This window comes from Rhinoraja longicauda, chromosome 13, assembly GCF_053455715.1.
Source record: "Rhinoraja longicauda isolate Sanriku21f chromosome 13, sRhiLon1.1, whole genome shotgun sequence".
NCBI classification, from domain to species: Eukaryota; Metazoa; Chordata; class Chondrichthyes; order Rajiformes; family Arhynchobatidae; genus Rhinoraja; species Rhinoraja longicauda.
Genome location: NC_135965.1, coordinates 19,633,308 through 19,705,396, shown reverse-complemented (window position 1 = coordinate 19,705,396; position 72,089 = coordinate 19,633,308). Strand labels below are relative to the sequence as shown.

The 72,089-nt window shown below is 46.1% G+C and overlaps 1 protein-coding gene across 2 annotated transcripts; it reads right to left on the bottom strand.

The window, feature by feature from the left end:
- Nucleotides 1-18,989: 18,989 nt before the first annotated feature.
- On the bottom strand, nucleotides 18,990-56,805 carry LOC144599515 (arylacetamide deacetylase-like). 2 transcript variants are annotated; one of them, XM_078410487.1, is made up of 5 exons: nucleotides 56,124-56,805; nucleotides 34,970-35,192; nucleotides 25,729-25,798; nucleotides 23,532-23,703; nucleotides 18,990-22,535 (listed from the first exon to the last, which is right to left on the bottom strand). In XM_078410487.1, exons 1-5 carry the CDS (start codon nucleotides 56,259-56,261, stop codon nucleotides 21,924-21,926), a joined length of 1,215 nt encoding a protein of 404 aa, XP_078266613.1. In that variant the 5' UTR covers nucleotides 56,262-56,805; the 3' UTR covers nucleotides 18,990-21,923. The 2 variants fall into 2 exon arrangements, with proteins under 2 accessions (XP_078266613.1, XP_078266614.1); XM_078410488.1 differs by lacking the exon at nucleotides 56,124-56,805 and adding an exon at nucleotides 49,060-49,167.
- Nucleotides 56,806-72,089: the final 15,284 nt, after the last annotated feature.

The following is a 72,089-nucleotide window of genomic DNA, read 5'->3' as shown; positions in this document are numbered from 1 at the left end:
TGAATAAATACCTTTGATTCGTACCAGCATCTGCAGTTATCTTCTTATAACATTCTCATAAATCTTCTTTGCACCCTCTAGGACCCGCCAGGATCAGGTTCAACAATGGCAAGCCTTGGTTTACAGCAGTTGAGGCCTACAGGAGCGGGGATGCAGACCTCTACAGGCAGGCCAAGTACAAGCTGAGAAGAGGAATCAGAGCTGCCAAGGAAAGGAAGGTACTCTGAGAAGTTGAGGAGCAAGTTCTCAGCTAATGACTCAACTTCAGTGTAGAAGGGCTTGCAAGAAATCACCAGCTACAAGAGGAAACCTTGGACAATTGTCAGCTGACCAACGACCTGAACAAGTTCTACTGCAGGTAGAGCACAAAATACTGGAGTAACTCAGCGGGACAGGCAGCATCTCTGGAGAAAAGGAATGGGTGACGTTTCAGGTCGAGACCCTTCTTCAGACCTGAAGATGCTGCTTGACCAGCTGAGTTACTCCAGCATTTTGTGCTCTACCTTCGATTTAAACCAGCATCTGCAGTTTTCTTTCCACACAGGTTCTACGGCAGGTTCGAGAGAGAGAAACATAAACCCGGTACCCCCTCCCCCCCCCCCCCCCCCCCACTCCTCCCCAATCACCACTTCACACTCACTGACAGCCTGACTCTAGTCTGCAAAGACTGGGCCCTCGTCCACCACCCACTCCCTCCTTGCTGCCCAACATCAGTCTGGCCACTTCTCCATCACTAACGATAGCAATTGAGGAGGTGGAGAAGCTATTCAGGAGATAGAAAAGCTGGAAATCTCCAGGACCGGACAATGTTTCCCCCTCTACCCTCAAGCTCTGTGCTGAACAACTGGCACCGGTGCTACACAGACATTTTCAAACAGTCCCTGTAAACTTGCACTGTCCCTGGCTGCTTCAAAGTCTCCACTAGTTCCTGTACCCAAAACGCCAAGGATTACTGGTCTTAATGACTACAGGCCTGTCGCACTGACCTCTGAAATCATGAAGACCATTGAAAGACGTGCTGGCCCAGCTGAAAAACATCACAAACCCCTTGCTGGACCCCCTGCAGTTTGCATACAGGGCCAGTAGATCAGTGCATGACACAGTCAACCTAGGCCTGCACTTCATCCTCCAGCACCTAGACCGCCAGGGGACCTATGCAAGGATTTTGTTTGTGGACTTTAGCTCTGCAATCAACACCATTGTGCCAGAGCTACTACACTCCAAACTCTCCCAGTTGACTGTGCCTGAACCCCTCTGTCGGTGGATCACCAACTTCCTGACAGACAGGAAGCAGCATGTGAGGCTGGGAAAGCACATCTCGGACCGGCAGACCCTCAGCATAGGAGCATCGCAAGGTTGCGTACTCTCCCCTCTCCTTTACTCTCTCTACACCAACGACTCCTCTGTCAAGCGTCTCGAATTTGCAGACGACACAACCCTGATTGGACTGATCCAGGATGGGGAGGAATCTGCCTATAGACGGGAAGTGACACAGCTGGCGTCCTGGTGCCATCGCAACAACCTGGAGCTCAATGCTCTTAAGTCAGTGGAATTGATTGTAGACTTTACCCCTCCCCTCCCCCCACTCACCATCAACAACACCACAGTCACATCAGTGGAGTCGTTTAAGTTCCTTGGAACCATCATCTCCAGGGACCTTAAATGGTAGGCCACCATCGACTCCACAGTCAAAAAGGCCCAACAGAGGATGTACTTTCTGCGGCAACTGAGGAAACACAATCTGCTACTGGCAATGATGGTCCAGTTTTATACTGCCATCATAGAGTCTGTCCTCACCTTCTCCATCATGATCTGGTTTGGGTCAGCCACCAAGCACGACATCTGGAGGCTGCAGTCCATCGTTCGATCAGCCGAGAAGGTTGTTTGCTACAACCTTCCCCCCATCGATGAACTGTACACCGCAAGGGCCAGGAAGTGAGTGGGTAAGTTCATCTCTGACCCCTCTCACCCTGGCCACAAACTCTTTGAAGCACTTCCCTCTGGAAGGCGACTCCGGACTGTCAAAGCAGCCACAGCCAGACATAAAAACAGCTTTTTTTCCACGAGCAGTAGCTCTACTCAACAACCTAAAGTCTGTAGCCGCCTTTTGCTCTGGTATTTTATTTCAATCTACACATGTTTAAATTATAATGTTTTATTTTTAATTGTTTACTGTATGTCGTGTTGTTACTTGCGAGCAAAGCACCAAGGCAAATTCCTTGTATGTATACATACTTGGCTTATAAAATTTATTCAATTCAATTCAACTCAATTCCAGCTTGATAACATCTTTCCTATAATATGGTGCCCAGAACTAAACACAATACTCTAAATGCGGTCTCACCAACGTCTTATACACTGCAACATTAATTGATATTATAGCACTCTCTCCCCACAAAGAAACACTAGATTGACTTTATTTCTGTCTCTGGTAGTGCCATAAAGAAGGTAAGGATGTGGTGAATCAAGATCTTCAAAAGATATTTACTTAAAACATTGGACTGGGACTGCTGTGATTAATGAGACAGATAACCTCACCTTTGATCATTATCCAATACCGCATGGTCTTAGTGGTGGCACTAACAGATTTAGTTTAGAGAGAGCACATGGAAACAGGCCCTTCGGCCCAGTGAGTCCATGCAGACCATCAGACACCTTTTCACCTTCATTCTATGTCATCCAACTTTCTCTTCCAATCCTTTCTGTGCTGTATCTTTAAACTAAAATTAAAACGACATTGGCATCTACCGTTAGAGACCTGTGTTCTATCCTGACCTCTGGTGCTGTCTGTGTGGAATTTGCATGTTCTCCCTATGACTGCGTGCTTCCTCATGTATTCAGAGATGCAGCATAGAAGTAGGCCCTTCGGCCCACCGAGTTAACATGGACCATCAATCACCCGTTCACACTAAATCTATATTATCCCACTTTCCCATCCACCCCCATTCACACTAGGAACAATTGACAGAGGACCAACTAACTTACAAACTCGCACATGTTTGGGGTGAGGGAGGAAACCCACATGGCCACAGGGAGAATATGCAAACTACATACACAACACCAGAGGACCCGATCAAACCCGTATTTCGAGCACTTTGAGGCAGCAGCTGCTCCAACACTCCACTCTTCCACGTCCCAAAGACATGTGGGTTTGTAGTTAATACGGGGTGATTGCTGGTCGGCATGGACCCAGTGGGCCGAAGGGCCTGTTTCCACGCTGTATCTCTCAATTCTAAAAGTAAAGTTCAAAGGTCGGCTGGTCGATCAACTGCAACAAGACAAGGTCAGGAGGGCAGCTGTCACGACTAGGATGAAGTTAAATTTGAGATCTGCTATTTTAAAATGTGAGAAAAACTGCAAACCTATTCAAAGAGGCATTGACGTTTACATTTCGACATGAAATGCATTGAGTCAAGCTTCATTCTGTGTTGGTGTCATCAGCCCACGGAGATGTTACAATGATGTGGACATTTGCTGATTCACTAACCCACCAGGGGAGATAAAACTCCAGAGCTAATCCTTTCAGCAGAAGTTATTTTTCACTTATCCCAGAAGTCAATTGAGATCCAAAGAATATGAACCTTAGCAGAGTATTTACACACAATTAAGAAGACAGGCAGAGCTGCTGCCTTATAGTTTGATCCTGACCTTGGATACTGATTGTGTTGAGTTGGAACATTCTGCGTGGGTTTTCTTCGGGTGGTCGGGTTTCCTCCCCCACATCCTAAAGGCGTGCAGGTTTGTAGGTTAATTGGCCCTCTGTAAATTGTTCCTGTTGTACAGGGAGTGGATGTGAAAGTGGGATAACGTGGAACCAGTGTGAAAGAGTTGTGAACGCAGCCCAGTCCATCATGCAAACCAACCTCCCTTCTATTAACTCCATCGACACTTCACACTGCCTTGGCAAGTCCATCAGCATAATCAGGGACGAGTCTCACCCACTCACTCACCCATCTCCCATCAGGCAAGAGATACAGAGGTGTGAAAATGCACACCTCCGAATTCAGAGACAGTTTCTTCCCAGGTGTTATCAGGCAACTGAACCGTCCTCTCACCAATTAGAGAGCTGTCCTGACTTCCCATCGACCTCATTGGAGACCTTGGAACTATCTTTAATTGGCACGGTGGCGCAACGGTAGAGTTGCTGCTTTACAGTGAATGCAGCGCCGGAGACTCAGGTTCGATCCTGACTACGGGTGCTGTACTGTAAGGAGTTTGTACGTTCTCCCCGTGACCTGCGTGGTTTTCTCCGAGATCTTCGGTTTCCTCCCACACTCCAAAGACGTACAGGTATGTAGGTTAATTGACTGGGTAAATGTAAAAATTGTCCCTAGTGTGTGTAGGATAGTGTTAATGTGCGGGGATCGCTGGGCGGCGCGGACTTGGTGGGCCGAAAAGGCCTGTTTCCGCGCTGCATCTGAAATATGAAAAAATATGAAATAAAATATGACTCTACTGGACTTCATCTTGCTCTAAACATTATACCCATTACCCTGTAAAGGTACACTGTGGATGGCTTGATTGCAATCACGTATAGTATTTTCGCTGACTGGATAGCACACAACAAAAAAGCTTTTCGCTCTACCTTGGTACACGTGACAATAATAATAAGCTAAAATGAACTAAACTAAATTGGTGACCACCGGGTGGCGCCAGCAATGGCTGCCTCACCAACAGTCTGTCTGTCCCTTCCTTCTTTGTTGTTTTTTAGTATGTGTTAAATGTATGTTTTAGTGTTCTTTAGCTTGTTTTATGTGGGGGGGGGGGAGATTGGGGGATACTTTTTTAATCTCTTACCTCGACGGAGATGTGATTTTTTTTCCGTATCGTATCTCCGTCCGTGCTGTGACCTAACATCGAGGAGCTGGCGGTGTCTGCTGGAGACCGACTTCGGGAGCTCCAACCGCGGGAGCCTGCTGACTTACCATCGTGGAGCTCGCGATCCCTGTCCAGATCAACCCTGGAGCTCCAAAGCGCAGGTGTCTGCAAACTTCAACATGGTGGAAATCACGGTCCCTGGTTAGAGACTGACTTTGGGAACTCCAAGCCGCAGGAGCTTCGACCGTCCCGACGCGGGAGCTTCGACTGTCCCGACGCGGGAGCTTCGACCGTCCCGACGCGGGAGCATCGACAACCCCGACACAGGGTGCTTCGACCGCCCCGACGCGGGAGCATCGATCGCCCCAACACAGGGGGCTTCGATCGCCCCGACACGGGAGCATCGATCGCCCCGACACAGGGGGCTTCGATCGCCCCGACGCGGGAGCATCGATCGCCCCGACGCGGGAGCATTGATCGCCCCAACGCGGGAGCATCGATCGCCCTGACGCGGGAGCATCGATCGCCCCGACACAGGGGGCTTCGATCGCCCCGACGCGGGAGCATCGATCGCCCCGACACAGGGGGCTTCGATCGCCCCGACGCGGGAGCATCGATCGCCCCGACACAGGGGACTTCGATCGCCCCGACGCGGGAGCATCGATCGCACCGACACAGGGGGCATCGATCGCCCCGACACAGGGGGCTTCGATCGCCCCGACGCGGGAGCTTCGATCGCACCGACTCAGGGGGCTTCGAACGCCCCGACGCGGGAACTTCGATCGCACCGACACAGGGGGCTTCGATCGCCCCGACGCGGGAACTTTGACTGCCCCGACGCGGGAGCATCGATCGCCCCGACACAGGGGGCTTCGATCGCCCCGACGCGGGAGCTTCGACTGCCCCGACGCGGGAACTTCGATCGCCCAAACGTGGGAGCTTTGATCGCCCCAATGTGCGGGCTTCAACCGCCGACTGCGGGAGCATCTTTCGCCCCGACTGCAGATGGTTCAACAACCCCAACCAAGGGAGAATAAAGAGGAAGAAGTTTAGACTTTATTGCCTTCCATTACAGTGAGGAATGTGGGGAATCCGCTGTGGTGGGTGTTTATGTTAACTTTTAAGTAGTTGCGCGTCTTGTTGCTTTTTTAAATCTGGCTGCATGGTAATTCGAGTTTAACTGCACCTTAATTGGTACATGTGACAATAAACTGACCTTTGAACCTTTGAACGTTTGAGCCTTTGGTCGATGTTGACTAAGTAGGCCAAAGGATGCAGTTTCTGTGATGCATCTTTCAATCAATATTTCAATGTGCAGCTAGCTTATCTACAGCTAAATGTAAATGCTGCAACAAAGTTTATCTCCCTTTCTGCTTATCACAGTGACCATCTGTTCCATTTCCCTCCCCTTCTGGAAACAAGGCCCTTCAGCCCAACTCACCCATACCGATCTAGTACCTGTCCAAATTTGTGTTTTTCTTTCTTCTCTTTTCACGTAAATTAGGGTCTAATTCCATCTCTTCCAACATTAACAAGGAGGAGTAACTGCTCTTCATGCACCTATTTTCTATGTTTCTAAAATTAAAATTCAGTGACTAAAAAATCTGTAAAGAGGATAGATATATTTGAAAATTATCTAGATTTGTATATAAATTAAAACATTGGCTAAGTAACTTCCTGGTTGAGATGACTCTTATTTTGTTAAAAGATATTTTATGTTTCCCCCATCGGCTTTCAATTAAAAAAAACCACAGTTCAACTTTTGAAGTGCTGTTTATTCCATTACTAATGAGCTGTGTCATGTTTTGCAGTTTCATTGCTTCCAGCAAAATCAGTAAAAAGAAACAAACACAGAAATATAAAGCTGAACAAATGTTTTCAAACGTCAACATCGAAATCTACGAAGCTCAATCAAGTTTTAGAGTCATAGAGTGATACAGTGTGGAAACAGGCCCTTCGGCCCAACTTGCCCACATCGGCCAACAATGTCCCAGCTACACTAGTCCCACTTGGTCCAAAGCTCTCCAAACCTGTTCTATCCATGTACCTGTCTTACTGTTTCTTAAACGATAGGATAGTCCCAGCCTCAGCTACCCCCTCTGGCAGCTTATTCCATACACCCACCACCCTTTTGTTACCCCGCGGATTCCTATTAAATCTTATTCCTATTAAATCTAATAATGTGCCCAGCACCGAACCCTGAAGCATACCACTAGTCACAGGCCTCCAGTCCGAGAAGCAACCTTCCACCATCACCCTCTGCTTCCTTCCGTGAAGCCAATTTGCTATCCACTCAGCCTTCTCTCCTTGGAGCCCATGCGATCTAACCTTCCAGAGCAGCCTTCCATGTGGAACCTTGTTGAATGCCTTACTGAAATCCATGTGCACAACATCTACAGCTCTGCCCTCATCAATCTTTTTGGTCACATCTTCAAAAAATCAATCAGATTTGTGAGACACGACCTCCCACGTACAAAACCATGCTGACTATCACTAATCAGTCTTTGCCCATCCAAATGCCTGTACAACCTATCCTTCAGAATGCTCTCCAGTAACTTACCAGCTACATATGTTAAGCTCACCGGCCTCTAGCATTTTCCCTGCAGCCCTTCTTGAAAAGAGGCACAACATTTACCACCCTCCGGTCTTCCGGCACCTCTCCTGTATTTAAGGACGACTTGTAAATTTCAACGAGGGCTCCCGCAATTTCTTCTCTAATGTCCTCGGATATATCTGATCAGGCCCTGGAGATTTGTCTGCCTTCAAACACGACAGTACCTTCAGTACTTCTTCAAAGGTAACCCTGACTGCTCTCAAGACACTTCCAGTGACTGCTCCAATTTCCTCCGTCCTACTGTCTTTCTCCTCGGTAAATGCAGAGGAGAAATACTCATTTAGGACCTTGCCCATCTCCTGTGGCTCCACACAGAGTTAACCACTTTGATTCCTGAGAGGTCCCACTCTCTCCCTAGTTACCCTTTTCCCCCTTATGTATTTATAAAATCTTTAGGGATTGTCCTTAGGATGGCCAGAGCCATCTCAAATATTTACAATTTACAGAAGCCAATTAACCTACAAACCTGCACATTGTTGGAATGTTGGAGGAAACCAGAGCACCCGGAGAAAACTCACATGGCACTGGGAGAACGTACAAACTCCATACAGACAGCACCCGAGGTCAGGATCGAACCCGGTTCTATATCACTGTAAGGCAGCAACTCTACCACTGCACCACTGTGCAGGGAGACATGATTGATGGCTTCACGTTTGGCATGGATACTGTGAGCCGAAGGGTCTGTTCCGGTGCTGTACTGTTCTATAATGTAATAGAGAGGAACTGTAGGTGTTGATTTATACCAAAGATAGACCCAAAGTGTCAGCGGGTCAGGCAGCATTTCTGGAGAAAATGGATAGGTGATGTTTCAGGTCGGTCTGAAGATGGGTCCTGATCTGAAACGTCACCTATCCGTTTTCTCCGGAGATGCTGGCTGTACTTTTTGTATATTCTATGTTCAATTTATTAGTGGGTTACAGGCAGAGCACAAACGACAGGGAGATACTCACACAAAGAACAGAAAAACTGGAGTCATGAGGCACTGCAAATGTTTAATTTAGAGATACAGCATGGAAACAGGTGCCTCAACCCACCGAGGTGGCCCACCCATTCCTGGTGTGCAGAATAGAACTAGTGTACAGGTGATCGCTGGTCGGCATCGACCCGGTGGACTCAAATGCCTGTTTCCATGTCATATCTCTAAACAAAAACTAAAAAACAAATTATGCCAACATATTTGTTAGAATGACTGTACTCTCTTATCTCTCTCCTTACTATCATAAATAGTGGGGTGTTAACCTTTCAATCTACAGGAAGTTTTTCAGAAAGTTGATAGCAATAGTTTTGCTGTGTCTTTAAAAACAACTCTGAAATGTAGGTCATAGAGTCATAGTCACACAGCATGGAAAAAGGCTATTCAGCCCAACTTGTTCATGGCAACCAAGATCTCCCATCTAACCTAGTTCCAGTTGCCTGCATTTGGCCCGTATTCCTCTAAACCTTTCCTATCCATGTACACATGCAAGTGCCTTTTAAATGTTGTTGTAGTACCTGCCGCAACTGCCTCATTTAGCAGCGTGTAATAAAAAGGAACTGCAGATGATGGTTTATACCAAAGATAGGCACAAAATGTGGAGTAACTCAGCAGGAGGGGCAGCATTTTGGGGGAAAAAGGAGAGGTAACGTTTCGGGTTGGGATCCTTCTTCAGTCTGAAAAAGGGCCCCAACCCCAAATGTCACTTACCCATGTTCTTCAGAGATGCTGCCTGAACCGCTGAGTTCCTCCAGCATTTTGTGTCTATCATCTGACAACTTGTCCCATATATCCATCACCCTCTGAGTGAACCCTAAGGTTCTTTGGATTTCTTAGCTTTTGCATTCACCAACTTCTCTCGAATTAATAACAATTTTACTAATCACAGTTTCTACACTTCCTTATTCTGGTTAGAACATTGGTTTTCTAATGTGGTGGTGGGAAGTCATGGAATGGAAGTACGTTTCGTACACAGACCTGTTTTAACTCAGAAACATTTTTGAGAGTCCATATGAGACAACCAAGCACTGCAAAACAACGCTGTTCTGAATAACTGTCTAATGACCCTAATGTAAAAAGAAATGAAAATACTGGAAGTACCCATCACATCCACTAGAGTTCCATCGGACAGCTGAGCTACAGAAAGTAAGAATTTCATTATAGATGTTCTCCAGAGTTGCAGCCTGCCCTGCTGAGTTACTCCAGCACTTTGTGTCCTTTTTAGTAAACTAGCATCTGCAGTTCCTGGCGTCCACTCTCTGAGAATGTCATCGTCCTGTTGTCGGTACATATGATAATTAGAGACTCGTGACTCTCTTCACTTTCTGACCAGCTGAGTCTTAACCATGACATTTGTTTTTGGTTTGATCTTCAAGCAAAATGGTGGCTTTGATCGCAGTGCATTTGAGCATGATAACATTTTGAGTTATCTCACTCACCCTGAGTTAATGCCATGTTCATAACGGAATATTTTATTCCGGAACAAATTCATAAAGACCGCAGACGTTGAAAACTTGAAATAAATAAGCAGAAACCGTTCAAAAACGCTCAGGCAGCATTCATGGAAAGAGGAAGACAAAACATGTTTCAGGTCTTGGGCACTTCCAGTTCTAACTTCTGAGAGCTTCCAGCATTTTCTGTTTTTATTCATTTGTGTAGAATTTAAATTGGAGTCATAAATAAATGGTGCGGCAGGGCGGGGCAGTAGCAGAGTTGCCTCTTTACAGCGCCAGAGACATGGGTTCGGACCTGAGTGCGAGGTACAATCTCTACGAAACGTACATTCTCCCTGTGACCACGTGGGTTTCCTCCGGGTGCTCCGGTTTCCTTCCACACTCCAAAGGCGTACAGGATTGTAGTTAAATCTGCTTCGGCACAAATTTTAAATTGCCTCTAGTGTGTGGGATAGCACTAGTCGACGTGGACTCGGTGGGACGAAGGGCCTGTTTCCACGCTGTATCTCTAAAGTCTAAAGTAGGCCTTGGCATCCTGTGCAGCACGGACATTGTGGGCCGAAGGGCCTGTAACTGTGATGCACTGTTCTAACTGTAGAATTCATGATTTAAGCCTGCGGTCCTGGATTGGAACGCTGAGATCCTTTCCAATTATCTCCCTGGAGTAGGTTTTGTTCAGTTTAGTTTAGAGATACAACGTGGAAATATGCCCTTCAGCCCACCCACCGATTCCGCACTGACCAGCGATCCCCGCACTCTAACACTATTCTACAAACCTGTACGTCTTTGGAGTGTGGGAGGAAACCGAAGATCTTGGAGAAAACCCATGCGGTCACGGGGAGTGTGTACAAACTCCGTACAGACAGCACCCTTAGTCGGGATCGAACCCTGGTCTCCGGCGCTGCAAGCGCTGTAGGGCAGCAACTCTACCGCTGCGCCACCGTACCACCCTTTTTTTTCTCTGCGGGCTAGGGGTCTTGAACTCTGTGCCTCTGAATCTGAATCGCGAGTGATATTTCCTGACCCCTAATTAAACTCGAGCAGCACACTCTCTCATCCCATGGGAGATCAATGCCTCACTATATTTACTGGGGAAAGGAAGTAATAATAGTGTTATGTGGAACTCTGCCCATTTAACATTGTCCCTCAGGGTTAGCCTGACAACCTCAAGTTGAGCTAACACCCCCCATTCATCACTAGAACATGTGGAAAATATTCTTGAAGTAACAGTCCCATCCATTTTCCTTACCCATCTATTCTCTCCAGAAATATATAACATTACTAGACCAAGTGGACACGTTGGGCCCAAACCTCTCCTGCATTGGTGCAGCATCCTTTCCTCCCCCCTCTCCTCCCCTCTCCCCCCCTCCCCCTCCACCCCCCTTTCACTACCCCTCCCCATGGTGGAGTTAGATACGATAGTGGCGTTTAAGAGGCTTTTAGATAGGCACATGCAAGTGCAAGGACTAGTGGGATATGGATCATGTACAGGCAGATGAGAGCAGTTTCACTTGGTATCACATCTGTCACAAACATTGTGTGCAGAAGGGCCAGTTCCTGTGCTGTACTGTCGTATATTCTATGGCCCAACAGGGAGAACGTCAACATGCATTAAATGTTCAACCTCTTCAGGTTCGAATTTGAGCAATCAACGCACGTCATTCTTTTATTAGCTATGTTCGAAGATTTTAAGATACAATGCAGACATCCAGATCAGGCAACGATCTATCAGAAAACATCAGTGTGGTTGCTTTTACCAAGCACTGTATCTCACCATCAGTGTGATCGGAAAGAGACATTGATTATTCAGCTCAAACATGACAATTGTAAAGAACAAAACACAATGTGCTGGAGGAACTCAGCATCGACGCAAAATATAAACGTCCATCAAAAATTATGTCGAAGGTCAATATTGCATTTGAAGTCAATACTGCCATTCAAAGCTTACAACCCAATGGTATGAACACTGAATTCTCCAATTTTAGATAACCACATAACACCCCCCCTCCATTCTCCCCCCTCCACCTATATTCCTTTCTTTAGCTTCATAATTCACAATTCTTCAATCCTTTTGTCTCACACCTTCTGTATTTTCATCTCTGGCCTTTGTCCAACCATCTGGCTATCAAAAAACCCTCCTGCCACGCTTTGTCCTGCCAGTACTCTCTTCCCCCCCCTCCCCCCAAAAAAAATCAGTCTGAAGAAGGGTCCCAACCTGAAACATCACCTATCCATGAGAATCTATGCTATTAGCTGATATAATCAATTAGAGATATTGTAGGGACATACGGATTGGCCAGGTAGTCTAGAACCCTCGGATTGGTTTACGGTCACGGGGTGAGGGAGCGCGAGGTATTTAAATGCCTGGCGCCAAACTAGAGTTAGAGATTAGATTAGTGAGCGAAGTTAGTGTTAGTCCAAGGGTAAGTGCGTTGCGTTTGTCACGGGTTTTACCGACAATGAAGTATTTGAATAATACCGCTCGTTTGGACTCACTACAATATTATATTTTGTTGTAGTAGAGATGGTTTCTTTTGTTGTTTTAGCTAATATAAAATGAATGCTTATTTTAGTGGAAAGCAGTAAGATGGATGCTTGTGGCAGAAATGTTGTCCTTGGGAACAGAATGTGTTTGTCCCTTTACGAATGATAAGGAGTGTACAGAAGAGATGGGCTATTGTCCTCTCCCACTACTCTGTCTGACTGTGAGTGCTGTGTATTGAAACAGTGAAGCAAGGTCATGCAGCTACGAGATTGCTCGTCTATAGAGATAAGAAAGTTTCTTTCTTAGTAACAACTCCTTATTTGGGTGCGTGTGAAAGTAGGAAAAGTTTTGAATCCACTCTAGGTAAATTGATGCGTTTCTCTAAAAACATGTGACTTATATTAATGGTTTGGTTTCTGAGCATGTGACCTGTATCAATGATTTTGTCTTCTCTGTAACCATGAGAATTGTATTAGATGTGTAATTGGTCCTTGTATTAGATGTGTAATTGGTCCTTGATTTCTTTTTGTCACACCTCTCTTTTTCTGTATAAAAAGTAAACAATCGTGGAGAAGTTGTTCTTCCCCTGCCCTGAGTTGAGATCTCTTCAGACACTAGTGTTGAGTCTGGAGATCCTCTTGGGGAAGAACCCCATGGTGGAATAAATCTGATGTGCTAATCCAGTATCACGTGTGGTTATTCAGACTGAAGGTAAAGAACTTGATTTAACATCCATAAGATAGACATAAAATGCTGGAGTAACTCAGCATCGGGCAGCATCTTTGGAGAAGAGGAATTGGGGTCGAGACCCTTCTTCAGACGTCAGTGTAAACCTGCACCTGCAGTTCCTTCCTACACATCACCGATCCATGTTCTTTCGAGGCGCTGCCTGATCTGCTGAGTTAATCCAGCACTTTGTGTCTTCTTTTGTAAACCAGCATGTGCAGTTCCTTGTATCTTTCTTGTTGTTCGTCCTCCGGGTTCGAAGATGACCATGACTTCACTTTCAGTTGGAGGATTGGTGACTGTGGGTCCGGAAGGCATGCCCACACGTAGGACACAAGTGGGTGGGTACTGCAGTGGAAGTGGAGGTAGCCCAGGCCTTGCGCGCAGTGCGTTTCCTCTGGGCCTCTGCAGTGTGTCTATCTGCCTTGATGTTATCCAGCAGGGTTCGCACGTTCCACGTGCCGAGGTTGAGCGCCTTCAACTAGTTTTTTATTATTATTTCGACCGCTGATTGGGATCGCCGCCAGCCGCGGTATGCTGGCCACGGTGAAGTGAAGCAGGCTATGTTTGAGGCACCTTTTCTAGCCCCTTCCTCCATGGAGGTGAGCAGAGCGCATCCTAAAGAGGGCTGCTCAGACACCCGGGGGGCTGCCGAACTCCACTGCTGCTTCGGTCCAGTAGAGAGTGACCCTATGGCCTGGGCCGCCTGTGTGCAGGTTGGTGACTACAGCTTCCAGTGTATCCACACCTGCTGCTTCGCCACTCTCCCATCGCCACAGGACTTGAGGTTGCGCGGTATGGGGTTGAAGTCATGACTTGCGCTTGACTTGGATTTAAGTGATGGGGAGTTGCGCAGATCGTCGGCCTCACTCTCTCGTCCTGGTCTATCGGGTTTCAACAGCACGACATAGTCGGGACGGCTGGGGACAGGTCAGGATGCAGTGGATGGTCAGAAGAGTCCTACGTGTCTCACTCTGCCCTGTTTGCGCTCCACGACGCTTTGCTGGGATCGTCTTTCTGCCCGTTGAACCTTCTGGTGGTTTCCTCCGCGCAATCCGCCGAACCCAGGCTTCGCATGCTAGGTAGACAAGCCCGAAAGCCGCTGGAACCAATGACTTGCCGACTGTACATGTGGCATACACACAAGACAGTGGAGACATCGTGGGGGCGGGGTCGTCCAACTCCCGTACAAGTCCCATTTAGGACTTGCCCACTGCTTTGTATCTACTGTCTTTCAGATGAAAGCCTCCAATTCCACTGGTGACCAGTCTGAAGAAGGGTCCCGGCCTGAAACGCTGCCTATCCATTTCTCCCCTCAGATGCTGCTTGACCAGCTGAGTTCCTCCAGCACTTTATGTTTTGCTCAGTTTTGCTCAATTGCTCCATCATCTGCAGTTCCTAGCACCTCCACTGAGTGCTTGACTCACTTCAGTACATTGTGAGTTAAAACATTTTGTGCATCATATTTTCAAACCACAGATTCCACAAATAGCATGTGTGAAGAATTGACCCTGAATTTCCTTTCACTATTCAGAAATAATGGTATTGTTCTTTTTTAATGGATTGTTCAGCCCAAGGATGTTTGTACATCTCTGCACTTGGAAACAGTTAAGTTATTAAGCACAAGCTTTCATGATCCTTCAGACAGTGTTCACCTGCCTACATTTTAGAACATCAAACATAGAACTGTACAGCTCAAGAACAGAAACTTTGGCCCACAATGTCCATGCCGAATATGATGGCAAGATAAACTAATCTCCTCTGTCTGCCCATAATCCATAACACTCCATTCCCTGCATATCCGTGCACCTGTCCAAAAGCCTCTTAAATGCCACAATTATATCTGCCTCCACCACCACCCTTGGTACCAATCACTCTTTGAAAAAAGACATTCCCTGCATAAATCCATTAAACTTTGCCCCTCTCACCATAAAGCTATGTCCTCTAGTCTTTGATGTTCCCACCTTGGGAAAAAATTCTAGCTGTCTACTCTATCTATGCCTCTTATACTTCTACCAGGTCTCCCCTCATCCTCTGATGTCTCAGTCAAAACAATCCAAGTTTGTCCGACCTATTCTTGTACCTAATGCCTCTAATCCAGGCAACTATCTGATGAACCTCTTCTTCACCCTATCCAAAGCCTCCATATGCTTCCTGCAAAGGGGACAACTAGAAGGTAAGTAATACTAACCAAAGTCATGCAAAGCTGCAACATGACTTCCTGTCTCTAAATATAAGAGTATACAGATATATACTTTGGCAGCACAGTTGCTGCATTACAGCGCCAGAGACCCAGGTTCGATCCTGACTACGGCTGTTGTTTATACGGAGTTTGAACATTTCCCCCGTGACTTGCATGGTTTTTCTCCAGGTGCTCCAGTTTCTTCCCACACTCCAAAGACGTAAAAGTTTGTTGGTTAATTGGCTTCAGTGAAGTTGTACAAATTCTCCCTAGTGGGTGGGATAGTGCTAGTGTACGGGGATCGTTGGTCGGTGTGGAATTGGTGGGCCAAGGGGCCTGTATTGCGCTGTATCTCTAAAGTCTAAAGTAAAGTCTTATAATTATAATGCTTTTACAGGAATATTTTACCTACTCACAATGTTCACCTTGGCTGAAATGGGCTGGGACAGTTCATGAAAAACTACTGAACTCCTGGTTCCTCTGTCAGATCGAACAGCAGTGCAATGACAGGTGTACTGTCTGATTCACCTCTACCCCAATGTGGACATTAGACTTCTTGTCCATGAAACTGACATGCTACAATGTTGAGAATTATGTTCTGCACCCTGTATCTTCCCCTTTGATGCATCTATTTTACTTGAGTTTGACTTGATTGTATTTATGTATGGTATGGCTGATCTGTTTGGTTAGTCAAGCACAACAAGGCTTTTCACTGTACCTCAGTAGACGTGGCAATAATAAACCCAAACCTAAATCTAACTATGCACACGGAAAACTTCACATGCCAATCGCAATCAGTCTGAAAAAAAGACACAAAGTGCTGGAGTAACTCAATGGGTTAGGCAGCATCTCTGGAGAGTATGGAAGGGTCCCAATCAGAAATGACACCTATTCATATTCACTATAGATACTGCCTGACACATTGTGTTACTCCACTTGGTGTCCTTTTTTAGTAAGCCAGCATCTGCTGCAGTTCCTTGTTTCTACAATCAGTCTGAAGAAGGGTCCTGACTAGAAACATTGCCTGTCCATTTCCCTTCATATTTGCTGCCTGACCCGTTGAGTTACTCTAGCTCTTTGTGTTTTACTCACTTGCCGACTGGTATTTCCCAGGAAACCTTCTTTTAAGAGAAGGAATAGGTGAAGTTTTGGGTCGAAACCCTTCTTCAGACCTAAATCTGAATCATGAGTCTGAAGAAGGGTCTTGACCCGAAACCTCACCCATTCCTTCTTTCCAGAGATACTGCCTGTCCCACTGAGTTACTCCAGCATTTTGTGTCTATCTTCGGTGTAAACCAGCATCTGCAGTTCCTTCTTACACAACCGTCTTTTAAATCCTACAAACCTTTCAACTTCTGCCTCAAGGTGTTGGGGTGGCACATTTCTTCAGGGCACTGCAAAAATCTAGGATGAATAATTAACTGCAGTATTTATGGGATTATGTAGTGAATGATCAACCAACAGATCTTCTTTGACTGACTTCAACCTATAAGTTTCCATGATTCCCTGTCATCTTTGCTTTAACATTTTTCCAAACGTGAATTTATAGCTGATATTGTTAAACGTTGATATATCATGGCAGATTTATGCATGTCCCACCTTCAAACTGCAGAGCTGAATTTTGTCAGTGTAAGTATCATGTATTGATTGCCATTGCTATATAACATGTTTAACACCAACCAGGGTTAAATTTCTAGACTTGATGATTTCCTCATATTACAGTAACTATTTTGCAATGTCAGCCCTTCCCGCACATCCAACAGAGTCATAGTTTACCACAACGCCACCTCGATTAGAAGGTATTAGAAGGGGAGACTGGACAAACTTAGATTGTTTTCTCTGGAGCAGCAGAGGCTGAGGGGGTGACCTGATAGAAGTCCATAAAATCACGAGGGGCATAGAAAGGATAGACAATCGGAACCTTTCACCCCAGAGTAGAAATGTCAGACTAGATGGTAAAGCTTTAAGGTGAAAGGGGAAAAATTTAAAGGAGATGAACGGCAGGGTGGCGCAGCGGGTAGAGTTGCTGCCTTACGTGCTTGAGGCGCCGGAGACCCAGGTTCAATCCCGACCACGGGGTGCTGTCTGTACGGAGTTGTACATTCTCCCCGTGACCGCGTGGATCTTCGGTTTCCTCCCTCACATTAATGTAATTTGCTCAGCTGCATTTTTGAGATCAAACACATGTGGGGAGTCTCAGCGTTGTTGTGGACACCGGGAAGTGCCTGGGCTGCCGCCACAGAGACCACCACCATGCAACTGAGACCCAGGTGAGTGCGTGGATTGGGGCTGGTGAGAAGTCGCCGCACTGTGAATGCAGCCAGCGATCCAAAATCTGAGGTGCTCTCCAGGGTGGGGGCTCTGGGTTTGGGTTAAGGTTAGGTGGGATGTGAAGATGTGCTGGTAGTTATGCGGGAATAGGGAAGAGAAAGGAGAAGGTGGTGGGGAAGGAAGGGGAGGGGGAGCAGATGAGGAAAGGGAGGGTTTTAGGGATGAGGAAGGGAAGAGAGGGTGTCGTGGGAGAGGAGTGGGGAGTAGGTGGTAAAGAAAGGAAGTAGAGAGGGTGAGGAAGGGAGCAGATGAGGGAAGGAATGTTTTTTAGGGATGAGGGAAGGGAGGGGATTTAGGGACGAGGTGAGGAAAGAGAGAGGATGAAGTAAGGGAGGGAAGTGGGGGAGTAGTTGGAAGGAAGGAAGTGGGGATGAGAGAAGGGATAGGCTGAGGAAAGGGAGAGGGCAGGTGAGGAAGAAGGTGTGGGTAGAGAAGGACATGAGAGGTGAGGGGAGAGGATGTGAGAGGATGCAAGGGGAAGGAAGAAAGACATAAGGAGAAGGATGGGGAGCCGGGCCTTCAGGTGAGATGATAGACAAACCATCTTTCACCATGCCAGGTAGCTGCTGTTTGGCTGTTCACCACCCAATCAGCCCATTGTGGGCAAAACATAAACACTGTGGGAAGATTATAAGACAGGGAAACAGATTTAGGCCATTTAGCCCATCAAGTCTACTTTGCCATTCAACCATGGCTGACCTACTTTCTCTCTCAATCACATTCTATTGTCTTCTTTCTCCCTGTAAACTAATCAAGGCCTACCAATCTCTGCCTCAAAAATACCCAATGTCTTGGCCTCTACCGCTGTGTCTGCAGCAATGAATTCCACAGATTCACCACCCATTCCTCCTCATCTCCATTTTGAATGTATGACCTTTTATTCTGATGCTGTGACCTCTGGTCCTAGACTCTCCTATTACTGGAAACATTATTTCCACATCCACTCTATCTAGGGCCTCGATACCAATCATAAAAGTAATGCTTGCTAGGCAATCTTCTTCATAAGAAACAAAATTCGTAAAGTGAAACACTTTGTAGTGATAGCAGAGACTGAGACACATGAGAGCAGGTGGAAAAAAACGAAGGCAACAAAAGCTGTGGGAGCACGTGCGCGTGCGTTTGTGCGTGCACAACTGATCCGGCCTGCATGAAGTTGCATTTTGCCCATTCCGACCATGAGCTAAAATTACTTTGGCACCCCTGGTTTAGAGGAATATGGGCCAAATGCAGGCAGGTGGGACCTGCTTCGATGGGGCTTCTGGGACGAGTTGGGCCGAAGGGCCTGTTTCCGTGCTGCATGACTCTATAACTCTACATGGTTTAATGGCCTAGAAGTCGAGTTGCTAGCCCTGTAATCCAGACAGATTGCTCTTAGGATAACAAACACAGAGGCATTTGAGTTGTAGATGGAGCTTTTTAATCAACACTTTACTCATTGTGTTACAAATAGCGCAAATAATCACATTACATCTATGCACACAGCACATCAGTAGAGAAGAACATGGGGTGGGGGCACAAAGAACTAGGAAATACAGGCATACGTCTCGTTTGGGGATCAGGCATCTTAGCTTTGGACGTAAGCATGTATTAGTTTTCATTCCCGGCTCAGGCATTTTGCTGAAGTTAGACACAAAAAGCTGGAGTAACAGTGGGACAGGCAGCATCTCTGGAGAGAAGGAATGGTGACGTTTCGAGTCGAGACCCTTCTTCAGACTAGTCAGGGGAAAGAGAAATGAACGATATGCAAAAAAGTAACGATGATAAAGGAAACAGGCTATTATTAGCTGTTTGTAGAGTGAAAACAAGAAGCTTGTGTGACGTAGGTGGGGAACGGTAGAGAGAGAGGTTACTTGAAGTTAGAGGAATCCGTTATCATACCGCTGGGCTGTAAGCTGCCCAAAATGAGATGCTGTTCCTCCAGTTTGCTTTTAGCCTCACACTGACAATGGAGGAGACCTAGGACAGAAAGGTCAGTGTGGGAATGGGAAGGAGAATTAAAGTGTTTAGCAACCGGGAGATCAGGTAGGTCCAGGCAGACTGTAACCAGATCTGTTCAAAATCTCAACACCTTCAGTTATAGATGTTACAGGTCAGGAAGGATGTGTTGGCTTTGTTCTACCGAATAGTGAAAGGCCTGGATAGAGTGGATGTGGAGAGGATGTTTCCACAGGAGAGTCTAGGACCAGAGGGCACAGCCTCAGAATAAAATGGAATTCATTGCCACAGATGGCTGTGGAGGTCGTCAATGGATATTTTTAAGGTGGAGATTCTTGATTAGTAAGGGTGTCAGGGGTGATGGGGAGAAGGCAGGAGAATGGGGTTGAGAGGGAAAGACAAATCAGCCATGATTGAACGGCGGAGTAGACTTGATGGGCCGAATGGCCTAATTCTGTTCCGAGAACACATGAACATAAACTTATGAACTTTGGAGTGGAAAAAGCAGAGATTAAGCCAGGAATGAGTGTAGGGCTGAAAAGTTGAATGAGGACACAGCTTCTCATTTTCTTGGGGATAGAAAGTTAAGAAATGGTCTGTAGTTTAAGATAATCACAAATAAAACACAAAGCGCTGGAGTAACTCAGAGGGTCAGACAGCATCTGTGGAAGGAATGGATAGACAACGATTTGGGTCGGGACCCTTCTTTAGTTGCTGCAAGTAGGCTAGATGGAGAGGTAGTAACAAGGAACTGGAGATGCTGGTACCAAAGAAAGACACAAAATGCTAGAGTAACTCAGCGGGTCTGGAGAACGTGGATAGGTAACATTTCAGGTCTGTACCCTTCTACAGACCCATCACCAATCCGAAACATCACCAATAGTGCTCTAGAGATCTGCCTGATCCGCTGAGTTACTCCAGCAAGTCGTGTCTTTCTCGAGATGGAAAGCAGCTATTTTGTCTGGAGGGATAAGGAGGTGGGACCATTTAAAGTTCTTGCCAGGATATCAAGAGGAAACACATCTTGAGGCTGAGGAAATTCTCTCCCAGTTAATGAGGTATCAATGAAAACTTTGAAAACTGGAGTAAAACAGAAAATATTGAAATACTTGGGAGGTCAGGCAGCATCCATGGAGAAAATATATGAATTAATGGTTCAGATCAATGACCTTCGATCGAGGCACCAAACTGAAATGATGAATCTCCATCCCTCTCTCCACAGTTGTTACCTGACCTACTGAGCATTTCCAGCATTCCGTTTTACCTCAGACTTCCAGTATCTGCCGAATTTTGCTTTTTCAATATCAAGACTGAGTTTGACAAATGTTTGTTGGTCCAAAAAAAGAATTAAGGGACAATCAACCAAGGCAGGTAATTGAGTTGACATAGATGAGGAGTTGAGGGCAATGGGGAACTGGCATAGAGGACGATTCAAATCCAACATAGTGTGGCACAGTGGCTCAGCTGGTAGAGCTGCTGTCCCACAGTGCCAGAGAACTGGGGCTCGATCCTGACCTGGGTTACTGTCTGTGCGGAGCTTGCACGCTCTCCCTGTGACCGCGTGGGTTTCCTCCGGATGCTCCCGGTCTCCTCCCACTTCCCAAAGACGTGCGGGTTTGTAGGTTAATTGGCCCTCTGTAAAATTGCCCTCCAGTATGTAGGGAATGGATGAGAAAGCGGGATAACGTAGAGCAAGTGCGAATGGTTGGTATGGACTCAGTGAGCTGAAGAGCCTATTTCCACGCTGTATCTCTAAACTAATCAACCATGATCACATTGAATGACAACAGGCTTGAGGTGCCTTGAACTAACTATCGCTTCATGTTCATGTGTTCCCATTGAATGAAGGAACAGGCTTGAGGGGCAGAATGGCCTCTGCCCTTATGTCTAAGCCATGCGAGATCAAACTCCCCCACTGTTCTGTACACAGTAAGTTTCCTTTAAATTCGTCACTTCAAGTGATTATGATCCCTGACCAAAAGCACTTCAGTAAGACTTGAGGTTAAATACAATGATAATCATGGGCGTGGATCATTAGGAAATAAAATCACTTGCTGATTGCTTAGCCTCAGAATAAAAGGACGTACCTTCAGAAAGGAGATGAGGAGGAATTTCTTTAGTCAGAGGATGGTGAATCAGTGGAATTCATTGCCACAGATGGCTGTGGAGGCTGTCACTGGGTATTTTTAAGGCGGGTTCTTGATTAGTCCGAGTGTCAGGGGTTATGGGGAGAAGGCAGGAGAATGGGGTTGAGAGGGAAAGATAGACTGACCATGATTGAATGACGGAGTAGACTTGATGGGCCGAACGGCCTAAATCTGCTCCTATGAACTTATGAACACATGAACTATAATCCACGTGTGGTACGTAGTGGGAGGCCGGTGAGAATTATTTTGTGAACCTCCTTACAAATTCTCTTGCAGCCAGTCAATATAACGTCCCATGAGCTTCTGACCGATGGCAAAGTTGGTTGGCCAGGTGATAAACATGAGCACGCCGTGGAAGCAATCCTCAAAGTGCTCAAGGGTGACCTGGACCCCGGCTCCCCGCAGTCTCGTGGCGTACATGACCCCGTCGTCCCTCAGCACGTCAAACTCGCACGTCATGATGAAGGCCTGAGGCAGGGTCCTCAGCTTCCCGTCTGGAACCAGCAGCGGGGCTGCCCTCGGGTCGAAGATCCCGGGAACGCTGGCGGAAGAGGTCCCCTCGTTCCCCCGGCCGGGCGGGGAATACTTGTACTGCTTCCTGAATTTCTCAGGCAGAAGGACGCTCCAGTTTATCAGGCTGTTCAAACCTCTGTCTTCATGGCCGGAATGGGTATTGTCCTTCATGTCCTTCAGGAGCAACTTGTCCCGGCTAAAATACTCACTCCAAAACCTGACCATGAGGTTCTTGGGCAGGATGGGCATGTTTTCGTTTTGCTGGTAGGAAGGAGTGTTGAAGTCAATTGTCTGCAGTGCAGGGTAGATCAACACTTGGATCTTGATTTCAACTTGAACTTTAGGGTCCTCCTGGATCTGCAAAACATCCCCTTTGTTATTCAGTGCACAACGTACAGTAACTAAAGATGTGAGCTGTACCTTTTCATACCTCTAGTTACCTTCTCCCCTGACTCTCAGTCTGAAGAAGAGTCTCGACCCAAAACATCACCTATTCCTTTTCTCCAGAGATGCTGCCTGACCCGCTAAGTTACTCCAGCATTTTTTGTCTATCTTTGGTGTGAACCAGCATTTCAGTTCCTTCCTACACCAAATTTGTCTTTAGCTGATTTTAGAGATACAGTGTGGAAACAGGTCCTTCGACCCACTGAGTATCAGCTGACCAGCAATCACCTGTGCATTAGTTCAATCCGACACCCGAGGGGCAATTTACAGAAACCAATGAACTTTCAAACCCACATGTTTAGTTTAGTTTAGTTTAGTTTAGTTTACTTTTAGTTTAGTTTAGTTTAGTTTAGTTTAGTTTAGTTTAGTCTAGTCTAGTCTAGTCTAGTCTAGTCTAGTCTAGTCTAGTTTAGTCTAGTCTAGTCTAGTCTAGTCTAGTCTAGTCTAGTTTAGTTTAGTTTAGTTTAGTTTAGATAGACACAAAATGCTGAAGTAACTCAGCGGGTCAGGCACCATCTCTGGAGAAAAGGAATAGGTTGACGTTTGGGGTCTAGACCCTTTTTCAGACTTTAGTTTAGTTTAGTTTCGTTTAGAGATACAACGTGGAAATAGGCCCTTCGGCCCACCGAGTCCATGCTCACCAGCGATCACCCATACACTAGTTCTATCCTAAGCACTAGGATCATTTTACAGAAGTCAGTTAACCTACAAATCTACCTGTGTCTTTCGAGTGTGGGAGGAAACCGGAGCACCCGGAGTCAAACCCACACGGTCACAGAGAGAACATATAAACTCCGTACAGATAGTAACTGTGGTCAAGATTGAACCTGGGTCTCTGGCACCGTAAGGCAGCAGCTCTACCACTGCGCCATTACACTGCGTATAACTTTGATGGCCTCCCATAACTACCTGTTGAGCCACCGCTGCCGCGAGGTTGCCTCCGGCACTGTCCCCAGCTACTGCCACCCTGCCGGAATCCACCAGGTATTGGGCCAAGATATCACGCTGGAGAAAGTACGTCACCACGGCATAGACATCATTAAACTGATCGGGAAAATGGTGCTGCGGTGCCAACCGATATCTGTAAGATAAAACAGGCATCGTAAAAATGTATGAATGTACAATAATAAAAAAGATCAAACTCCCGGAATAAATATAATTTTGTCAAGGTTATTTTCTAATAAAAAAAAGACCCTTAAAATTGGTCTTGACTGAGCTAAGAATTCTTGAGCATTAGAAGGTTGGAGGTTTTCTGTGTCCAAACAAGCTCAATTTATGAGAATGATCCCTAACATAAGGTCCTAACATGCGATAAGCGTTTGACGGCACTGGGCCTGTACTCGCTGGAGTTTAGAAGGATGGGCGAGGACCTCATTGAAACTTACCCAATAGTGAAAGGCCTGGATAAAGTGGATGAGGAGAGGTTGTTTCCACTAGTGGGGAGTCCAGGACCAGCCTCAGAATAAAAGGACGTACCTTTAGAAAGGAGATGAGGAGGAATTTATTTAGCCTGAGGTTGGTAATCAGTGTAAATCGTTGCCTCAGACGGCTGTGAAGACCATCATTGGGTATTTTTAAAGCAGAGATTGACAGATTCTTGATTAGTAAAGGTGTCAAATGTTATGGAGACAAGGTGGGAGAATGGGGTTGAGGGAAAGGTGCAGTACACTTGATAATTGATTGAATGGTTCAGTAGATACTCTCCCAGCTGACTGTGCCTGAACCCCTCTGTCGGTGGATCATCAACTTCCTGACGGACATGTGAGGCTGGGAAAGCACATCTCGGACCCGCAGACCCTCAGCATAGGAACACCGCAAGGCTGCGTACTCTCCCCTCTCCTTTGCTCTCTCTACAACAACGACTGTACCTCCACAGACTCCTCTGTCAAGCTCCTCAAGTTTGCACATGACACTGCCCTGATTGGACTGATCCAGGATGGGGAGGAATCTGCCTACAGATGAAAAGTGCCACAGCTGGCGTCCTGGTGCCATCGCAACAACCTGGAGCTCAATGCTCTCAAGACAGCGGAACTAATTGTAGACTTTCGAAGAGATCCCCCTCCGCTCCCCCCACTCACCATCAACAACACCACAGTCACATCTGTGGAGTCATTTAAGTTCCTTGGAACCATCATCTCCAGGGACCTTAAATGGGGGGTCACCATTGACTCCACAGTCAAAAAGGCCCAACAGAGAATGTACTTCCTGCGGCAACTGAGGAAACACAATCTGCCACAGGCAATGATGGTCCAATTCTATATTGCTATCATTGAGTCCGTCCTCACCTTCTCCATCATGGTCTGGTTTGGCTCAGCCACCAAGCACGACATCCGGAGGCTGCAATGGATCGTTCGATCAGCTGAGAAGGTTGTTGGCTGCAACCTTCCCCCCATTGATGAACTGTACACTGCAAGGGCCAGGAAGCGAGCGGGAAAGATCATCTCTGACCCCTCTCACCCTGGCCACAAACTCTTTGAAGCACTTCCCTCTGGAAGGCGACTCCGGACTGTCAAAGCAGCCACAGCCAGACATAAAAACAGCTTTTTTCCGCGAGTGGTAGTTCTACTCAATAACCAAAGTCTGTAGTCTCTTTTTTGCTCTGGTTTATTTTCACCCACATGTTTAGACCGTAATGTTGTATCCTTATTGTTTTGATGTGGTTATGCTTTATTCTTAATTGTTAACTGTATGTTTGTGTTGTCATTTGTGAGCGGAACACCAAGGCACATTCCTTGTATATGCATACTTGGCCAATAAACTTATTCATTCATTCATTCATTCATTCATTCGTTCGTTCATTCATTCGTTCGTTCATTCAGATACGATGGGCTGAATGACTTATGAACATAGGTTCTTATAAGGTCATAAGGAATAGGAGTAGAAATAGGCCATTCGGCCCATCAAGTCTACTGCGCCATTCAATCGTGGCTAATCTATCTCTCCCTCTTAACCCCATTCTCCTGCCTTCTCCCCATAATCTCTGACACCTCGACTAATCTTATGTTTCTGCCCCTACGACTTATGATTCGATTCTGCTCCTATAATTATGAACATGAACTTATGATCCTCGTCGATAGTGTGAGAAAAAAACAGTAACAATCCTTACTCCACAGAAACAATAACTGCATTCAGTTCTGTTGCAGTCTTTCTTGACAGGGCATCGTAGGGTTGCATTTCTGAAAGTGAAATCAGAGGTTCAGTTATCAGCAGCTCAAACCTTCAATTTAAATGGCGAAATACATTCAATCCACAGGACTGAGAGAGAATCAGCATCTCCAATGCCTATATCATTGCCAAGTTCCACACCATCAACATCTATGTACTCCAAAGACGTACAGGTATGTAGGTAAATTGGCTGGGTAAATGTAAAAAAATTGTCCCTAGTGGGTGTAGGATAGTGTTAATGTGCAGGGATCGCTGGGCGGCACGGACTTGGTGGGCCGAAAAGGCCTGTTTCCGGCTGTATATATATGATATGATGATATGATGATATGTTTTGATTTTTGGCACATTGGGCTTCTTCAGTCAGACTATTGAATATCGAAGTTGGGAGGTTGTGTTAAATTTGAACAAAACATTGGTGAGGCCACATTTAGAGTATTGTGTTCAGTTTTGGTCACCCTGTTATAGGAAAGATGTTGTTAAGCGGGAAAGGGTGCAGATGAAGCAGGACACGAGTGCCAAGCAAAGCCAATGAAGCGGGACACGTGTCAAGCAAAGTTTTCTTTATTCCTCAAGCACTATACAGTTCCCCAAACCCCCAACCAGTTCAACTCCTCCTGGAACTCCACTACCAACTGCCACTCCTCCCCATTCCCAGTTCCGTGACCCCAGCCCCCGAGCCGAGGGTTCGCACCACGCTTGGCTCACCACCAGGGGACCGCCACACAGAAAAGATTTAAAAGAATGTTGCCAGGACTTGAGGGGCTGAGCTACAGGGAGAGGTTGAGCAGGCTAGGACCTTATTCTTTGGAGTGCTGGAGGATGAGGGGTGATCTTAATAATAATAATAATAATGCATTACATTTATATAGCGCTTTTCAAACACTCAAAGACGCTTTACAGGGATTACTAGAACACAGAGAAGAAAATAAATAGATAAATAAGTAAACAAACAGAAAAAGGAGACAGAAGGTGAGGTGACCTTCAGTGGTTGAAGGCAGTGCTGAACAGGTGAGACTTCAGTGATGTTTTGAATGTGGTGAGTGAGGAGGAGTCTCTGACGGTTTAGGGTAGTGAGTTCCAGAGGGTGGGAGCAGCGATGGAGAAAGCCCTGTTCCCCCAGGATCTGAGTTTGGTCCGGATGGGGGGGGACAGGAGGTTGGCAGCAGCAGAGCGGAGGGTGCAGGTGGGAGTGTGCCTGTGGAGGAGGTCAGTCAGGTACGATGGGCCAGGTTATGGAGGGCTTTGTAGGTCATGAGGAGGATTTTGTACTGGATTCTCTGGGGGATGGGGAGCCAGTGGAGCTTGTAAAGGACGGGGGTGATATGGTCACGGATCGGGGAGTGGGTGAGTAGACGGGCAGCGGAGTTTTGAATGTATTGAAGTTTACTGATGATTTTTTAGGGTGAGCCATAGAGGAGGCTGTTGCAGTAGTCCAGACGGGAGGTGATGAAGGCATGGATGAGGGTTTCTGCAGCTGTGGAGGAGAGGGATGGACGGAGACGGGCGATGTTTTTGAGGTGGAAGAAGGCTGTCTTTGTGATGTGTTTGATGTGTTTGTCGAAGGAGAGGGTTTGATCAAAGATGATTCCAAGATTCCGGATGTGAGGGGAGGTGGATACTGGGAGACCATCAATATTGAGGATGAAGTTTTGGGTGGATTTGGTGAGCGTTATTGGACCAATGATGATGATTTCAGATTTGTTGCAGTTGAGTTTGAGGAAATTTGATTGAAGCCAAGATTTTATTTCAGTGATGCAGTTTGTCAGTGTAGAGTGTGTGGTGGTGGAGATTGACTTGGTGGAGATGAGGAGCTGGATATCATCGGCGAAGCAGTGGAAGTTGAGACCATGACGGCGGATTAATTGACCAAGGGGGGAACAGGTAGAGGATGAAGAGGAGGGGGCCAAGGACTGAGCCTTGGCGGACACCTTGGGGGAGGGGAGCGGTGGGAGATTTACAGTTGTTAATGGAGATGAACTGGTGCCTGTCGGAGAGGTAAGATTTGATCCAGGATAGGGCTGTGCCGGTGATGTTAAAGGAGGTTTCAAGTCGGGTGAGGAGAATGGAGTGATTTATGGTGTCAAAGGCGGCGCTGAGGTCAAGTAGGATGAGGATGTTGAGGTTGCCAGCGTCAGAGAGGAAAAGGTCGCTGGTGATTTTGAGGAGCGCAGTTTCAGTACTGTGGTTGGAGCAGAATCCGGATTGGAAAGTTTCATACAGGTTATTGGTAGAGAGGTGGTATTTGAGTTGAGAAGCTACAGCACGTTCCAAAACTTTGGACAGAAACGGTAGGTTGGAGATTGGTCTGAAGTTGTTTGGGGTGTCAGGGTTGAGACCAGGTTTGTTCAGAATGGGGGTGACAGCAGCGATTTTGAGGGATGGCGGGACGATGCCAGTGGACAGGGAGGAGTTTATTGTTGCAGTGATAAGTGGAGAGAGAGCAGGAAGGCAGGCATTGACAAAGCTGGAGGGGATGGGGTCCAGAGAGCAGGTGGCAGTTTTTATTCCTGTGAAGAGGTCAGAGAGGTCGGTGGTGGAGACTGGGGAGAACTGAGGCAGGGGTTGACAGGATAAGGGGGAGCAGGTAGTTTGAGGGGGAACAGGTGCGTTGGTGGTTAAGGTGCTGTAGATGTTGTCTATTTTGCTTTGGAAGAATGAAAGGAAAGTGGTGTCCAGGGGGCTGAGGAGTTTGTTTATTGTAGAGAAGAGTGCTTTTGGGTTTCCGGAGCCAGAGTGAATTATTTGAGAGTATTAGGTGGAGTGGGCGCGGGAGAGGGCATCTTTGTAGTGCTGGTGGTCTTTGTAGGCTTGGGAGTGAATTGTGAGACCTGTTTTGTTGCGGAGTCTTTCAAGTTGGCGGGCATGAGTTTTCATCATGCGGAGTTCGGGGGTAAACCAGGGAGCAGAGTGGGTGAAGGAAACTGTTTTGGTTTTTCTAGGTGCAAGCTGGTCGAGGCAGGAGGAGAGAGTGTGGTTGTAGTAGTCAGTGAGGTCAGAGGGACTGTGGAGGTCAACGAAGGGAGAGGCGGATATTATTTCAGAGAGGGAGGATGAGAGCGAGGTAGGTGAAACAGAGTTCAGCTTAAGGAAGTTGATTTTGCGTTTTTGCCTTGGAGCTGGGGTGGGAATGTTGACGGACATGGTGATGGCTAAGTGATCAGAGAGGGTGGGGTCGGAGCCAGAGAGGTGATGTAGATTTAGTCCAGTGGAGCAGACAAGGTCCAGAATGTGCCCACGGTTATGGGTGGGAAAATTGACGTGTTGAGTGAGGTTAAAGCAGTTGAGTATTTCAGTGAAGTCAGCGGTTATTGTGGAGTCAGTGGAGTCCATATGGATGTTGAAATCACCGAGGAGGAGGATTGAGGGGGAGAGAGAACAGAACTGGGTCAGAAAGTCGGAGAAGTCAGAAAGGAATGATGGGTGTGGTTTGGGAGGGCGGTAGACAACTGCCATGACTAATTGTGTGTGGCCAGAGAGTTTGAAAGCCAGGTGTTCAAATGAAGGAGCAGATGAGATGGAGATGAGGCTGATCTTGAAGTCCTGTCGGTGTATTACGGCAATCCCACCACCTCGGCCCTCCGAGCGTGGTTTATTGATGTAGGAGTATCCGTTGGGTGTAGTGAGGTTGAGTGGGAGGTAATCCAGAGGTTGTTGCCAGGTTTCAGTCAGACAGAGGAAGTCCAGTTTATTTTCCAGGATGAAGTCATTCAGAATGTGGCTTTTATTGTTGAGGGACCGGATATTGAACAGAGTGAGCTTATAGAGGTGTACAAGATCATGGGAGGAATAGATTGGCTAAATGCACAGTCTTTTACCCAGAGTAGGGGAATCATGAACCTGAGGACATAGGTTTAAGATGAGGGGGGAAAAGATTTAATAGGAACCTGAGGGGCAACTTTTTAATGCAAAGGTTGGTGGGTGTATGGAACAAGCTGACGGAGGGTGTAGTTGAGGCAGATGTTATCAAAACATTTTTTAAACTTTTAGACAGGTACATGGATAAGGTAATTTTGGATGGATATGGGTCACAAAAGCAGGCAAATGGGACTAGCCCAGAATGCCAACTTGGTCAGTGTGGACAAGTTGGGCCAAAGGGCCCGTTTCAACGCCATAATTTTATTAGGTCCGCTAAACTTCAGAAAATACATCAAGCTAAGCTCCAGCCTGCCCTCTCCAATGCACACATAAGATTCCACAACAACAAATCAATGACCTAGGATGCTCTTCCCATTCTCCTGGCCTTAGTCAGCAGCACTAAGGCAGGTTATCTGGTCACAAAAAGGCACTAAGAGCTGGAGTAACTCAGTGCATCACGCAGCATCCCAGGACAACGTGGATAGGTAACATTTTGGCTTGGGACCCTTCTTCGGACTAAGCAGTAGAGAGGAATGTATTTATATTACCACAGTTGGGACAGCACAGTGGCGCAGCAGTAGAGTTGCCTGCCTCACAGCTCCAGAGACCCGGGTTTGATCCTGACCACGGGTGCTGTCTGTACAGAGTTTGTACATTCTCCCTGTGACTGGGTGGGCTTTCTCCGGATGCAACGGTTTCATCCCACACTCAAAAGACGTACAGGCTTTTAGGTTAATTGACTTCTGTAAATTGTCCCCAGCGTGAAGGCTAGAACTCGTGTATGGGTGATCGTTGGTCAGCGTGGATGTGGTGTGCCGAAGAGCCTGTTTCCATGCTGTATCTCTGAACTAAACTAAACAGTGAATATATTTCAGAGGAGTTTGCGAATTCCTCGTGATCCAGGGGTTTGTGAAAGGCTCTACATAAGGTAAATTCTTTCTCTCCAGCTGATCTCTTTGAAGCAGCGCACAGAAAAATAAAATGAATAGGCTCACCATTGTGAGCTGGATAGAGCTCTTAAGGATAGCGGAGTGAGGGGGTATGGGGAGAAGGCAGGAACGGGGTACTGATTGATAGTGATCAGCCATGATCGCATTGAATGGCGGTGCTGGCTCGAAGGGCTGAATGGCCTACTCCTGCACCTATTGTCTATTGTCTATTGTCTATTGTCAGGGTGACTCATTTGCTGCACAAAAACAATAAGCACCTCTTGTCGTCTGAGCTGATGGTTTTGTTCAGCAGCTGAACTGCTGTGCCCTTCTTGTGGAGCACATGAGATGGGTTTTCATGCAAATTAGTCAAACTTTGCAGTGAGAATACTAAGTCAGAACAGCTCTGTTAGCACCAGAACTTGCTGCTGAAATAAACCATCTCTCCTCTGAAAGAACACTAAGTGCTGGAGTCACTCAGCGAGTCAGCCAACATCACCAGCATCTGCAGTTCCTTATTTCCACCACACCTTAGTAAAAACAAGGAACGTTTCTGGTTTACAAACACAACGTGCTGGAGTAACACAGAAGGTTAGGCAGCATGTGGAAACAATGAACTGCAAATGTTGGTTTATAATATACCAAAGACAGACAAAAAGTGCTGGGGTAACGTTTAGGGTCAGGCCGCATCTCTGGAGAAAAAGGATAATTTCGTTTAGTTTGGTTTAGTTTGCTTTAGTTTAGTTTATTCTAGTTTAGTTTAATATTGTCACATGTGCCGAGGTACAGTGAAAAGCTTTGGTTGCATGCTAACCAGTCAGCGGAAAGACTATACATGAATGCAATACGAGACATTTCGGGTCTGGACCCTTCTTCAGACCGCATCTCTGGAGAACATGGACAGGTGACGATTCTGGTCGTGACCCTCTTCTGAATGGAAGTTATGTCTTATATCTCTACCATGCTGTGTGACATGGTTGGCGGTTACGACGATTTATGTCTCAAAGATCTAGCTTCATTCGTCTGGGCTTGGAGCCACCAACAACTGCCTCAGTCCCTGGCACCTCACTGAATTCTTTAGTTAGGCTCAAGGCTTCAGGCATAGTAGACCGGGCATTGCAACGATCTGTGGCTGAAATGTGTCACCCCCTACTCCTTCCCCCTGGTAGTATCTGTGGACGTTATGGTGGAGTCACAACCCTAAATGTCGCATATCCATTCCCTCCACAGATGTTGCCTGACCTACTGAGTTTCCCCAAGCATTTTGTGTTTTGCTCAGAGTTTAAGGTGAGAGGGGAAAAATTGAATAGGAACCCATGGGGCAACTTTTGCACACCGAGGGTGGTGGGTATATGTAACAAGTTGCCAGAAGAGGCAGTTGAGGCAGGTACTGAAACAAGATTTTGGAGACATTTGGACAGGTACATGAGTACGAAAGGTTAAGAAGGATACGGGCCATAATTGGGCAGGTGGGGCTAGCGTAGATGGGGCGTCTTGGTCGGCATGGACAAGATGGGCCAAAGGTCCTGTTTCCATGCTGTATGACTCTGTGTCTTTATTCCAGCCTCTCCAGTTTTTTGTGCCTTTAAAGGCTCTTTCTTGTTCCTTGAGACTGAGCTTTGCATTAGGATTTCTCCTTCCAAAATAAACTTTTCTTAGCATTAACCGTACGTGAAGAGGGGTCGCGACCCGAAACATCACCTATACCATTTATCCAGAGATGCTGCCTGACCCGCTGTTACTCCAGCATTTTGTGTCTATCGTCATGAATAATAATATTGGGGCAGATTTTGTTGACTGTAATGATGGTGGAAATTTGCCATTGATGATCCATCAAGAGGTTTACCAGAATGATGCCTGGATTAAGGGATATTAGCTACAGGGAGCATTTGGGCAGACTCGGATTGTTTTCTCTGGAACACCTGAAATTGTGGGGAGGCCTGGTCGAAGAATATAAAATGATGACAGGCACAGATGGAGTAGACAGTCAGAACCTTTTTTCCAAGGTGGAATTGCCAAAGACAAGAGGGCAGAGCATGAAGGTGGGAATGGCAAGGAGTTGTGCAGGGCAAGTCAGAGGGTGATGAGTGCCTGGAAGGGGTTGTTGGGGGTGATGGTTGAGACATATCACAGGTACAAGAGGCTGAGTAACCATAAACCCTCACTCAACCCACATCTAAATGTCATGAAGAACATTATCATATCATATCATATATATATATACAGCCGGAAACAGGCCTTTTCGGCCCTCCAAGTCCGTGCCGCCCAGTGATCCCCGTACATTAACACTATCCTACACCCACTAGGGACAATTTAAAAAAATTTTTTTTTTAACATTTACCCAGCCAATTAACCTACATACCTGTACGTCTTTGGAGTGTGGGAGGAAACCGAAGATCTCGGAGAAAACCCACGCAGGTCACGGGGAGAACGTACAAACTCCTTACAGTGCAGCACCCGTAGTCAGGATCGAACCTGAGTCTCCGGCGCTGCATTCGCTGTAAAGCAGCAACTCTACCGCTGCGCTACCGTGCCCACATTGAACATTGAACATTGAACACAGTACTTCATTATAGACAGACACTGATCACCTACTCTCAGTCCACCTTGGCCCACGTGATCTCCCGGTTGCCAAACATTTTTACTCCCCTTCCCATTCCCATACTGACCTTTCTGTCCTGGGCCACCTCCATGGTCAGAGTGAGGCCACACGCAAATTGGAGGAACAGCACTTAATATTTTGCTTGAGCTGCTTAAAACGCAGCGGTATGAACATTGATTTCCCTAATTACAAGTAACCCTTGCATTCCCTCTCTCTACATCCTCCCCCACCCCAGTCGTCCTGCTAGTTTCACTGTTTGTATCCATTCATTATCACCTCTTCCACAGCCAGCAATGAACTGTTGTGGGCTCCTTGGCCAGCGGTGCCATCTCTAATTTGTTCTGTACCTTTTCATACCTCTAGTTTCCCTCTCCCCTGCCTCTCGGCTTGAAGAAGGCTCTTGATCTAAAATATCACCTATTTCTTTTCTCCAGAGTTGCTGCCTGACCCACTGAGTTACCCCAGCATTTTGCATCTATCTTCGGTGTAAACCAGCCTCTGCAGTTCCTTCCTACACATTATCCTGGACAGGGCCTACAGCCAGGTCGTCACTCCAAGAGTGCAGGTGGTGCGACGGGTAGAGAGGGAAAGGAAGGGGATGAAGCGAGCGCAGGAGACCTCCGTGGATGTGCCTCTTGAAAACAGGTACACCCTCTTGGGAGGTGTCAGGGCAGACGTCGCTTCCAGTCCGAGCGACCGACAGGTCTGTGACTCAAATCCTAGCGCTGAGGCTCGACCGGCATCCGACGGAGACATAGTGGTGGGTGACTCCATTATCAGCGGTTTCGGACAGGAGATTCTGTGGCGAGTTTCGAGGATGGTGTGTTGCCTCCCTGGTGCCAGGGTCTAAGACGTCTCAGACCAACTTCAGAACATCCTCAAGAGGGGAGGTGAGCAGCGGGAAGTAGTTGTGCATGTAGGCACAAATGACGTGGGTAAGAAGAGGAAGGATGTTCTGCACCGCGAGCATGGAGAACTAGACAGGAGGCTGAAAAGCAGATTATTATCTGAATGGTGTCAGATTAGGAGAAGGGGAGGTGCAACGAGACCTGGGTGTGCTTGTACATCAGTCACTTATGCTGAAAGTAAGCATGCAGGTACAGCAGGCAGTGAAGAAAGCAATGGCATGTTGGCCTTCATTGCGAGAATATTTGAGTTTAGGAGCAACGAGGTCCTACTGCAGTTGTACAGGACCCTGGTGAGACCGCACCTGGAGTATTGTGTGCAATTTTGGTCTCCTAATTTGAGGAAGGACATTATTGCTATTGAGGGAGTGCAGTGTAATTCCCAGAGTCCAGGTTAATTCCCGGGATGGTGGGACTGACATATGATGAAGGAATGGGTCAACTGGGCTTGTATTCACTGGAATTTAGAAGGATGAGAGGAGATCTTATAGAAACATATAAAATTCTTAGAGGATTGGACAGGGTAGATGCAGGGAAAATGTTGGGGGAGTCCAGAACCAAGGGCACAGTTTAAGAATAAAGGGTAGGCCATTTAGGACTGAGATGGGGAAAACCCTTTTCACCGAGAGAGTTGTGAATCTGTGAAATTCTCTGCTACAGAAGGCAGTGGAGGCCAATTCACTAGATGTTTTCAAGAAGAGAGTTAGATTTAGCTCTGAGGGCTAAGGGAATCAAGGAATATGGGGAAAAAGCAGGAACGGGGTACTGATTGTGGATGATCAGCCATGATCACATTGAATGGCGGTGCTGGCTCGAAAGGCCAAATGGCCTACTCCTGCACCTATTTTCAATTTTCGATCTCATTCATTGGAGAATCAATTTACCACTTACTTGCACTTCCCAAGCACCAGCCACCGCCGTGAATATAAATGACCGCCCGCCGCAGTCCTGGTTTCCGACGAATTGGCTCAAAGACGCGGACGGCAACCCCGTTAAAGGCTGTGTCCACCACGGTGACGTTTTCGTCGGAGGTGGGCCCCACCATTTCCGCCACCGTGAGCAACATCAACACGTCCATGTAGTGCTTCAGCCCAATGAACTCAGTCAGCTCAGCCTAGACCAACAGAGAAACAGATATAACCATGTGAATCCGACCATTGGTAGTCGTGAGATGCATCTCCTGCAATCCGTTGGCCTCTAATTGGCCTTACTTGTCCATTGCCAGACCCCCCCCCCCCCTGTCCTTGGTGGAAAAGTTCTCCTGGGCCAACACCTTTGACCACAAGTCCATCAGGCAGCGGTCAGCACGGAACATCCTGCAGGCACTGCAAGAAAAGGGCTGGATAGATCCTGTGGCGTTGTTCCCTGAGCAGACTGCCCGGCCAGTCTGGTGAAATGCCTCATAAGCAACACTCACCAACAAGCACTGTGACGTTGGCTGCTGGTGAGGGGATCCCTCTCAGTCAATCCTTACTATCGGCGCACGCTGCCCTCGGGATGGCTGCTATGGAGAAGAGACTGTTGCCCACATCTACGTAGAGTGTGGACTTGTGAAGAGACTCTGCAGAAGGTTGCAAGGGACCCTGTCAGGATTTATCCCTAACAGCTCTGTAACGGAGGACCCTCTGATTTACGGACTGTTCCCAGGGACACAATCTGAGACGGACGGCTTGAGGTGCTGCTGGAAGGTCACGCGTCGATGAAAGACGCGCTTTGGTCTGCTCTTGTTGCTCCCCCAGCAGAGGGAGATGTCCTTCAGTGAACATTGCCGACTGGCCCGCTCCAAGCTGAGGGACGCACTGAAGCTCAGTGCAGCCAACGCCAAGGCTCAGTGGGGGAGCACCACAGTCTCGGTTCCTTCCGCTGCTGGACATTGGGAAGTAGGGTGTGGTGGAGACGCCCCTCAAATGAGGGTAGGAATGCCACCACAGGGGGCCACATGAGTGGCAAGGGTGTCGGGTATAATGATATTTCTGATATTTCTGTGATAACTACCAAATAAAATGCTACAGATGTATGTATAATCACTGAGAATGTCAGAAGAATTTTTGCACAGTTCTTGCAATAATGTTTATTTAGATTTTTTTTAAACTTGTCCATTGCCAGTTAGGAGTCATGAAATCATACAGCATGGAAACAGGCCCTTCAGCCCGTCTTGTCCATGCCAACCTTGATGCCCCATCTAATCTGGTCCCAGCTGCCCACGTTTGGCAAATATCCCTCTTATATCCTATCATGTATCTATCCAAATGCCATTTAAATGTTGCTACAGTATCTGCCTCAAAAACCCTTTCTGGCAACTCGTTCCATGTACCCACCACCCTCTGTGTGAAAAAGCTCCCCTCAGGTTTCCATTAAATCTTTCCCCTCTCACCTTAAACATATCCTCCAGTTCTTGATTCCCCTACCCTGGGTAAAAGACTACCTATGTCCCTCATTGATTTTATAGGCCTCGATACGTTCACTCCTCAGCCTCCTGCGCTTGTGCAGACCTCTGAACTTAGGGCAGCACGGTGGCGCAGCGGTAGAGTTGCTGCCTTACAGCGAATGCAGCGCCGGAGACTCAGGTTCGATCCTGACTACGGGCGCCGTCTGTACGGAGTTTGTACGTTCTCCCCGTGACCTACGTGGGTTTTCTCCCAGATCTTCGGTTTCCTCCCACACTCCAAAGACGTACAGGTATGTAGGTTAATTGACTGGGTAAATGTTAAAAAAATTGCCCCTAGTGTGTGTGTAGGATAGTGTTAATGTGCGGGGATCGCTGGGCGGCGCGGACTCGGTGGGCCGAAGGGCCTGTTTCCGCGCTGTATCTCTAAATGTAAAAAATCTAAATTCATGTAAGCAAAATATGTACAATTTACCCAAGGCGTATCAAATTATGAGAATGTGTTATCTCGATAGGAGAGGTTTAGAAGGATATAGACCAAAAGTGCAGAAATGGGACCAGCTTAGGTTGGTCTTGGTAGGTTGGAGAGTTGGGCCAGAGGGCCTGATTCCGTGCTGTATGATTATGACTACGTCAAGATGGGGCAAAGGGACTCAACAAGAAATCAATAACTAAGGGGCATGAATTTAAGATATCTGGCAGAAGGATTAGAAATGGATCACAATGAAACTTTTTGAGAAATTAGAGTCTGGATCAAATGGGCTGCAATGATAGCTAAAGCTTCATCACATTTAAGAAGTGATGTTGGCAAGACAAAGCAGGGCAAGACTTACACAGTAGAGATAGACACATGGTGCTGGAGTAACTCAGCGGGTCAGGTAGCATTTCTGGAGAAAAAGGATGGGTGACGTTTCAGGTTGGGACTCTTCTTCAGACCCAGAGAGTGTTGTAGAACAGAAAGTAGAAGGTGCATAGTTCCATAATAGTGGCAACACAGGTAGAACCTGACCAAATGTATTTTAAATGTTGCAATTATACCTGCCTCTAACAGTTCCTCTTGTAGGTCGTTCCACATTCCCACCATGCGGAACGGTGATGAATATACTCTGGACAGTCAGGCTGCTGTACATATGACCCTGAGACAGGGGAGCAGAATTAGGCCATTCAGCCCATTGAGTCTACTCCGCCATTCAATCATGGCTGATCTATCTTTCTCTCTCAACCCTATTCTGCTGCCGTCTCCATGTCACCTTTGATGTCCTTTCTAATCAAGAACCTATCAATGACGGGCTCCACAGCCGTCTGTGGCAACAAATTCCATAGACTCACCATCCTCTGGCTAAAGAAATTCCGCCCCATTGAATAGAATGCATCCCAACTTTTTCAATGGTACTTTCTTGTCACACGTACCAAGGCACAGTCAAATTGCTTTTTGCACATAACTCTGCAGTCTGCTGTTAAATAAAAAATGCAGTAGCCAATTTACGCAGTTTTTTAAAAGCAGTAGCACGATAAAGACCAAACCATCTGTTTCTGTGATGTTTGAAGGATGAATGTTTTGCAGCACATTAAGAATTAATTTCCTGTTCTTTTAACCACAAGGAGGAATGTATGAGAATTAGTGCCATCTGGTGCCATCTCATGGTAAAGCAACAATTGCAAGTCAAAGTCAACATTCCGAGTCAAAGCCAGGATAAAGGATTACAATGTTTAGTTTAGTTTAGTTTAGTTCATTACTGTCATGCGTACCGAGGTACGGTAAAAACAGTGAAAAGCTTTTGTTGCATGCTATCCAGTCAATGAGAAGACTAGTTTAGTTAAGTTTATTGTCACATGTACCAAGCCACAGTGAAAAAGCTTCCGTTGGATGCAATCCAGTCATTGGAAAGACTATACATGATTACAATCAAGCCATCCACGGTATAAGGATACAGGGTAAAGGGAATAACGTTCAGTGCAAGATAAAGTCTGATTAAAGATAGTCTGAGGATTTCCATGAGGTAGATAATAGATCAGGACCGCTCTCTAATTGGTGATAGGATGGTTCAGTTGCTTGATTTCAGCTGGGAAGAAACTGTCCTTGATCCTGGAGGTGCGTGTTTCCAAACTTCTGTACCTCTTGTATAAGAAAATAACTGCAGAAGCTGGTACAAATCGATTTATTCACAAAATGCTGGAGTAACTCAGCAGGTCAGGCAGCATCTCGGGAGAGAAGGAATGGGTGACGTTTCGGGTCGAGACCCTTCTTCAAACCTGTACCTCTTGCCTGATGGGCAAGGGGAGTAGAGAAGTGAGACACACTCGGGACAATTTTTTACAATTTTTACCGAAGTCAATTAACCTGCAAACCTGTACGTCTTTGTTGAAGGAATCCAGAGCACCTTGAGAAAACCCACTCGATCACGGGGAGAACGTACCGACTCATACAGACAGCACCACTAGTCAAGATCGAATCCGGTTCTCTGGCGCTGTCAGACAGCAACTCCATCGTTGCACCACTGTGCCGCCCACTGTACCTGCCTGCTAACGTTTTCGGATTAACGCACGAGAACACATGGTGTACAAAATCTTGAGAGGGATTATCTGATTTGATTGGGTAGCACGCAAAGAAAAGCTTTTCATTGTATTTTGGCACACGTGACAATAATAAACCTGAACCACTAAAATATACATTCCACTTTTGCTATCTGGATAGCATGCAAAGGACTTTTCACTATATCTTGATATATGTGACATATATATGTGACATATATATATGTGACATATATATGATATAAACCTAAACCTAAACCTAAAATATGAGTGGTTTCTCTTAATATAATAGCCAATGGTATGAGCAGAAGTATGTTAATATGGGTTGAAAATCACTTTGAAGACAGAAATTGGGAATAAGTGATTTTTTTCATGCTGGTGGGAGGGAACTAATGGTGACCTCAAATATTTAAGATCTATATTAATATTCAGGAGATAAGGTATTCACTTATCTGATGTTATAAAGATGGGTGGGAGGACATGTTGTGACGAGGATATTGGGAGAAGGCATGTGGATACATGCAGGCTGGATTGATGGGAGGAAATCTATCATCGAGCTTAATGTGGGTAACTCTATTACACAAAGGGCGTGGGTGTAGAACATGCTGCCAGAGGAGGAAGTTGATATTGGTACTATCATGAGATTTAAGAAACATTTAGGCAGGTACTTGTAAAGGACAGGTTTAGAGGGATATGAGCCAAATGCTGGCAGGTGGGTCTAGAGTAGATGGGACATGTGGTCAAGTTGGGGCCAAATGTCCTATTTCCATGCTGGAGGACTCTATGACTCTATGTACTGTCAACAACAATGAAATTATTACATCCAGCAGCATAACAGGCCTGTAAACACAGTACACATAGATGATACTGTATGTAATAAACAAAAATTTGATTATTAACCAGGATTCTAGAGCAAAGAAAACATTAAGTCCTGAGTGAAACCAAAGACATTCCATAGAAGTTCAGAGTAGAGGTTAGTGTTGTGTAGTGTTCCAAAGCCTGATGGTTGGGAAGACGCTATTGTTGAAGAATACCTAAGTCCTGAAGAATATTCCCAACCCGAAACGTCTCCTATTCCTGTTCTCCAGGATGCTGTCTGGTCCGCTGGGTTCCTCCAGCACTTTGTGTCTATTTTTTGTATTAACGAGCATGTGCAGTTCCTTGTTGCTACTATTTTTGTAACTGGTGGTCACGTTTTTCAGACTACTGTACCTTCTTCCCAATAGTAGGAGTGAAGTTGGGTATGGACATTATATTAATGATAGTTAAGATGGTTATAGAATAATAATAACCTGCCTGGCTTTGTCCTGCCCCCACCTCTCTTCCTGCTTTCTGCCTCCTACTACAATCAGTCTGAAAAAGGTTCTCGACCCAAAACGTTGCCCGTCCATTCCCTCCACAGATGCTGCCTGACCCGTTGAGTTCTTCCAGCAGTTTAGTTTTATTCAAGATTCCAGCACCTGCAGTTCCTTGTGTTAATAAATTGGAGGTCACTCATTTAACAGAGCAAATTGGAACGTCCACTAAAAGACGGATCGAACAAAGAGCAACACTAAAGCAGAACACTGCAAAATGCACATGAGAGCTTGACCCATCGGCAGTTTGATCGAGAACACGTTGAAGTTGCTGTCACCTCAACACTGTAGTTGATCCCAGCCATGTGCTTCCCATGTCTGATTTCTGTTCAACAGTTTGCATGTCAGGACATTGATTAAGGACCGAGAGAGGCTGCCGAAAGACCATTTGTCAACTGAACAAGCCAGATCTCCAAGGTCTGTACGCAAAAGCAACTCCCGGCTACGGAAATCCACAAAACAGGGAGGGTTTAAAATATTTATTTCAAAGAACCAGACTAATTGGGAATGCACTTTGGCATTCCTAATTAAAGGCAAATTAATCAGAGCAGTCTAAAACATTCACTGAAAAAAGGCCCCTATCAGGGGACCTAGCTAAAGAAAAGAATGACTTGCATTAGTACAGGATCTGGAAGAGCTGCTACCACACAGCGCCAGAGACCCGGGTTCAATGTCAAACACGGGATGCTGTCTGTGTGGAGTGTGCACGGTCTCCCTGTGCCATGTGATTTTCCCTCGGATGCTCTGGTTTCCTCACATGTTCCACACACGTGCGAGTTGGTAGGTTAAAAGACTGCTGTAAATTGACCCTCATGTGTGGGTAAGGGTTAGAATCTCGGGGAGAATGGAAGGCGATTAATGTCAGATTGCCATAAAAATGGGAGGTCAATGGTCGGTGCAAACCTGGTGGGCCGAAGGGTCTGTTTCTGTGCTTTATCTCTCTCTACATCCCACATGAAATCTCGAGCTTCTTTTTGAAAGCAAGGCACTGCATTCAAGAGAGAGCTAGATAGAGCTCTTAAGGATAGCAGAGTCAGAGGGTATGGGGAGAAGGCAGGAACGGGGTACTGATTGAGAATGATCAGCCATGATCACATTGAATGGTGGTGCTGGCTCGAAGGGCCGAATGGCCCTATTGTCTATTGTCTCACGAGACTGCCAAGCAACCTTCATTGAATATACCCAAGAATTCTTTAGATTATAGATCTACGTTGAACAGGAAGAATGAAGAAACCTTTTCGGATATCACCTCCATCTGCTGTTGGAGGTACACAACAGGCCAGGCAGTATCTGCAGAGGGAATGCACAGATAATGTTTTGGGTCGGAACCCTTCTTCAGGCTGAAGAAGTGTTTCATCAACTTCTCTACTCACTGGATGAAAGAACAGCACGGAGGCACAGTGGTGCAGCGGCAGAGTTGCTGCCTCACAGTGTCAGAGACCCGGGTTCGATCCTGACTAACAGTGCTGTCTTACTGAGTTTGTACGTTCTCCCTTTGACCTGAGGAAAACCCACAAAGTCACAGGGAGAATGTACAAACTCCGTACATACAGCACCCGTAGTCAGGATCGAACCTGGGTGGGTGGTGCGCTGAAGGGCCTGTTTCTACACGGTATGACTATGACTCTATGACTTTTTAAAGATTTGGGCTAAAGGCAAGGTATGATTGGAACTCCCAACCTGGAGGGAACATCCAAAAGGAACTGTATAGACACTTGAGGGAACATAGTTTGCAGGGCTTTGTGGAGCATGACTGGCAAAACTGCATAACCATTAGGAGAGACAGACTAGATGGGACAAGTGACATCCTTCTGCATGCACGTTATATCAGGTAGTGCAAAATAAAAAAATTAATAAAGTTCGGAATATAGTGTTGCAGCTACAGAGAAAGTGCAGATTTTTTTTAACGTGCAGGGGCTGCAACGAGGTAGATTGGAAGATCAGGAATTAATTCCTAGCATATGGGAGATCCATACCAGATAACAGTGGGGAAGAAGCTATAGTTGAAACTGGTGGCACCTGCTTTCAAGCTTTTGTATCTTCTGCCCAACGAGAGAGGGGAAAAGAGGGAATGACCGGGGTGTGAGAAAGATCAATATGCCAACAAAAGTGCGGTGACACTCTGCATATCGACCCCAAAGATACACACAAAGTGCTGGAATTACTCAACGGGTCAGGCAGCATATCTGGAGAAAAAGGAATAGGTAACCTTTCGGGTCAGGACCCTTCTTTGGGCTATATCCCAGTCTCCTTCTGGTCTGTAAAGTCTCTCTGACCTTGAAGAAACACCAAGGTAAAGTTAAAGAAGGAATTCCAACACATAATAAAACTTCTTCACTTCCCTTTCAGAATGTACAAAATAATGATGTGCCGGCTTTCAGATGTAGCAATAAAGTAAGAAACACAAATGGCAAATTTCAACACCCAACTTCCTCTAAACCTAAATGTCATAATTGACCAAAAATCTATTTCTTTAGTGGATGTTAAATGATGCATAAATCTTGTTGAACATGAGAAGAGGTAACTTGACTTTATCAAAACAATGTTATACAATAATTTAGATCGCATTCAAACACTATACCACTGGCAGTGTGACGTTCGTCCAGTTCCCCGATGGGGAATCAGCTTGGATATACTCATGGGAGAGGGTCTCGAACCTTTAGACTTTAGATTTTAGAGATACAGCGCGGAAACAGGCCCTTCAGCCCACTGAGTCCGCACCAAACAGCGATTACCCTCACACCAGCATCATCCTAAACACTAGGGACAATTTACAATTTTACTGAAGCCAATTAATCTACAAACCTGTACTTCATTGGAATGTGAGAGGAAACAGGAATACACAGAGAAAACCCACGCGGTCATAGAGAGAACGTACAAACTCCATACAGACTGCACCCGCAGTCAAGTACGAACCTGGGGCTCTGGCGCTGTAAGGCAGCAACACTACCGCTGCGCCACCGTGCCATCCACTACAAACCAGAAGGCAGTTGTACTTGTAAAGGTTTAATGCAGTTGTGAATAGGATTCCAGCCAATTGTGAATGCTGGCCATGGTGCCCCATCTACACTAGTCCCACCTACCTACATTTGGCCCGTATCCTTAGACGCTAGGAGCCATTTTCCTTGGGGAGAAAAGTGCAGAACTACAGGGCATAAATTCAAGGTGAGAGGGATTTCTTCACTAGGATGTTGTAGAAGCAGGTGCAATGGTGACAATGAAGACATTTAGACAGGTACATAGATAGTTTAGTTTACCATACATCTTGGAAGATATGTATGGGAAGGAAGTTCAGATGATGATTTACACCGAAGAGAGACACAAAATGCTGGAGTAACTGCGGGATGGGCAACAGCTCTAGATAGAAGGAACGGCTGATGTTTCGGGTCGAGAAGGGTCTGACCCACTGAGTTACTCCAGCATTTTGTGTCCACCTTGGAAGATAAATCTTAAAGATACATCTTCAGCCCACCAAGTCCTCGCTGACTATCGATCACGCGTTCACACTAGTTCTATATCATCCCACTTTCGCATCTACTCCCCACACACAAGGGGCAATTTACAGAGGGGGGCAATTAACCTACAAACCCGCACGTCTTTGAGATGTGGGAGGAAACTGGAGCATGCAGCGGAAACCCACGTGGTCACAGGGAGAGTGTACAAACTCCACATAGACGGCACCCGAGGTCAGGATTGAACCTGGGTCTCTGGCGCTGTGAGGCAGCAGCTCTGCCAGCTACGCCACTGTGCTGCCCAAAGGATAAGGAATGCTTGGAGGGATATGAGTCAACCAAAGACAAATGGGACAGGGTCAGTTTTAAAACCCAGTCAGCATGGATCGAGAGGGCCGAAGGGCCTCTTTCTGTGCTGTATGACTCAGTAACTCTAAAATAGATTGAGCATAAGTTAAATGAATGGGTAAGTGGTTGTTACAGACACAGACAAACTGCCAGCTATAATTGCATCAAGCTGAGTCTGGTTGGAAAGCTATAATTAGAGTAGGAAGCTTGCTTGCATGTCTTTTGGCAACTAAGGATAATCATTAGTCGGAACATGGAAAAGAAGTTAGGGGCAGCACAGTAGAGCAAGTGGTAGACCCACTGCCTCACAGTGCCAGAGACCCTGGTTCAATCCTGATCTGGGGTACTTTCTGTGTGGAATTTGCACGTTCTCCCTATGACCACGTGGGTCTCCTCCAGGTGCTCTGTTCCTAGTGTGTAGAATAGAACTGGTGTGGGCGGTGATCGCTGGTCGGTGTGGACTCAATGAACCGAAGGGCCTGTTTCCCCACTGTATCTCTAAAACTAAAACCTAAGTTGCCTGGGATGGAGCATTTCAGTTATGAGGAGAGATTGTTCCAGTTTCCTCACACATCCCAAAGATGTGCGTGTTTTTGTAGGTTAATTGGCCTCTGTAAATCGCCCCTTAGTGTGTAGGGAGTGGATGCGAGAGTGGGATTACGTAGAACTAGTGTGAACGGGTGATCGATGGTCGGCATGGACTTGGTGGGCCGAAGGGCCTGTTTCCACACTATATCTGTAAATAAACTAAACATTTAGAAACGTTGGATCTCACATCGCCAGCTAATCTGACGAACATATCCAATCGCCAAACCCTGGAAATCGAAAGGAAACAGCAGATGCTGGATATCAAAAGGAAAAACAAAATTTGGAAATACTTTGAGCATGTAAAACTCAGCAGTATCTTCAAAGGCAACCTGACCTGCGAAGTATTGCCAGCATTTTATGTTTTTATTTCCAGAGTTAGTGCAAACTGCAACAAAAACATGCTTTTCCTTAAATTCTCGAATGGAGCTCAGTCACCACACAATGCTGAGCCTTGGGTTTCGTGTAAGTGATGGATGACAATCACAGATTAGATGATAGAACATAGAACATATCTCAGTACAGCACAGAAATAGACCCAACCAACTCCTAATGTCAGTGCTGAATATGATGCCAAGTTAAATGAATCTTCTCTGATAACAAAGAGACTAGATTTGGAAGGGCAATTGATATCCTGCTCCATCGGACAACAGTGAATAAAACTGACGGAGGCTGCCGAGAATGAAGAGGGACCTGGCTGGGGAGGTGGGGGGGTGAGAATGAAGGGAGATCCCGGCACATGGCGGCAGGCAGTGGATAGGAATGTTTGAAGTTTTGTAACTGTATCATCACCAAAACGTGGCGATTCTTGTGTACAGCTTAGGTGAGGTCTGTCGTACGATTTTACCGGGTTATGTGCAAATCAAACCATTGCACTGTACCCTAGGTACATGTGACAATAAAGTATCATTGAAGCATTGAATCACCGAATGCCCTGAAGCAGAACAGAAAATGCTGAAGTAACTCAGCAGGTCAGGCTGAACAAAGATGCACGGGTGAGGAGAGGGACCATGGAAGGAGATGGCTGGAGAAACTGGCTCCAGTTTCTTCCAACATCCCGAAGACGTGGAGAGCTTGTTGGTTAATAGGCTTCTGTAAATTGCCCCTGGTGGAGTGGATGTGAAAGTGAGATGACATAGAACTAGTGTGAATGGCTGATCAATGGTCAGCGTGGACTCGGTGAACTGAAGGGCCTGTTTGATCAATTAAAAAAACATATTTTTTAGAAGCACAGAAAAAAACTCCAGGGACGAGAAAGTCTGAGTTTATCTTTTCTTATCTCTTCTGTACGTGGTTCATTTGAAAACCACCTTCAGTTTTGGGCATCTTCAGTATATCATTCGTGCACATACTTTTGTAACAAACACTTGCTTATTTTACACACATCCACTATTCTCTGTAAGTTTAAATTTGCAAGAAAATGTTGCCTCGGCAAGTTTTGTCCATGATCCCCCGCATGGAATAAAAATTCACGAGATGGGAGGGAAGCTTAATCTGTCGATTGTATCTTAGAAGTTAATGGCCCGTGAGTGGTTAAAAATCTGGGTGGTTATCAACCTGTGCTGTAATTGCCAGAGGCACTCACCTGAAAACTGCAAACTCTTGCAAACAGCTCCACCCAAGACTGCAAGGAATTGCAGAGAATTGCAGATGCAGCCCAGACCATCACGCAAACCACCCTCCCTTCCATTGCCTCCATCGGCACCGCACACTGCCTCGGCAAGGCCACCAGCATAATCAAGGAAGAGTCTCACCCTTCTCCCCTCTCCCATCAGGCAAGAGGTACAGAAGTGTGAAAACGCATATCTACAGATTCAGGGACAGTTTCTACCCAGCTGTTATCAGGCAACTGAACCATCCGATCAACATCCTACCAACAAATAGAGAGCAATCCCGACCTCCCATCCACCTCATTGGAGACCCTCGGAATATCTTTAATTTGTCTTTACTGGATGTTATATTGCACTAAACATTGTTCCCTTTATCCTGTGTCTGTACACTGTGGTCAGCTTGATTGTAATCATGGATAGTCTTTCTGTTGACCGGATAGCACGCAACAAAAAGGTACCTTGGTACATGTGACAATATGCTAAACTAAACTAAACTAAACTAAATTAATATAAACTAAACTGAACTAAACTAAACCAAACTAAACTAAACAAAACTAAGCAAAACTAAGCAAAACTAACCCAACCTCTGAATGGACATGTTCCTGAAGGTTGCATCATATGATCTCTTCCCTCATGCTACTGTGCTCCCAAACTTCCACCATTGGTCACCTGACATTTGGGAATTGACATGGAATCTTAATTTTTTGCCATAATCATAGTCATACAGCACGGAAACAGGCTCTTTGACCCAACTCGTCCATGCCGACCAAGATGCCCTATCGAAGCCACTCATTTGCCCATGTTTGGCCCATATCGACTTGAACCTGATCCACTTCTTTGGTTCCTTCAAGGATAAGCTATTCCTAATGCTCTCCCTTCTCAGCTCCCATCTTCATAAGCGTCAGGATGACCGAAGCTCTGTTACCCATCTCTGCATTGTCCTACTACCCACCACCCCCTGATCTCACTGGACTTCACTGGCATCTCTTCAAAGCCCTCAATTGCCATACACCTTCCCTTCTCTGTAATTTCTTCCATTCAGAGACTGTTGAAATTCTCCAATTCAGGGCTCATGCCAACACCAGCCTCTGTGACTTGAATAAGTGCCCAACCTATGAGCCTTGCCGTTCATTCCATATATCTATCTCACTAGGGTCTCTTCTACATCCCGCAGCTCCGCTCTTGCTCCCCCTCCCCCCATTCGTAACAAGGACAGAATCCCCTTCGTTCTCACCTTCCACCCCATCAGTCAGTGTATCCAACAAATCATCCTCCAACATTTCCGTCACCTACAATGGGACCCCACCACTGGCCACATCTTCCCATCCCCTCTCCTTTCTGCGTTTCGCAGAGACCGTTCCCTCCGTAACTCCCTGGTCCACTCGTCCCTTCCTACTCAAACCAACACATCCCCGGGCACTGTCCCCTGCAACTGCAGGAGATGCAACACCTGTCCCTTTACCTCTACCCTCAACTCCATCCAAGGACCCAAACAGTCTTTGCAGGTGAGACAGAGGTTCACCTGCACCTCCTCCAACCTCATCTATTGTATCCGCTGCTCTAGATGTCAACTTCTTTACATCGGTGAAACCAAACGCAGGCTCGGCGATCGTTTCGCTCAACACCTTCGCTCAGTCTGCCTTAACCAACCTGATCTCCCGGTGGCTGAGCACTTCAACTCCCCCTCCCACTCCCAGTCTGACCTTTCTGTCATGGGCCTCCTCCAGTGCCATAGTGAGGCCCACCGGAAATTGGAGGAACAGCACCTCATATTTCGCTTCCCAGTTCTCCCTCTATCTTCCTGTCTCCACCTATATCCTTCCTTTGTCCCGCCCCCCTGACATCAGTCTGAAGAAGGGTCTCGACCCGAAAGGTCACCCATTCCTTCTCTCCTGAGATGCTGCCTGACCTGCTGAGTTACTCCAGCATTTTGTGAATAAATACCTTTGATTTGTACCAGCATCAGCAGTTATTTTCTTACACTATCTATCAATCTATCTATCTATCTATCTATCTATCTATCTATCTATCTATCTATCTATCTATCTATCTATCTATCTATCTATCTATCTATCTATCTATCTATCTATCTATCTATCTATCTATCTATCTATCTATCTATCTATCTTATATATATATATATACACACATATATTTATATATATGTGTGTGTGTGTGTGTGTATATACATATACATATGCATATGCACAGATATCATATACATACACACACGCACAAGCACACACACACACGCACACACACACACACATATATATGGATAAAGACATAGAGTGGTAGGTGCCTGGGGCATGCTAACAAGGGTCGTGATGGTGGCAGATACAATACTAGCATTTAAGAGGCTTTCAGATAGTCACATGGATATGGAGGGATGCAGGCCGAGGAAATTAGTTTAACGTGGGCATCATGTCCAGCACAGATATCGCGGGCTGAAGGGCCTGTTCCTGCGCTGCACTGTTCGATGTTGATGTGGCTTAATATCAGCTTTTGACCATCTATGATTGTGGAATATTTTACAATCTTTGAAGTCCTTTATTAATAAAGGCTTTGTGATTTTACAAGCAGTTCAGAAAGAGGAAGGGTATTATATTTCTGACACTGCAGAGCAACTGTTACACAACTACGGCTCAAGTAGGGTGGACCTTACAATAACATTGGAAGCATTTCACTGTTGATCTTTTAGCTTGTTCCCAACCTTGAGCATGCTGCAGCCTTATAGAACTCCATGAACAGGACATTCGAAACGAGGGTAGAGCTTTGCAAATGGCGGGAGTAGCGCTAGGCTGTATTGTTGAATTTGTTCCAAGTTTGGCTTTGGCAACGCTGTTGTAATGCTCAGTAGTACTTCACTTGCCTGCTGAGACAGAAGGGTATAGGTTCATGGCTCACTGCAAGCACTGAAGTAAGTAATCTTGGATGACCAACATCAACAGCAGATTAAATGTGTAGGAAGGAACTGCAGATACTGGTTTAAACCAAACATAGACACAAAATGCAACTCATTGGAACAGGCAGCATCTCTGGATGGAAGGAATGGGTGACGTTTCGGGTCGAGACCCTTCTTCAGACGTCACCCATTCCTTTTCTCCTGAGATGCTGCCTGTCTCACTGAGTTACTCCAGCATTTGGTGTCTGTCGACAGCAGATTAACCAGTCACTTTCACTCACTGCGTTTTGCAGGACATTTTCTCTGTGCATGAGTCAGCCGCTATGTTTGGCTGCATTAAAAGCACAAAGAGGAAAGTCTTGCGTTCCTACAAGTGTCAGGCTAAAAAATCAGGTCATCCTAAAGTATTTTGCAGCCAATGAAATATTCATTTCACTGTCATGGTTGATAAAAGGTATTAGATAAGAATTTTAAATGAGGTAAATAATTCCTGGGCTACTGTGAAGTGATGCTGATGTAAAAGAAGAAAGCATTAACTCTGATATTTGAGGACACGATGACCTTTTCTACGGAAACCTGCAAATCTTGGAATCGTAAATGGCATAGTACAGGAGAAAAGCTTCTTTTATTTATCCCATTAAGCATCTGCAGGCTGTTTGTGTGGGCGGCTCGGTGGCACTGTGAGTGGAGATGCTGCCTCCCAGCACCAGAGACCAGGTTTAGATCCTGCCCTTGGGTTCTGTCTGTGTGTGGAGTTTGTACATTCTCCCTGTGACCGCATGGGTTTTCTCTGGGTGCTCCAGTTTCCTCCCACATCCAAAAGACATGCAGGTTTGTAGGTAAATTGACCTTGTAAAGTGCCCCGTGTGTGGGGAATGGATGCGAAAGTGGGATAACATAGAACTAGTGTGATCGATAGCCGGCGTGGACTCGGTGGGCCGAAGGGCCTGGTTCCATGTTGTATCTTTCAGTCAACCAAACAATCAATGCCAATAAATGTGTAGAAAGAAACTGCAGATGCTGGTAAATACCGAAGATAGACACAAAGTGCTGGAGTAACTGAGCGGGTCAGGCATCATCTCTGGAGAAAAAGGAAGGGTGGCGGATTGGGTCGGGTCTAAAGAAGGGTCCCGATCCAAAACGTCTCCCATCCCGCTCAGTTACTCCAGCACTTTGTGTCTATAATCAATCCCATTAATATCATTTCTCAGCTTCCAACCAATAATCCTTATCCAATCCTCTTTAAAACGTACTGAAGCTGCTTCCACCATCCCTTCTGGCTGTGTTCCCAAGTCATTAATCTCTGCACAAAAGACATTTTCTTTCAGCAACTGGTTGTGTTCACGGTGACGTACACAATGATAAGATAGCAGCTCACATCTGACTATTCTCACAGAATAAACCAGAAACAGCCTTGTGCCTCATTCTAAATGACCCTCTCGGCAAGAGCAATTTCAGGAGACGTGCACATTGTGGAAGTGAGGCCTATAATATGGGCAGAGATGTGGGAAGGGGAAAGGTAGAATGTAGGGAAAGCCTGAGATGGATCAACTAAAAACAACAGCCAAAAAATACACCAACATCTCCAGAGAAGATGCGACATGTCTCCAACGACTCCTAAAAACTTCTACAGATTCTAAAGAAGCATAATCAAGGACCTTTCCCACCACAGTAATTCCTTCACCCTGTTCCCGTTGGGCAGAAGATACAGAAGCTTAAAAGCCATTTAGGATTTGTGAGATCTGAGGTAGGAGTTTATGGGGCCCACAGTTGTGCAGCTGGTAGAGTTGCAGCCTCACAGCGCCAGAGACCCTGGGTTCGATCCTGGCGTCAAGTGCTGTCTGTGTGGAGTTTGCATGTTCTCCCTGTGACCGCATGGGTTTCCTTCGGGTGCTCCAGTTTCCTCCCACATTCCAAAGACCTGCGGGTTTGTAGGTTAATTCGCCTCTGTAAATTGCCCCTAGTGTGTAAGGAGTGGACGGGAAAGTGGAACAACTTAGAACTGGTGTGAACGGGTGACCTTGATCAGCGTGGACTCGGTGAGTCTTAGGGATGTTTCCATGCTGCATCTCCAAATTAAACTAAATTAAACTAGTGTGAACAGGTGATGATCAGCATGGACTTGGTGGGGCCAGAGAACTTGTTTCCATGCTGTATCTCCAAACTACCTCTGAACTCCAAACTAAGATTCAGAGGCCTCAGGTTCAGGAACAGATACTTTCCCAGAACCATTTTGTTCTTTAATCGATCTATTGGACCTCATATTTCGTTTGGTAGCTTACAACCCAACGGTATGAACATTGAATTCTCTAATTTGAAGTATCTTCTACTTACACTCCCCTCACCCCTTCTCCCATTTCTTCCACCCTAGTCGTTTTACCCGTTCCACTGTCCTCCTCATTTTTTTCCTCTTGAGATCACACCTTCCCTTGCCAACAATGGCAGGCACCGCCCTGCCTGACGTCATTTGTGGCCGGCCCGAATTGGTATTGATTTTCTTGCCTCCAGCTTTTCACATCCAATTCCATCCTGCTAATTATTGCCATGTCAATAGACAATAGACAATAGACAATAGGTGCAGGAGGAGGCCATTCGGCCCTTCGAGCCAGCACCGCCATTTGTGATCATGGCTGATCATCCACAATCAGTAACCCGTGCCTGCCTTCTCCCCATGCCCCTTGGTTCCACTAGCCCCTAGAGCTCGTACCATTAACAATGCCAACAAGCAACTCGTAAACAGCAGTACACAAGCAACACCTACACATTAAGACCCGCACAGGTCTGAAGATGGATCCGACCCAAAATGCCACCCATCCATGTTCTCCAGACATGCTGCTAGGGACTGCTGGGTATGCTGCTACATACTAGAGACAATTTTACAACATACCTTAGCCAAATAAACTACAAACCTGTACGTCTTTGGAGTGTGGGAGGAAACCAGAGAAAATCCACGTGGTCACAGGGAGAAAGTACAAACCCCAGACAGACAGCACCTGTAGTCAGGATTGAACCCGGGTCTCTGGCGCTCTTAGGCAGCAACTCCACCGCTGCGCCACCAAGAGAGAGCTGGATAGAGCTCTTAAGGATAGCGGAGTGAGGGGGTATGGGGAGAAGGCAGGAACGGGGTACTGATTGAGAGTGATCAGCCATGATCGCATTGAATGGCGGTGCTGGCTCGAAGGGCTGAATGGCCTACTCCTGCACCTATTGCCTATTGTCTATGCCATGTTCAACACCCCGACCGATGAAAAACATGGATCGATGACGTTTCGGGTTGGGATCCTTCCTCAGGCTATTGGTAATCACACGGAACTGCAGATGCTGGGATCTTGAGTAAAACACAAAGTCTTGGAGTAATTCAGTGAGTCAAACAGCATCTCTGGAGCTAATTGACATTTTGGGTCGAAGCCCTGCTTCAGTTATGTAGTCGGGGGGAGAAAGCTGGAAGAGAGGTAAGGGTGGGGCAAAGCCTGGTGAGTGAGGCAAAATTGAAAGGAGATAAGTTGAGCAAGTTCATCGATGGATACGGGTGTGGGGGGTTTTGATTGGCAAATGGGTGAACAAAGGCGAGAGATGGGAAGAAGACAAGATGCCATGAGAACGTACAAACTCCATACAGACAGCACTCGTAGTCAAGATCGAACCCAGGTCTCTGGCACTGTGAGGCAGCAACTCTACCACTCTGCCACTACCTCATTGTGACCAATGGGAAGAAGTTCCATGTTGAAGAACTGCTTCTTCTCATAACCACCCAGCACAATACCTCAGCACCAAACCATTACTGATTACACTACCATGGTTGCCCCATATACTTTGTTTTTGGACTATGATGGTCTCATTTACTTAGAATAACTGATAATTTATTGTTATTTATTTTTGTTATTTTTGTTTCCAAGAGACATCTAAGGGGCAGCACTGTGGCACAGCAGTAGAATCATTGTCTTACAGTACTAGAGACCCATGTTTGATCCTGTCTGGACGGAGTTTATGTGTTCTCCCTGTGACTGCATGGGTTTTCTCCGGGTGCTCCAATCTCCTCAAACACTCCAAAGGCGTGCAGGTTCATAGGTTAATTGGCTTCTGCCAAAATTACCCTTTAGTGTGTAGGTCAGTGCTTGTACATGGGATGATCGCTGGTTGGTGCGGAATCGGTCGGCCGAAGGGCCTGTTTCCATGCTGTATCTCTAAAGTTTAAAGTTTTGGATAGGCACATAGAATGAAGGCAAACACAAAATGCTGGAGTAACTCAGCTGGACAGGGAGCATCTCTGGAGCGAAGGAAAGGGTGATGTTTAGGGTCGAGACTCTTCTTCAGACTGATGGGCAATCTCCCCAGATGCTGCCTGTCCCACTGAGCATTTTGTGTCTATCTTGGATTGAAACCAACATCTGCAGTTCCTTCCTACACACAGAATGAATTGGTCGGCATCCTGTTTGGCACAGACACTTTGGGCCAATGCCCTGTAGCTGTGCTGCACTGTTCAATGCTTTATGTGAATGTGCCTGTAAAGCTGTAACAAATCAGAATTTCATTGTTCCACTGGTGCATTTGTCAACACACACTCTTGACATAAAACACAGAACATGAAAAATGCAACACAGGAACAGGCCCTTCAGATCACAATGTCTATGTGGATGGATTCTTGTGCAAGCTGTTCCTGCAGTATATCCCTGCCCTCTGACCTCTACCACCAAGGGGTAAAAGGGCAGAGGGGCGCAGGGGGGCACCACCACTTGAAGGTTCCCCTCAGACTGGCGCACCATCTCGACTTGAAACTCTTCTCATCCCCGAAGAGAGCCTTAATCAAAAGGATTGCTGGCATTCAGATGCATTTCCCCAGCACTCTCTCAAGGGCAATTAAGAATGGGTAGCTTTTCCAGCCACATCTAGAAAAACAATTAAAGCCAAACACTGATAAATCTTACACAGTGCCAGAGATCCAGGTTCTATCCGGACCTCGGCTGCGGTCTATGTGGAGTGTGCACGTTCTCACTGTGACCGCGTGGGGTTTCTCCAGATGCTCAGGTTTCCTCCCACATCCAAAGAGTTTGTAGGTTAATTTACCTCTATAAATTACCCCTGGTGTGTGAAGAATGGATGCGAAAGTGGGAAAACAAAAAAAGACACAAAGTGCCGGAGTTTCTCCAACACCTCGAGTCATCTTCTTTGGGGATAACTTCGAACTAGTTTGAATGGGCGATCGGTGGTTGGCGTGGATCCTGTGGTGTGAAGGGCCTGTTTCCATGCTGTATCTCTAAAATAATCTCAACTCTAAACTACAAGCACCCGATTTAAACAAAGCTTTTCTCTAATGATATAGAAATACAATAGACAATAGACAATAGGTGCAGGAGGAGGCCATTCGGCCCTTCGAGCCAGCACTGCCATTCAATGTGATCATGGCTGATCATTCTCAATCGGTTCCTGCCTTCTTCCCATACCACCTGACTCCACTATCCTTAAGAGCTCTATCTAGCTCTCTCTTGAATGCATTCAGAGAATTGGCCTCCACTGCCTTCTGAGGCAGAGAATTCCACAGATTCACAACTCTCTGACTGAAAAGGTTTTTCCTCATCTCAGTTCTAAATGGCCTACCCCTTATTCTTAAACTGTGGCCCCTTGTTCTGGACTCCCCCAACATTGGGAACATGTTTCCTGCCTCTAACGTGTCCAACCCCTTAATAATCTTATACGTTTCGATAAGATCTCCTCTCATCCTTCTAAATTCCAGTGTATACAAGCCTATAACCGCAGACGCTGGTACGAATCGAAGTAACTCAGCGGGTCAGGCAGCATCTCTGGCGAGAAGGAATGGGTGTGACGTTTCAGGTCGAGATCCTCATACAACTACATAACAGAGAAAGCGTGCGGGAGTGTCAATGAACAAGATAACATTTGGAGGACAAGCACACAGGTAAAGAACAAATACGAAGTGAAGCAGATGGTAAACAATAGAGGTTAATCTTCCCCCGGTGCGTCAGGTTCTGGCCTGAAGTTCATAAATAAACATCCATCGCAGCACACATTCATTCTCCCGTTGGTCAACGGTAAACCCATATCAGGGACCTTTGGAAATCGCAGGATTTCTCAACGTGTTGCAAAATCTCTTGCCAGCGAGTTTCAAAGTTGCATCTCAAGCTTAACGTTTTGTTTTGTTAAACAAATCTGTCAGGGAGTGGAGGGATATGGATGATGTGCAGGCAGATAAAAGTTGGTCTCGGCATCTTCGTGGACCGCAGGTTCCTGAGCTGGACTGTTGTTTGTTCAATTTTCTTAATCGGGACAGGTTGGGAGGCGGGAGGGGTTTACTGTATATAGAGCGAGCGACAATCTTACAAATGATCTCTAAGCAAGGATACACCAATCGCTAGGAAAATGCAATTAAGTCATTTTACATATCAGCGAAGCAAGCTACATTTTTTGGGAGACACAAGGAACTGCGGATGCCGGGGTCGTAGCAAAACACGAAGTGCTGGAGGAACTCAGAGGGTCAGGCAGCATCTGTGGAGGGAAGGTTTTTTTTTGCCTCGGGAGTCTGAAGTAGGGCCCCGACTGGAAATTTCGCCAAAGGTAGACACAAAGTGCTGGAGTAGCTCAACTGGTCAGGCAGCATCTCTGGAGGACACGAACAGGCGGACGTTTCGGTTCGGAAACCTTTTGCAAGGGAGGGGGGGTGAAGATTGATGCTGAATGATACCAAAAGATAAACACAAAATGCCAGAGTGACTCAGCGGGTCAGGCAGCGTCTCAGGAGAAAAATGATGGGCGAAGTTTCGGGTGGGAGACCCTTCTTCAGACCCCATTGCCCGCATAGGTGCTGCCCGACCCGTTGAGCTACTTACTCCAGCACCCAGACCCCATTCCCCGCTTACCAGGTGCTCCAAACTTCGGAAGCAGGCGTCGACCATCATGATCTTCCACCTCTCGCCCAATGTCTCTGGGAGTGGGAGATACACGTAGTAACCCAGGAGCACGCTGACCACCGCGAAGGACACCAGCTTGATCCCCATAGTCTCTTTCTGCTGCCTCGCCGCCGGTGTGAAGATCCCCGAGTGCTTCTGCCCCCACCTCCCCTCCCCTCCCCTTCAAACCCAGGACTGGAAGATCAAAAATTAACCTCAAGTCAGTCCCGCTGAGCTGAGCTGCCGCTGCAGCCGCGGGAGCGACAAAGTTTGAGATCCAATTTTGCAGAGCAGAAGTGACAGCAGCTCCTCTTGACATCAGCTGATCGCATCGTTCAGTCGTTGCCGAGAGTCCCGGAGCGAACACTGACTGTGTGGCTGAGAGGTGTGTGCTACTCTGCACAAAGAAATAATCCCCCCTCAAAGTACAGCAGCAGCAGCAGTAAGCAAACAAGCAAGCAAGCAAGCCCATTCGGCGGGCAACACACGCCGCCGCCTTCAGCTCATGCCCGCGGCTCTTTAAAATAGCTTTAACGTCCAATATTGGCCAGTTCCAGCCACTCCCCGCAGGCTGGGAATTCTTGTGTGCATGTACGAATCACTGCCTGCCCAGTTCCTGTTTCCAATATTGACCCAGTCTACTGACCTGCTGCAAGGAGATTACTTTACACTTTAGACTTTAGAGATACAGCTAGGAAACCAGCCACTACCCCGTACACTAGCACTGCCCTACACCCGAGGGACAATTTACAATTTTTTTACTGAAGGCAATTAAACTGCAAACCTTGGGATGGACATAACTTTCACCGCGCCACTTTCAGGGAACTGTGTACCTGCGATCACGATGCAAGACTACACTCCCTGTCTACCTGTGACGTTACTTTCAGAGAACTGTGCACCTGCACTCCTAGATCCCTCTACTCTACAACGCTCCCCAGAGGCCTACCGTTCACTGTGTTGGTCCTGCCCTTGTTAGGTGTCTGAAGAAGGGTCTCAACCCGAAACATCACCCATTCCTTCTCTCCATAGATGCTGCCTGGCCCGCTGAGTTACTCCAGCTTTTTATGTCTATCTTCGGTGTAATCCAGCATCTGCAATCCCTTCCTGTATACTTAGCCTACAAGCTGTATAAGAAAATAACTGCAGATGCTGGTGCAAATCGAAGGTATTTATTTCACAAAATGCTAGAGTAACTCAGCAGGTCAGGCAGCATCTCAGGAAAGAAGGAATGGGTGACGTTTCGGGTCGAGACCCTTCTTCAGACAAGCTCGCAGGTCTTTGGTGTAGAGCAAAACCGGAGCACCCGGAGAAAACGCACACGGCCACAGGGAGAACGTTCTTCACCCTTAGTCAGGATCGAACCCGGGTCTCTGGCGCTGTGAGGCAGCAGCTCGACCGCTGCGCCACCGTGCCGCCCACTACCGTTGTGGTTAGATGCAAGGCAGAGAACAGGAATCTAAAATGCCAGTCGGGAAAACATGTCATTGGGAATAGATTGGAATCCATTATTAAGGGATGGGGGTGAAAGAACATATAACAGGACAATGCAAAAACAGGCTCTTCAACCTGCGGAATTCACAGCACTGAGCTGTGGAATTCATAACCACAGATGGCTGTGGAGGCTAAGTCAATGGATATTTTTAAGGCGAAGATTGATAGATTAGTATGAGTGTTAGCGGTTATGGGGAGAAGGCAAGAGAATGGGGTTGAGAGGGAAAGATAAATCAGCCATAATTGAATGGCAGAGTGGACTTGATGGGCCGAATGGCCAAATTCTGCTCCTATAACTTATGAATTTATGAACCAATGCCTGTGCCAAACACGATGTCAAGTTAACGTGGATACAAGGAGCTGTGAATGCTGGTTTACAAAACAAGACTCAAAGTGTTGGACTAATTCAGCGGGTCAGGCAGCATCTCTGGAGAACATGGTTAGTTGATGTTTTGGGTGGGAACCCTTCTTACTTTTCAGACCTTTCCGAAGAAGAGTCAAGAGTGTTTTATTGTCATATGTCCCAAAACAGAACAGTGAAATTCTTTCTTGCGGCAGCACAATAGATATGTAAACATAGTACTCTGTAACACCCATAATAAACACCAACAAAAAAGGTCAGTATATATATATATATATATATATACATATCTATTGTGCTGCCGCAAGAAAGAATTTCACTGTTCTGTTTTGGGACATATGACAATAAAACACTCTTGACTCTTCTTCGGAAAGGTCTGAAAAGTAAGAAGGGTTCCCACCCAAAACATCAACTAACCATGTTCTCCAGAGATGCTGCCTGACCCGCTGAATTAGTCCAACACTTTGAGTCTTGTTTTGTAAACCAGCATTCACAGCTCCTTGTATCCACGTTAACTTGACATCGTGTTTGGCACAGGCATTGGTTCATATATATATATATATATATCTCTAAAGGACGTAATAAGGACGTAATAAGGCTATACAGTTTGGATCCTCTTTGAAGGTTAGAGTGTTTAATACCCTGATGATTGTAGGAAAGAAGGTGCTCCTGAACTTGAATGGTACAGTTTTCAGGTTCGTGTGACCCAAAACATCACCTATCCCTGTTCTCCAGAGATGCTACCTGATCCGTTGAGTTACTCCAGCACTTTGTGTCTTATGACACCGCTAATTTCCCCTGCCTGCACGTGATCCATATCCCTCCATTACCTGCATATCCATGTGCTTATCCAAAAGCCTCTTAAACGTCATGATCAAAGCAGCGTCCATTACCACCCCTGGCAGCATGTTCCAGACACAGACGATCCTCTTATGTAAAAAAAAAAGTGCTCACACTTCTCATTTAAACTTTGCTCCTCTGTCCTTAAAGGCATGCCGCCTATTCTTTGACATTCCCACCCTGGAGAAAGGGTTCTGAGTGGCTCCCATGGCTCCCATCATTTTTTACACTTCTGTCACGTCCCCTCAACCTCCAATGCTCCAGGGAAAACAATCCAAGTTTTTGCAATGGAGCATTTAGAAAATAATTAAACAATTATCAACAGTCATTATGTTGTTGGTGTCGAATAAATTGTGTTTGACACATTAGTTCAAGAGTGTTTAATTGTCATCTGTGCCAGAATGATGAGATTGTTACTTGCTGCACTTTCACGAGAACATTAAAGGCAACAACGCAAAAAAAATAGATATACAACAAACTGTCAGTTACATTAGGTCAGATCCTAAGAGGAATAGATAGTTATGCAGCAGTAGAGTTGCTGCTTTGCAGCACTAGGGACCCGGGTTCCCTGCTGACTATGGGTGTTGTTTGTACAGAGTTTGTATATTCTCCCTGTGACCCCTTGAGTTTTCTCCGGGTCCTCTGGTTTCCTCCCACATTCCAAAGACGTTGAGGTTTGTAGGTTAATTGGCGTTGGTAAAAATTGCGAATTGTCCCTGGTGTGTGTGTGTAGGATAGTGTTAGTGTGCGGGGATCGCTGGTCGGCGCGGATTCGAACGCAAAAGGCCTGTTTTCGCTCTCTATCTCTAAGCTCTGAAGGTAGGGTAAATGCCTAGAGACTTTTACCCAGAGCAGGGGAATTAAGAGCCAGAGGAAAAGGGTTTAAGGTGAAGGGGATGGGGGTGGGGGGGGGGGGGGGGAGATTTAATAGGAATCCAAAGGACAACCTTTTTACACAAAGGGTGGTAGGTATATGAACAAACTTCCAGAGGAGGTAGTTGAGCCAAGGGGAGTCATTGAATATATTCAAGACATAAACAGGAAGAAATTTCACCTAGTGGGGAGTGGGAGAAAAGCAGGAATGTGGTGTTCTCACCAAGGCTGGATGAGCCATGATTTTACTGAGAGCAGAGCAAGGACAGGTTGAATCTCTGGTTAGACCTTAGTGATACAGCATGGAAATAGGTCCTTCAGTCCAACAAGTCCGCACCGACCAGTGATCACCCTGTACACTAGCACTACCCTACACACTAGGGACAATTTACAATTTTACAGAAGCCAATTAACCGACACACCTGCACGTCTTTGAAACCGGAGCAACCAGAGAAAACCCACACGGTCACGGGAAGAACGTACAAACTCCGTATAGACAGCACCCGTAGCCAGGATCGAACTTGCATCTCTGACGCTGTAAGACAGCAGCTCTACCACTGCACCTCGAGGCCACTCCTTTCTTACATTCTTGGGAGTTGTTTTTGACAAACTGCTTGCTAAGACTTGACTTTACTGACAGACGTTTGGATGCTGTGCAGTCCCTGCTCCGTCGTACTTGGCTCGGGTGTAATCAGTGTCGGAACTGTAAGAGACCGCTGGTTTACACCAAAGATGGACACAAAATGCTGGAGTAACTCAGTGGATCAGGCAACATCTCAGGATGTAAGGAAAACTTTGGTTTCGACCTGAAAGTTCATCCATACTTTTTCTCCAGAGATGCTGTCTGACCCACTGAGTTACTGCAGCATTTTTAACCCATGTTTATGCCATCGCAAATGATTCATACACTTTTAGTAACGTTGTATTATGCTGTCTGCAGTAATTGTTCTAATTTTACACAATGTGTTTTGTCTTGGATTTTGTGGGTTGTTGGTGAATCATATTATATATTTATTCCAGAGCTATTTACGGGTCCTCCTTACCGGTGATGCTGTCTGCCTAGAAATGCTTGTTGCTTGCATTATTATATTCTCAGATGGAGTGGCAGAGGCAGATACATTTACTACACTCAAAACACATTTGGACAGGTACCTGTATAGGGAAGGTTTATAGGGATTTAGATCAAACGCAGGCAAATGAGACGAACTTGCATAAACAACCTAGTCGGCAAAGGTGACTAGAGCCTTAAAACTCTTTCCATGCTGTATAACTCCATGACTCTATCTTGAAGTACTGCCAGATGGTGTACATCACCTTCATCCCCTTTATATTTGGTTTAGTTTAGTTTTGTTTAGAGGTGCAGCATGGAAACAAGTCCTTTGGCCCACCGAGCCCACACCGACCATCGATCATCCGTTCACACCAGTTCCACGTTATCCCACTTTCGCTTCCACTCCGTACAAACAAGGGGCAATTTCTCAGAAGCCAATGAACCTACAAACCCGCACATCTTCGTGGCGTGTGGGAGGAAACCCACGTTGTCACAGGGAGAACATGCAAACTCCGCACAGACAGCACCGGAGGTGAGGATCGAACTGGGGTCTCTGGCGCTCTACCAGCTAGGTGGGGCCAATATTCCAAGATGGTGCTGAAGCCAGGTGACTCTTTGTGTGCTGGTCCAGGAAGTACATCTGCTATCATTCATTACAATCACTCCACTCTTTTCAATCTTTATTTCAACTGTAACATTAAACGTTATATTCTTAATCTTGTATTCTTTATCTGTACACTGTAGACGGCTTAATTTGTAATGCATTGTCTTTTCGCTGACTGGGCAGCATGCAACAAATAATCTTTTCACTGTACCTCAGTACACGTGACAATAAGCTAAACTAAGCTACGCTAAGCTGGCAGAGTTCTTCATTAGAGAGCTCTGATTGCAACAATCAATACCTCAGGAACCACATATTCTTGTTTTTACAAAACACCCAAATATATCTACATGAACGATTGTCAATGAAACTTAAATGATTACATAACATAAACCGAAGATAGACACAAAATGCTGGTGTAACTCAGCGGATCAGGCATCATCTCTGGAGAAAAGGAACATGTGACGTTTCGGGTCAGAACCCTTCTTCAGAATCTGAAAAAATGTCTTGAGTTCTTAAGAGTATGAAGACAAGCCCCGACCCGAAACGTCACCTCTCTTTCACCTCCAGAGATGTTGCCTGACCCACTGAGTTACACCAGCATTTTGTGCTTGTCTTTAGAATGAACCAGCATCTGCAGTTCCTTCCTACACATTACATAAACTGCCGCGTTGTCAGCCTGAAATGTGAACCAAAGTTTCCAATCCAACAAGCCACATACACTTGGATTCTAACGCAAAGTCTGCAACGCATTCTGATTGCCAAACAGTTTTTCTAGATTGTCAAACGTCAGATTTTTGTGTGAAGTCTTTCATCCCTGTTTCAACATCTGGCCAGCACTGTGAACCACAAGCTGCTGCCAAACATCCTTTCTTTATCTATCTAGTTTTTTGGCCATCTGTACACAAAGGTCTGTAATCTCTTTTTTGCTCTGGTTTATTTTCACCCACATGTTTAGACCGTAATGTTGTATCCTTATTGTTTTGATGTGATTATGCTTTATTCTTCATTGTTAACTGTATGTTTGTGTTGTTATTTGTGAGCGGAGCACCAAGGCACATTCCTTGTATATGCACATACTTGGCCAATAAACTTATTCATTCATCTGCTGGATGTTTCTATTTTCAATTCGCTGTTATCCAGACTGTCCTACTGCCATGTTTTTTTTACTTACACCAACTGGGACTTGAAAATGGCACCAAACCTAGAGACTCTGTATGCAGTCTCAGTGTAGTACCACTATACACGTACCGTATCTGAGTTGCTTATCTAAGTCTGAAGAAGGGTCTCGACCCGAAACGTCACCCATTCCTTCTCTCCCGAGATGCTGCCTGACCTGCTGAGTTACTCCAGCATTTTGTGAATAAATACCTTCGATTTGTATCAGCATATGCAGTTATCTTCTTATGCTTATCTAAGATGTATCTAACTGCTTATGAATAGTGATACTTGGATTGAACCGTCTGCAAAAATGAATTTTACTGTAGCTCAGTACATGTGAGAATAAAGTACATGTGAGAATAACGCACTATGGGAACTACACTCACCCCCCTGCAGGACCTATACATCAGGAGGTGCAGAATCAGAGCCAGCAACATTATGGGGGACCCCTACCACCCCAGCAATGGACTGTTTCAGCTGCTACAGTCAGGCAAACGCCTCCGCTGTCACGCTGTGAAAACAGAGAGGATGAGACGGAGTTTCTTCCCACAGGCCATCAGGACTGTTAACTCTCATATCACTAGGGACTAATTTAATTTACTGCATTAATTTGTTTTTTGTGTTAATTTTTTTTTCTTTTTCTATTCTGCTTTGTAGTTTAGCACAATCCACAGGCGTTGCAACTTTCATTTCACTGCACATCTTGTATAAACTTGACTTGACTTGAATCATTGAGATACAGCGCGGAAACAGGCATTTCGGTCCCCTGCGTCTGCGCCGACCAACGATCATCCATATGCTGTTTCTATCCTACACACTAAGGACAATTAACCGGCCAATTGACCCACAAACCTGCATGGAAGAGATAGAATAGGTTTTTTTTGTTTTTTAACTTTAGTTTTAGAGATACAGCATGGAAACAGGCACTTTAGCCCACTGAGTCCACGGCAATCATCGATCACCCATTCACACTAGCTCTATTTTATCCCACTTTTGCATCCACTCCCTACACAACAGAGACAATTTACAGAGGCCAATTAACCTACAAACCTGTATGCCTTTGGAGTGTGCGAGGAAACCGGAACACCCGAGAAAGCACGAGAAAGTCACAGGGAGAAGGTACAAACTCTGTACAGACAACACCCATAGTCAGTATCGAACTGACTATGGGTCTCTGGTGCTGTAAGGCAGCAACTCTACCACTGCGCCACCGCCCCATGACAACATGTCATGCAGTTGTTTTGTCCCTTTCCTGCAAGCTTCATCGGAACGACACTACATCTTGCTCCACCTTCTATGTTGAGCATTCATTCTCTTCCTTCCACTTCTATAGCACGTGTCCTGTGCATCTTGAATTGTGCATTTTGATCAACAATTCCATTTTCACTATCAGAGTGAGCCCACATGTAAACTGGAGAACAGTGCCTCATAGTCCACTTGGGTGGCTTTCAACCCAATGGCATGAGCATTGAATTCTCCAATTTTAGATAACTAATCAATAACAACCCTTTTCCCTTCCTCTATTCCTTACACCTATATCCCTTCCTCTGGCTTCACATTTCAAGCCACTTATTTCTCTATCTCACTGTATTTTGTCTTCTTCCCATCTCTCGCCTTTGTTCACCCGTTTATCAATCAAACTCCCCCTCACCGGCATCGACCTATAACCGTTCCCAGCACATCTCCTTTACATTTTGCCTCACTCACCATAAAGCTATGTCCTCAATCACTCACCAGGCTTTGTCCCACCCCCACCCCTCTTGCAGCTTTCTCCCCCTACTACATCAGTCTGAAGGATGGTCTCGACCCAAAAATGTCCATTAGCTCCATGGATGCTGTCTGACTCATTGAATTACTCCAGCACTTTGTGTTTCATTCAAGATCCCAGCGTCTGCAGTTCCATGCGATTACCAATACTTTGATGAAGGATCCCGACCTGAAACATCACCTCTCCATATTCTTCACCGGTTGGAATGTTGAAGGCTGCATGGTGGCGCAGAGATAGAGTTGCTGCCTTACAGCACAAGAGACCCGGGTTTGATGCTGACTACGGGTGCTGTTTGTACGGAGTTTGCACATTCTCCCCGTGACCGCATGGGTTTTCTCTGGGTGCTCCTGTTTCATTCCACACTCCAAAGACGTGCAGGTTTGTAGGTTAATCGGCTTTGGTAAACTGTCTGCAGTGTGGTGAATCTGTGGGATTCATTGCCGCAAACGGCTGTGGAGGTCAAATCATTGGGTATTTTGAATGCGGAGATTGACAGATTCTTGATTAGTAAGGGTGTCACGGGTTATAGGGAGAAGGCAGGGGTTGAGAGGGAAAGATAGATCACCCATGATTGAATGGTGGAGTAGACTCGATAGGCCAAATGGCCTAATTCTGCTCCTATGACTTATAAAGTTATGAACTTATGATAGTCGGAATAGACTTCATGGGCTGAAGAGCCTGATCCCGTGCTGCACAGTTCCACGTTCTATGTGCGGTTAATACTCTTTATGTCAAAATGGTCTCAGCAACACTTAACTTCTGATGCTGCCTTCAACCTTCACTTTAAAGTATGTATCCTTTGTTATGTTCAGTAATTTCTTCATGTGTTCTGTTTTAAATTTATATAATAACTATTTCGGTCAACATATGGTAACAATACTAACTAATCAAGAAAAGCTCACAACTGCTTACAACTGTTCCAGTTCCAATGAATGCCACATCGAGACAATCAAAAATAAAATAGCTGCAAGTCATTGGAGATTTAAACTGATGCAGTCAAAAACATTCAGCAGGCGAAGGAGTAACTGTGGGGAATACATGTTTAATGTCAAACAAACATGCTTTGTCAGAACTTTGGAGGCACAATGGTGTAGCATAGAAACATAGAAAATAGGTGCAGGAGGAGGCTATACGGCCCGTCGAGTCAGCACTGCTATTCATTGTGATCATGGCTGATCATCCACAATCAATAACCTGTGCCTGCCTTCTCCCCATATCCCTTGATTCCACTAGCCCCTAGAGCTCTATCTAACTCTCTCTTAAATCCATCCAGTGATTTGGCCTCCACTGCCCTCTGTGGCAGAGAATTCCACAAATTCACAACTCTCTGGGTGAAAAAGTTTCTTCTCACCTCAGTTTAAAATGGCCTCCCCTTTATTCTAAGACTGTGGACCCTGGTTCTGGGCTCACCCAACATTGGGAACATTTTTCCTGCAACTAGCATGTCCAGTCCTTTTATAATGTTATCAGTTTCTATAAGATCCCCCTCATCCTTCTAACCTCCAGTGAATACAAGCCTAGTCTTTTCAATCTTTCCTCATATGACAGTTCCGCCATCCCAGGGATCAATCTCGTGAACCTACGCTGCACTGCCTCAATTACAAGGATGTCCTTCCTCAAATTAGGAGACCAAAACTGTACACAATTCTCCAGATGTGGTCTTACCAGGATCTTACCAGTAGAGGTAGAGTTGCTGCTTTACAGCGCTTGCAGCGCTGGAGACCCTGGTTCATATTATTATTATTTTTTCATATTTCAGATACAGCGCGGAAACAGGCCTTTTCGGCCCACCAAGTCCGCGCCGCCCAGCGATCCCCGCACATTAACATTATCCTACACACACTAGGGACAATTTTTTACATTTACCCAGTCAATTAACCTACATACCTGTACGTCTTTGGAGTGTGGGAGGAAACCGAAGATCTCGGAGAAAACCCACGCAGGTCACGGGGAGAACGTACAAACTCCTTACAGTACAGCACCCGTAGTCAGGATCGAACCTGAGTCTCCGGCGCTGCATTCGCTGTAAGGCAGCAACTCTACCATTGCGCCACCACCGGGTTCAATCCCGACTATGGGTGCTGTCTGTACAGAATTTGTACATTCTCCCCGTGACCGCATGGGTTTTCTCCAAGATCTTTGGTGTAAATGTAAAAATTGTCCCTAGTGTTGGGTAGTGTTAATACAGGGGGGTCGCTGGCCTGCACGGACCCGCAGGCCGAAGGGCCTGTTTCCGCGCTGTATCTCTAAACTCAACTAAAAAAACTAAACTGGGAGAGAGGGAGAGAAAACAAGTAAAGCACAAAGTGCTGGAGTAACTCAGCAGGTCAGGCAGCATCTGTGGAGGGAATGGACAAGTGACGTTTTGGGTTGGGACTCAATTCCGACGGAGCGGCGGTAAGCCCGGTCGGAATCGCTCCACGCACACGCCTCTCCTCGATGCCCACCGTAACATGGTGAGGACCGGCCACCCTTGCAGTTACAACACCCCCCCTCCCACTGAGGAGCTGTGGGAGTGGTGGTTGAGCGAAATACAATATTGGCATATAAGGGCTTTTGGATAGGCACATGGATATGCTGGGGATGGGGGCATATGGATTCTGTGCAGGTGTGTTAAAGTTGGTCTTGCCATGTTTGTTCTGTTAAATGCCGATGCATCCCAGTTTAATTAATATAGTTTAGAGATACAGCGTGGAAACAGGCCCTTCGGCTCATCGTGTCCACTCCGAGCAGTGATTCCTGCACACTAACACTATCCTACACACGCGAGGGACTATTTACAATTTTACCAAGCCAATTAGCTTTCAAACCTGTACGTCTTTGGAGTGTGGGATGAAACCGGAGCACCCGGAGAAAACCCACGCAGGTTACGGGGAGATCGTACAAAAAAACTCCATACAGACAACATCCATAGTCAGGATTGAACCTGGGTCTCTGGTGCTGTAAGGCAGCAACTCTACCACTGAGCCACTGGCCGCCCAGTTCATATCCACACTATTCCCTTAGCTATCATGTTTCAATTTGTCAGCTGATCTTTCAAAAGGACAGAAATAGTAAGAGGCATCACTGCGAGCTCCCAATAGTTTCTGAAAGAACATTCCGGACAAACTATCTCTTCAAGATCTTTCAGTTCTGCATGTTATTATACAGTAATATTCTGCAAGTAATAAGGCACAGAGCTCTGGAATCTAACAAGATCCTGAAGATAAGATTCTATGGGTGTATGCACACCACTTTTCATTTAACATTCCTGATATGTCTTTGACATTCAGAATGATCCTTAAAATCAGAAACACCCTTTTTCAAATTTAGTCTATATTGAAATTTAAAGCTTTTGACTCAATGGTTCAGACAATCTTTTCTAATTTTGTTTAGTTTATTATCATATGTACCGAGGTACAGTGAAAAGATTTTTCATTGCGTGCTATCCTGTCAGCGGAAAGACTATACATGATTAAAATCAAGCCACCCACAGTGTACAGATACAGGAGAAGGGGAATAACATTTTGTGCAAGATAAAGTCTAATAAAGTCTGATTAAAGATTGTCTGAGGTAATCTCCAATGAGGCAGATGTTAGGTGAGGACTGGTCTCCTGTTGGTGATAGGATGGTTCAGTTGCCTGATAACAGCTGGGAAGAAATGGTCCCTGAATCTGGTGGTGTGCGTTTTCACACTTGTCGCAATGTCACAATTTATCACCAAAGATCTACCATAAAAATCTGGGACAATTGTCACAATATCACAATATCATAGCTAAGCCAAAGTTTCAAACCTTTCATCTTGCTTTATTTGATTTCATTTCATTGGAGTCTTTGGATTGTTGGTTAGACAATCCTCTTCCAAAGCATTTGTGGACCAGTTCTGTGGCATGACACTCAGTTGGTTCCACCCTTATGCATCTTCTGTTCTACATCAACGGATTCCTTTCCTATATCCACATCATTGTCTGTTGACCATCCAATATGTTCCTCATAGTCCTCCTCTTTCTGTGCTACACACTGTCCATCATCCTTAGACTAGAAGTTGGCTTTTAGATTTGTACCAGCTCTTCTTTTCTAATTGCTTCAGGGTCAAACTTGCCTCAGGATCATTCAACACCTTGAATACATTAGAGCTAGAAACAGACCAGTCATCTTATTTACCATTCTCTTCTGTGGCTGGGGCTCCCTCTGGCTTCCCATTTCACTCCTCTTCCCATCTTATCTCTATCACCTTTTCATCTGTACCCCTCTGCCAATCAACCCCCCCCCCCCTCCACCCCTGCATCCACATATCACTTACTATGTTCCATCCCGGCCTCTCTTTTTCAGTTTTCCTCCTTATTACAATCAGTCTGAAGAAGAGTCCCGATCCAAAACATTCCCTCCGTTCCACGAGTAACTCCAGCACTTTGGGTGTTACGCAACCTTCCAGCATGTGCAGTTTGTTGTGTCTTCAGAGGTCAGGTGCTGTTGTTGTGATGCTCCTGAGGGCTATTTAGTTTAGTTTAGTTTAGTTCTATGTTATCCCACTTTCTCATCCACTCCCAACACACCAGGGGCAAATTTACAGCAGCCTGCACATCTTTGGGATGTGGGAGGAAACCGGAGCACCCAGAGGAAACCCACGAGACTGCACCAAAGATCAGGATTAAGCCGGGTTCTCTGGCGCTGTGAGAAAGCGGTTCTACCAGATGCGTCACTGTGCCGCCCTACATCTAACATGGGAAGGCAGGAGAATTAAAAAAATAGCAGCAAGGTGAGAATCAGTACCTCTTACTCAAATCAGGTTGGATTCTGAATCTAGGTGTGAAAATGCATTGTCTAAGATAACGATAAACTGCATTGCCTCCTCTCATCTCCCCCCCTTCCCCACCCTAGTCGCCTAACAGTGCCACAGATGGCACCCTTGTATCCCTTTTCATTAGCACATCTTCTCCACCAAACAATGGGCCATTATGGACTCCACCGTTCCTAAGGTCATTCAGTTGCAGGCCCCTTTTTTGTTCTGGCCTCCACATATGAGCTACCCCTCCCCCCAACCCCCCCCCCCCCCCCCCCCCACGCCCACCCCCACCCCTCTATTTTTCAGTCCGAAGAAGGTTCTGACTTAAAACGTCACCTATTCTTTTTCTCCAGAGATGCTGCCTGACCCTCTGAGTTACTCCAGCAACATGTTATTCTGTTTATCATGTATCCATACAATGTGGATGGCTCGATTGTAATCGTACATTGTCTTCCCATTGACAGTTAGCACACAACAAAAGCTTTTCACTGTACCTCCGTGGATGTGACAGTAAACTAAACTAAACTAAACATTTTGTGCCTATCTTCTGCTACCTTTTACCTGCTTCAGCTCCTCTACGAGATCCCCTCTTTTCTTATTTCTTTCTTTTTGACTATAACGATGAATGGTGCTGTGACTTCGTTTTACATATGAATTTCTGACACATTAATTTATGGTTCTATTAGCCGGTGCCCAGAAGGGAAACTTGCCACAGTCTTGTCTCCACATAGCAATTAAGCGCTCCCAAGCAAAGTATTATGGGTTTTGAAAATTGCAATTAATTTCACAAATATGGGGTCATTAAGCAATCTGTGAGCTGCTAAAGTAGCTTCATATCTTCCCACTTCATTACCTTCAGCCTCAATGTTCTTGCTGCTATTTTGCCTCAAGCCATCCTTATAAATGAGGTTTTAAGTATCCCTTTGTTCCTTGCACACACCCAAACTGCAATCAAATGACTATTTGTTTTTTTAAAATAGCAACAGGCAACATAATAAAAATGAAAATAGATTCAAAGGTTAGATTCTTTTCAAAAGAATTCAAGTCTTAAACAGACTGGATTTTTGCGCACGTACACATATAACCATGAGCCCCGATCAATGGTCAATCATTGTATCGTACATTGTATATGATACAGAAAGAGGCCATTTCAGGCAAGGAAATTTCATGCCAGCTCACACTGCAATCCCATGTCCCACTGGATTTCCTTGTGACCCATTCTGCCCTCAGTAAGCAGCTTCTGGTCTCTGTGCTCTGTGTCAGGAGAGAGTAGGTTTAAGTAGGCGGGGAAAGTGGGAATATCAGAGGTATCTCTGACGCTGTGCACAGCTAGAGGAATCCCGGCGAGCCGTGGGCGGCTGTGCCACAACAGCAGGCCTGGCTCGCCCGCCGCGGATCCGGGAACCCGACCAGAGAGGGAAGCCGTGGAGAGGAGGCTGGAGGGAGTCAGCGACGGCAGCAGACGCTGGACAAGAGCCCAGTAAAAAGAACCTGGGCGGGGTCTAACCTTCCATGCCCTCAACGTCAGCTGCGGGAGGTGCCCCCATGGGTGCAAGGGCTGAAGAGGCCCGTGCAAGGACAGGGACAACAGATCGTACAAAGACCAGGATGGAAGTGATGGCTGCGAAGGGCTTCTGGGGCTACTGCGGCTGGGACTGTAAAATGATACCAAAATGGCACCTCTTACATGTGGAATCAGTAGGCTGTTCTGTACATTCTGTACTCACTGGGGAATGGGGCATTATTATGTGCTGGGCTGTATGTCAAAAACATATTTCACTGTACCTTGGTACGCGTGATAATAAAGAAACCATTGAACCATTGGATCATTCCAAGATGGCGCCCAAGCCAGGCAGGTCCCTGTGTGCTGGTCCTAGCAGTGGATCTGCAATCACTCATTACAATCGCCGCACTCTTTTAAACCTCTACTCCAACAGCAGCATTCCTTATCTGTACACAGCGCGATTGTAAACATGTATAGTCTTTCCACTGTGTGGTTAGCATGCAACAAAAGCTTTTCACTGTACCTCTCTACACCTTACAATAAACTAAACTAAACTAAACCAACCATTCCCCAGAAATTTTAGATATACTTAAAATGAAGCTGCTCCCTTTGACAGAAGCTGCAAGGTCCAGAATCCATAACTGTAAAGTGATGGCCAAAAGATACAGGGGGCCTGTGAGGGCAAACAAGATTAGAACTCATCGCCTGTGAGTGTGATGGAAACTGAATGAAGGTTGGTGCAGCCAACGTCAAGGCTCAGTGGAGGGGACGCAGTCCAGGGTCCCCCTGCTTCTGCACATTGAGGGACAGGGTGTGGCGAAGACGTACCTCAAACGAGGGATGGGATATCACCCTAGGGGGGCCGCATGAGCAGCAAGGGTGCCAGGTATAATGATGGTCTTTGTGTACATTACTAAAAACAACCCGCTCAGCTACTCCAGCTTTTTTTGTGGCTAATTGATGTAAAATAAACACAAAATGCTGGAGTAACTCAGCGGGACAGGCAGCATCTCTGGAGAGAAGGAACGGGTGACGTTTCGGGTTGAGACCCTTCTTCAGTGAGAGTCAGGGGAGAGGGGGAGGGGGGGGAAGATACAGAGATAAGGAAGTGTAAGGTATGAGAACGAGACATCAAAGGGGGTAGAGATTAAGGAAAATGCAGAATAGATAGGAGAACGTGCAGTAACAATAAAGCAAACAGAGATAAAATGTAATCAGGGACAGTCAGACTGGTCAGCTAACTGGGAAGGGGGAGGGTGGAGAGAGAGGGAAAGCAAGGGTTACTTGAAGTTAGAGAAGTCAATATTCATACCGCTGGGGTGTAAGTGTGTACAGCCGCTGACAATGTCACAGGAATTTTACACAGTTCTTGCTTTGTATATATTTTTTATTCTGAATAAAGTTTATTTTGCTAACAAAAAATCAATACCTTCGTTTGTTGGACATTGAGGGGGCAGAGTCCAATGGGGGCACCCCTCAAATAGACGAGGGATATCACCCCAGGAGGCCACATGAATGTCA

Bases quoted from the DNA above. Each gene is read 5' to 3' on its own strand.
- LOC144599515 (XM_078410487.1), bottom strand. From the start codon at position 56,261: ATGGGGATCAAGCTGGTGTCCTTCGCGGTGGTCAGCGTGCTCCTGGGT. The intron at 23,704-25,728 runs GTAAGGATTGTT...TTTATCTTACAG, and splicing joins GCAGTTATTGTTTCTGTGGA to ATATCGGTTGGCACCGCAGC. The intron at 22,536-23,531 runs GTAGTTATGGGA...GATGTTTTGCAG, and splicing joins CGGCAGCGGTGGCTCAACAG to ATCCAGGAGGACCCTAAAGT.